Genomic DNA, 72,089 nt, shown 5'->3' on the forward strand with positions numbered 1-72,089 from the left:
TAGCTTTAGCCACCAACCCGTTAGAGAGGGAGGCACACTGTCACCTTGGAAAAGTCCTTCCCAAACAATCACACAGAGAATGAGCTTTCAGGAAGATATCATATTGATTTTTTGATCGGACGGTTCATGTGACGAATTGACATGGCACCCTGTTCGTCAGCCTAATGATAATATGTAGATCAAGCAACACGTGGCAGACAAGTTGTGGGACCCGACACTAAATTGTTAAAAAAATAATTAAAAAAAAAACAGTCTGAAATAACTTTTCTGATTTCTGCTTTTAGACACCCTCGATGGGGACAGATTCGAGAGACCCCATATTTATAGCAGAAGGACTGAAAAGGCAAATAAAGAAAATTTAAAAGTGGGACTCACTGAGGATTTTATTTGAATGGACCCACAAAGATTTCAAAATATTTGCAAGTGGGCCCCTGGTCGCCTTCCCAAACCTTTTACTTATTTCATGTCTCTGTCACTATAATTACAAAAGATTGATTCCCAATATATTTCCATGTTCTCACCTCATCAAAACTCCTATTTGAGTGGTCCCATTTTTCTCTTTTTAGTCCTCAAAATTTTAATTATTATGCTGGGGGCTCTGTGGATTTTAATGAGTTTGCTTAGCCAGAACAAGCACTACCATTATTATAGTTGTGACTCCAATTTCTTCTTCAATTGTAGAATTGACCATTTTTATTTTAGGGCGAATTACACTAATCATTCCTATAATTTGGGACTTGTATCACTTTAGTCTCTGACTTTTCAATTGTGATATATTTGACTCTGAATTTTGAATCTTATTCCAAATAAGGACAATTGAAGACACCATTACTTAATTTCAAGGTTAAAATCGTCAATTTGATAAAATATAAACTAATTTGACAAAAATAAATGTCAAAAATATTTTTTAATTTTTAAAAATTATTTCTACCCACTAAAGATAAAATTATGTAAAATTGATAAATTTTTTAGACATTTATTTATTTTACCAAATTAATTTTTATTATGTGTTTGGGTGATAATCATGTAATGGGTGGTTATTTTTATTTTCATTAAATTAGTTTCTATTTTTTCAAAAGTTAAATATGACGATAACTTTGATATCATTAGTAAACCAATTCATTAAATTAAAAAATCTAAAACTAAAAATATTTCATACATTAAATATATCGATTACGCATTAAAATCATAAGAACCACCCATTAATTGATTATCATCCAAATACATACTAATAAAAATTAGGGTAAATTACACTTATATTCCCTGAGATTTGGATTTAATACATATCACCCATGATGTTTGGGAAATTATACTAACCCCCTGTCATTGTAATTATTTAGACGAAATTAACATTGGTATATAAAATATTGAATTCATACACTCTCTCTTTTATTATTTTGTTTTACTTCTATTTATTTTTTTTTTCTTTCATTTCTTTCTTTTTTTTTTCAATTTAATTTCTTCTGTTTTTTCACCAAGAGTTGTTACTTTTTATATAAGTAAGGGGGTTTGTGAAATAGATTATTAACCACAGGGTGAGAATGTAATTTCTACAATGTCAGGGGATGTGATGTAATCGAACCAAACCTCAGGGGGTGTCAGTATAATTTACCCTAAAAATTAATTTAGTAAATAAATAAATGTCTAAAATATTTATCAATTTTACATAATTTTATCTTTGCTGAATAGAAATAATTTTTAAATTTTTTTTAAAAAAATTTTGACATATATTTTTGTCAAATTAGTTTATATTTTATCAAATTGACTATTTGGCCCTTAAAATTAAGCAATGGTATCTTCAATTATCTTTATTTGGAACAAGAGTCAAAATTCAAGGTCAAATATGTCATAATTGAAAGGTCAGAAATCAAAGTAACACGAACTCCAAACTATAAGGACTGTTAGTGTAATTCGCCATTTATTTTATTACTCTTTTTTAACCTACCCACAAATCAAGACATTGTTTAGAATCAGGGTTTTAATTTTTTCTCGCCTAATTTGTGAACTATTTTTTTAAAAATTTTTCACACCAAAAATAAAGAATTAAATTATACTTAAATTTCGTAGAACAATGGCAAAGTATCGATTCACATGGAGTAATGTGAAATTATACCATTTGAATTGCAAGATTCTTAAATTAACTAGATGGAAATTGTCGATGAGAATTAAAATGAACATACGAAATTAAATTAGCAGTAAATATTAGGGTTTGTAAAATTGATTTGGAGAAAATCTTAGGGTACCACTAGTCGCATAAATAAGGTTGGGAAAATTACACTGACACCCCTTGAGATTTGTCTTTAATACAAGTATCTCCTCACATTCTGGAAATTACATCTCCCTCCCTAAGATTTGTCTTTAAACTTCGATTACAATTTAATCCTTCCGTTCGTCAATTGTTAAGTCAACTAACGGAAAAACTAATATAAGAAATTAATTTTTTTAAAATGTCTATTTTACCCTTGTTTGCATATATAAAATTGACAAACAATTTACTGCTTAGAAAAATTTTATATGCCCCAGTCTTGCTTTTTGTTTATAACCTATTATGGTATTAGTTATAACTATTGATTATAACATTATTTTGATTATGATTCATCTGGTTATACCTTATACGATATTTGGTTATAACTATTTTTTTTTTTAGTTATGATTGAAAATGATCTAATTATAATATTTGTAATAATTAACACCACAAAAGCTTGTGTGCCATAGAATTACCTAAATGTGTAATAGTATAATAATATATGTATTGAATGAATTTTTATAATTCCCTGCAAATTTTCTTAACTCATCTAGTAAAAAAAAATTTAATTTTTTTTAATAAGAGTAAAATAGGCATTTAAAAAAATTAATTTCTTATATTAACTTTTTTCGTTAGTTTACTTAACAGTTGAGTAATGGAATGATTAAATTGTAATGAAAGTTTAAACCTTAGGGAGGGGGATGAAATTTCTAGAACGTGAGGAAAATATTTGTATTAAAGACAAACCTCAAGGGGTGTTAGTGTAATTTACCCAATAGGGTTTAATATTGGCAGATAATTACAATCCGGTTTAAACTACCCACTGTTTCATAACTACAAGTTTGAAATATTGATTAAGAAGATTGTTGCATTCAACGTATAGACACGAATCATTTCAAGTAGTACGAGTCATTCGCTCTAAATTAAAGTAGCAACACGACTCGTCTCTCATAACATGACTCGTCACATACTTTGAATACAACACAAAGTAAACCATTGTATGAAAAGAAAAATACTAAAAAAGATAGAAAGGCATGATATTAATTAAAATTTTTTAAAAAATTGATGCCACTTGCTCAAACCAGTCAAACAATCAAAGCCTAGTTAAAACTCTATTTATATGGCTAGGATTTTATCAAAACCCTAAAAAAATGAGAACTAGCCACTCATGGAGAAGTGGAAAGAGGTAGAGGATGAATTCATTATAGAAGATAATCTTGAAGTTCTAAAGCTTTCTATCTCAAAACCCTAGCCTCCCTCTTTCTTTCAAAAAATACTCGAACCCTTCTTCAGTTTTTTCTCCCTTCTTTTATACTTTGGAGGCGCAAGAAATAGATTCAAAAAGATGTGTACGCAAACCGAGGCAAGTTGCGCGTGAGGGAAATGTTGGCCACACATGCAGTAAAGTTTACTTTACTTAAAAACTTCACTTTCTGGCTCGTTTTTCACTTTTGGAGCATCCAGCCTGGTTCAGATCAATTGTTTGTGAAGTATACCAAGTTATATCGAGAAATGGGTTAAGGCATCTCAATTAGCGGCCTTAATGATGTACATTTTGACCTCAATCAGATTTAGTTTTATCTTTCTTTTTTTCATCTAAAAAAAAGCACAAAAATACAAAATCCATCTTGAAAGGCCCTAACAAGTAGAAAAATGAATGTTAATCAAAAAAGATTACCATAAGAAAAAAAAAATTAAAGGATTGAATTTTAAGACAAACCAAACGAGGCCTAGTTGTCATTGTGTGAGGAAGCTTAAAACATTGCTAATGTTTATATATTTTGGATGATTGTGATATCTTAACATGAATTCTTTTAGATATTTTCTTGAATTGGTAAAGCATGTGAAAATGAAAGATTTTTGTTTGTTGGTTTTGATGAATTTATGGTTGAATTTTCTCCAACTTGATTTCATGTAATTGGATAGTTGATAGGGATACTAATAGCGACTAGCTTCAATTAGTGGCTTAATTTTCAAACCCTAGGACCTAATATGGAAGATGTCGGTGACATTTCAAATTTCTTTATCACCATTTTGATAATATAACAAGGTAAAATCCAATTTTTTTTCAGTCCTATTTTCTTTAATGACTTTTACAACCTTTTTACACACACACACACACACACACACACACACAAATCATACAAATTGATGTGGTAAAATTTGTAATTATGAACTCTGATGATGACTTTTTGATTTCTAACACAATTATAAACTATGATATTGTTTTGAATATAAATGAGACACATCATTTTGTATAAATTTTGTAATAATTATCCAATAGTCTCCAAGCACTATGTGACATAACCTATATGATGCTCTAAACTAATCATGTAGAAAAAATTTTTACAGGCAAGGACATGCTAACTCATTTTTGTTAGATAATAGACAAAAATAACTCAATAGTGGCGTGTGTTGCAATTTTTGATTAGTTGAAAATACCACGTAAACAATGCAACATAATACTTCAGTAGTAGTATCTAATGAGGTTCCCAAATTTTGTTTCTATAGCATTATATCCTTATATTATGAACATAACCACATGAAAGAGCTATTGCAACTTATATTTGATGCTTGCATTCAAAGGAAAATAAACATAAATTGAGAGCTAATAAGACAATTTAGGCCAATGGATTTGGAAAAGTTATTTGTAGGATCCTGTCATCTTCAGGAAATTGAGAACTTTCCATCATCTTATGACTTTCATAGAATGGAAGAATAAAAATTTTACAAGATCTACATGAAAGTCACTGCCTATTCACCAATTAAATCAATCAAACTATCTCTTCAATGCATCCTTAGGCTTTAGGCTTTAGGTTTTAGGCTTTGATGCTTCCATGCATACTGGAGAAAGAAAAACTAACCTACACCCAAAACAATCATTTTTACAATTGGAGAGGGGATAACATATACGCAGCCATGATTATTCTATTTTTTGAAAAAAAGATTTTCGTGATTCAAATTTGAACCACAAGGATATTAACAACAAATCTTTTATTATTGGGCTAAGTCACCTTTTTATAAAATTTTAATTTGTCATATTCTTCATCAAAGGCAAAGGGCAATGACATATGGTGTTTTTGTCATTTTTTTTTTTTTTTGAACTTTAGACGAAAAAATTTATGTTCATGTTAAGAATTTTTACGTGTTAGTTGTCAGTCTACTTAAGTTCATTTGTGTCGTGTTTAGATCACTTTTTATACAGTTGGTCACAAATCCAGATCTAGAAGAATGTGATAAAAAAAATTAGTTTCTAATTATTATTCTAAACTCCTTCATAGTTAACCATCCCTTTTCATTTCACATTTCTCATTTTTCTATGGATTCTATATATCTAAAACCTACTAGCTTAGGATGATAAGATCATCACTTACACCTCACTTTCACGGAAGCTCTCTAGTTGTACACTCCTTTACTAATTCAAACCTATAAAATAGAATAAAAATTAAAATAAAAAAAGAATCTATCATAAATTTAAGTAAATTGATACGTGACATAACTTTTTTTTTTTTTTTTTTTGGATGAGTGAATAGTTTTTTTTTTTTTTTAATAGTGAAATGATAATCATAGAATTTGAATCATAGACAATTATATATATAGACATATACAATGTATTAATAAGGAATTGATCATAGGGTTCGGTAGCTGCAGCAGTAAGACTCAGTTCACAGATCATGCTGAGAAGGCTGAGAAAGATCATGTAACTGTTAGGCCAATGTAACTGTTAGAATGTGTTAGCCAGATGTGCAGGAGAGGTTGTTAGACTGTGTTAGACTAGTTAGTTAGACTAGTTTGTTAGAAGGCACATGTATAATAGGTATTGAGATTGTATATAGTTTCACCTATAAATACTGTGTAAATTCTGAGTTTTAATTGTAATGAAAAATATCATTCAAGTATATCATTTTCTTCATGGTATTAGAGCATCTGTAAGCTCCAACGAGCAATAATGGTTGTCTCTTCATCATCATCATCTCTTCCACCAAATCTAACCTTACTCATCACAAATCTGAACTCATTAGTCAATGTAAAGCTTGATTCATCCAATTATATCATTTGGAAGAATCAGATTCAGAATTTGTTTCAAGCAACAGAGTTACTTGGTTACATTGATGGATCAATTCCATGTCCTTTAGCCTCAATTCTTGATTCAAGTAACAAAACAGTTGAGAATCTTGATTTTCGTCAGTGGAAGATTATAGATGCACATCTCCTCAGTTGTTTAACATCAACACTTTCTCCTTCTATTTTTTCATTTGTTCTGCATTTGAAACAAAGTGCAAAGGTATGGCTTGCTCTTGAAAAACGATTTACTGTTTGGTCAAGATCTCATGTGCATCAGCTTAAGAACAAGCTTCAAGCAATCAAAAAGAAATCACAGTCCGTGGAGGCTTATCTGCATCAGTTTAAAGAAATTTCAGATCAAATTGCTTTAGTTTCTCATCCTCTTGATGATGAGGATCTGGTTCTTATGATTTTGAATGGTTTGCCTGATGAATATAATTCTTTTAAAACTTCAATTAGAACTCGATCAGCGGGTATTACTCTTGAAGAATTATCTTCATTACTGAGTTCTGAAGCAATTCATATTGAACAACAATTTCATTCGTCTTCTTCGATTGGTTCAACTGTTGCTTTTGCAACCACAAAGGAATCAGTTCCTTCTTCTCATACTCATACTTCTCCGACTACATTTGGTTCTGAATCTGGCAATCGTGGTTATCAATTCAATTATCGAGGCCATTCTTATAACTCTGGTTTTAGAGGTGGTGGAAGATTTTCTGGAAATAGAGGTCGCAGAGGAGGCAGATTTCCTATTTTTTGTCAGATTTGTGGAAAAGGAAATCATACAGCTTTAGAATGTCGCAATAGAATGAATCCTGCCTATCAATCATCAATGTTTGGTTATTTATCTGCTGCTGTGAATCCTACCTCTCAGCCATCAATGTTTGGTTATTCCTCTGGTGCTGGCGCACCTTCTATTGGTTCATCTACTCTGTCAACCAATAGAGGTGGTTACTCTCCTCCTTATCCTGCTTACTCTGCTGTCACTCAGGCATGTTCACCTAGTCCGTGGTATCTTGATTCGGCTGCAACCACAGATATCACTAATGATCTTGATAATCTTCATCTCCATTAACCTTATCATGGCACTGATCAGGTGGTGGTTGGTAATGGTAGTACTCTTCCAATTCATAATTCTGGGACTGGTATTCTGCCTACTCCTTCTTTTCAATTTCAATTGACAAATTTACTTCATGTTCCTCACATCTCTTCTAATCTTGTTTCTATGCATCAATTAACCAAGGATAATCATTGTAGTGTGTTGTTTGAATCACTAGTGATTCCTTTGCTGTTCAAGACAAAGTTTTGAAAGCCATCCTGTGTAAAGGCTATTATCTGAATGGTCTTTATCAGGTTCCTTCCAGTTTTACACCACATGCTCACCTCACTCAGTCTGTTTCTTTTCAAACATGGCATCAAAGGCTAGGGCATCCCTCTGCTGCCAAGTTTGCACCTATTGCTAAAGACTTGTCTCTAGTTGTTGCACATTTTCCTTCTTCTTTGTGTAAAGACTGTTGTATTGCTAAGAGTCATCGTCTGCCTTTTTCTCTTTCTAATTCAACTGTTAATAAGCCCTTATCATTAGTTCATAGTGATGTATGGGGTCCATTTACTCATGTTTCTTCTCCTTCTAAGTACTATGTTTTGTTTGTGGATGATTTTAGTGGTTTTACCTGGCTATATCCACTACATTATAAAAGTGAAGTCTATGATAAAGTTCTTGTTTTTAAAGCATTTGTTGAAAAACAGTTTAGTACTACACTTCAAATTTTCCGTAGTGATGGTGGTGGTGAGTTTTCATCTCATAAGTTGTTTCATTTCTTTCAAACTCATGGAATCTTGCATCAAACTAGTTGTCCTCACACTCTCTCTCAGAATGGTGTTGCGGAGAGGAAGCATAGGCATATAGTGGATACTACTATTGCACTACTTCAACAATATGGTTTGTCTCTTCAATACTGGTTTGATGCAGTTGCCACAGCCACCTATCTTATTAATAGACTTCCTGGTAATTGGGCATCTCCTCTTAGTCCTTATGAAATTCTCTTTCATACTCCACCTGATTATCATTTTCTCAAAGCCTTTCACTACAAGAAAAAGCACCTTTGGCGACTAAATTTTTAGTCGCCAAAAGTCCATTTTTAGTCGCTAAAAGTCAACTTTTTAGTTTCCCCCGACTAATTTTTTTAGTCACCGATTTTGTCGCGAATACATGGTCGCCGAAGGTTTTGGCGACTAAAACTTTTTTAGTCGGCAAAAAACAAGTCTTTAGCGACCAAAGTTTTGGTCGCCAATAGTCAATTACACTTTTTTAAATTATACATTTAGCGACTAATCTTTTAGTCGCCAATAACCTATGAATCGCCGACTAAAAATTTAGTCGCCCAAAGTTTTCAACAAATGTGATTTTTTTTGTTTTAGCGACTAAAATCTTTAGTTGCTAAAAACATGACTCCTTTTTAGCTTCCAATTTTTTGGTCGCTAAAATCATGGTACACCTTTTCGGCTACTAATTTTTTAGTTGCCAAATTTTTTTTTTTTTTTTTGGCTACTAACTATTTAGTAGCCAATAAGTTCTCTTTTTATTTTTTGGCTACTAAATGTTTAGTCGCCAAAAACTATTTATTAATTTTTTTAAAATGCATAAATTAAATATTTTTAATTAATTTGTAAATTATATGCAGTCCATTATCGACGCAACTTGTAACCTGTAAATATATAGAATAATATATCTATCAATTATCATCTAAATCCATTACAAATAATATTACTCATTTCATTGTCATATAAATCTTGATCAACACCAACCAAGTATAATCTATCTAAATTAAATATTACATACAAAAACAATGGATTTCCAAAACAAAGAATTGTACAAAAATAAATGTCTTCCATATATAGAACAAATGCTCTTCGTACACAAAAATAAATATCCACAATAGCTCACGCAAAAGCAATCTATTGACAAAAAAAAAAAAAAACCATTAGCACTTATTCAATAAAATTGACATTTCAAATTATAACAATTATAAATTTAATAATTTTGATATATTATACTTTGCAAATTATTGTGATCAAATAGACAACATGTTATTGTAAATGAAGTGCATGGTATATGGTTCACCTAAATCAATGGCCTGCAAAAAATACCATTAGAATTTGAAAGGGAAGTGGAAGGCAAATGATTCATAGTGCTTTGTCAAGAAACTCAGGGTCACCCAAACTAGCAAAAACTCAGGGTCACCCAACCTCCAGTTCCTTTAGTGCTTTGTCAAGAAAAATTGCAACCGCAAACAACAACATGATTAGACTTTCCCGAAAGGATACTGAAGTATTCATTTACAAGTATCAATGTTTACATGTCCACATCTCTTAAAAAAAATTTGTCTCATAAACCACCAAAATAGAATGAGGTTCCAAAGTGGACGCTTAATGTGAAAGAAGAAATTGAACATTTAGAATGGATGCTATTGAAATGCTACCAAACAGTTATTTATGATCCAAACATAAATTGCTAACCAATCATTTGTGTGAAATTGCTAACAAATCATTTGTCACCTTGGCATCAGCAACTCACTCATATAAATACCAGAATAGTGGTGATTAATATCCAAAATTACTCCAACAAACATGGGAGGCCAAACTCCAATATTATTTCTTTCTTATAGGTGAAACAGAAATACACATTTTTTATGTCCCATGAATCAACCAAAAATTTGAAAGTTTACACCTAAACCAAAATCTACATTTCTTTGTCACTGGTCAAATTTGTTGAAACTTAAGAATGTCAAGAACTTCATAATGAATTTACATGAAGATGAGATGTAAAAACAGAGAAGAATAAATTAAACAAAGAAAAGCTTCATACATACCCTATTTTAAACAATGAATTTACACCTATACCTAGGTAAACATTGCTTTAGAAAATACTCAAACATACTCAAACAGTTTGGAAATTCTAGAAGTTCAAAGCTTGATTTTGCCCCATTCAACTTGTTTGGTTTTTCCCCATTGAACTTCCAGAATTTCTTTTTCTTTCTCCTATTCTATCTCTATTAAATCTTAGAAAAGAAAATGCAACAGATCATCCTATTCTTTCTATTCACAATCAATAATCTATATGACTTTACCATTCTTTTCTACCTTATTAACATCATTTAAATCAAGCTTATATGATTTAAAAACAATTTAGATGTATTGAATGTTAAGCAGTATCATAGACATCAATCATTATAAGTGATCCTAATTTCCCAGAAAGAATTTCCAAAGCATTCATGAACTTAGATTGTTGTTCCAACAGAGAAATGCAGACAGTAAGAGCTGCAACAGATTTTACCATTTAGCATGCTAATAGACTAGAAAAGATAATTTCCTAATTTTAACTGCTGGTTTTTCATTATGAACAGAAAAGGAAAAACTAAGTGTACCTTCTGGTTCGAGCTATGAGAATCAATATGCTTCTTAAGCAAACTGTAGACACCCCATTTTTGACCGACCTTAAGACTTAGATGTCACCAGTTGAGCGCTCAGTGATGTTGCATATTGTGCTCGACCTGAGGTTTCAGAGTCTCGGCTGAGAGCCTTGCCTCCGGACTTCGAGGCTCTTTTGTCCTTTGCCTCGGTTTGCGAACTAGGTCCTGTTTTCTCTGTTTTCTCTTCCTGAAGGGAGTGAGAGGTCTCGTAGACCATTTCTCAGTGGCCGTAGGCTACGTTTTGTGGTCGTAGGCCACTTTTTCCATTTGGAGCCCAGTTTCTAGTTTTCGGAGCCGTCGACCGTGTGCCTCGGTTCGGGACCGCTTAACTACCTCCGTTTGCTCTGGTTTTTGGCACACACCTTATTTCCTCCCTTTAGAGGGACACTGTGGCCCGGGAGACCACCTTCGTGGTCATACGCCACTTCCGGTGGCTAACAGCCTGTTTTCGGGGGCCCCAAACCGCGCGTTTTGGTCCCCGAACCTTCGTTTTGCATCCGTTTTGGTCCATTTTTGGTAGAGACCCTATTTTCAACGTTAGGGAGGGGGTAGTATGGTGGCCGGCCACCTTTTTCCTAGAAAAACTAGTTTTCTCATTTTCTCTCTCCAAAAGTCGATTTTTCTGACAGAAAGCTGGTTTTTCTCTCTTTTGAGCCACTTTTGTTGGCTTTTCGTACCACAGCTGTGCTGCACTCATCTGGGAGGCCACCTTTTTAGGGTGGCCGGCCAGAATTTTTTGTTGACCTTTTTGACCCCTGGTCGGCCGACCAGGGGGAGTGACCGGCCGGCCACCTTAGCTGGTCGGCCAGCTTCTTGTTTTTTGCTCTTCTCAAGCTGTTTTGCAGTTGACCCACTGTCCGAGGGTTTTGTCCCTGTTTTGGTCCTTAAAAGGGGGTTTTGACCTCTTTGCTTAGGGAGGAAGATGGTTTGGCCCATTTGGTCAAGCTTCTTGAGGAAGCTTGACCCTTTGGTTAAGCTTCCTTTAGAAGCTTTGAACCCCTCTCTTGGCTTCTCCAAGAAGCCTCACCCTTCTCCCTCTATATAACACACACTCCACCTCCATTTGCAAGGGTTAGAGGCTTTGGGCTGAGATATATACATACAAAGCTTTATTTTTCCACTTCAAGCCTCCAAACATCCTTATTCTTGGCCATTCTACACTACAACTCCTAGCCTACCACCTCCACTATCCATTCCAGCTCCTTGAAGCTGATTTTTAGAGGTTGAAGGTTCACCAACTTGGTCCAGAAGCTGCTGGAAACATGCTCTTCAAGGGTAAGTGCCTATTTCTCCTAAACTCACATTTTTTTACATTATTGGTTAGCCTTATTTGCAAGCATTTCTGGGCTTCGACCCAAACTGTAAAGTGTCTTATTTTGACCCCCTCTTCAACTTCGTTTAAGGGCACTTTGCTGTTTGAGGTCATTTACTTCCCTTTATCCTCTATCTCTCTTTTAGGGCTATTTTTGCATCCTATTTTAGCCTTACTTGTGAGCATTTTTGAGATTTTCTATAAACTGAAAAAAGTCTTATTTTGACATCCTCTTCAAGTTTTGTTAAGGTCCCATTTTTGTTTGGGGTCATCTTCCCCCTATGCATGCTTCATCCCTTCATGATTAAAGCTATGCATTAGAGCACTTGCATTGGCCATGGTTTGGCCTCTTAGCCACTGAAATCCAGTGGAATTTCAGTGGCTTAGATGCATTTTTGAGAGCCAAAATTAGAGGGGGGTGACCCTCTCTCTCCTTGTCTTGTTTGGGGGTCTTTTGGGCCTTCCAAAGGGACCCTATTTTGCATGCATCGAAGTCTTGTTTCAGGCCTCATTCTGTGAGTTTTGGGGTCTGCCTTGGCTCTGTCCAAGGCCCTTTTGGCCATATTTTATACCTATAATGCATGTGTAGAGCAATCCCATCCAAGGCTCTTCAAAGGAGCCTTTCTTTGCATATTTCCTAGACTAATTTCAGGGCCTATTTGGTGAGTTTAAGGGCTGTCATAATCCGTTTCCAGAGTTGGTTTTTCCATGCTAAGTGTCTATCTTGTATGTGCTTAACAACCCCTTGCAAGGCCCTCCAAAGAAGCCCCTCACTTTTGCATGCATTGACAGCATTTCAGTGATTATTTAGGCATATTTTGGCATGTTTTATTCACTGTTTTTGGTTGATTTGATGAGTTCTCATTTTCTTCATATACATGCCATGTAAACCATGCTTGCTAGCCAATGTTGCATGCTATTTTAGTCCATCATGTTAGTATCTTTTGGCCATGCTCTAAACTAGAAATGTGCATGTTTTGGGACTGCCTTGGCTTTATCTTTTGACTTCATGATCAAATAATGCTTGCTTTGTATACTTGTGGTTCAATGCATGTGTCTAGTTTTGAGTTTCGGGGCTTATTCCATGCATCGGGTGCCATATTTCCATGTTTCGGGACCATTTAGCATCATGTTTTAGTGCTGGAAATTACATGTTCATAGGCCATCTTTCATCCCTTGCCATGCTTTGGTAGAGTGGCATTTGATGCCTTAGGTTCGGTCCTCGGTATGCATGCACGTGTGCAAGCATTTCGGTCGTCTCATTTTTGTCTAATGGCCACTGATGTGAGTATGGCTGAGGTCCATTCATGTTGGTGTAAGTCCATCGTGTATTGTGTATGCCATTTCAATTCATAGCATTGCGTATGCTAGGTTGCGTGTTAGAGCTTTGTGTATGCTATGTTACATCGAGCATTGTGTATGCCATTTCATAGCATTGTGTATGCTAGGTTGTATGTGAGTCGCATTGTGCATGCTATCTCATTCACATTGTGTTTGGGATAGGAGTTAGCCCGAGCACGGGAAACGAGGGACGTTTCGTACTCCGAGTGACGGAACGTGTCTCAATTCCCTGCCGTCGACACTCCGGATTACCCATGATGGAGTTTAGATCTTGTTGTGTTTTCATGTGCATTCATTTCATATTGAGTCCTGCAATTCGACTCCTCGGCCATCATGCATCGATATGCGTGATTGGTGGCACGAGGATCAAAGACTACACTCCCTGAAGAGTAGTCATGCATACATATGTGAAATACTTTGCCATGCCCCTTTGTTGCTCTCTGTTGTATTAAATCAGAAATCAGTGGCTTTCTGGAGCGTTGCGCAATATTCCGAAAACAATTGCAAACAGAGGCAAACCGGGAAATCGTAATGGATTTCTGCGCAAGGCAACTCGAGCATGCATCATTCATCATTTGGAACAGAGTTGAGGCGGTCCATGGATTTGCGTGCTAATTTACCTGCTTTCCTAGATTAATTTGTTAATTAATTAGGATTTTGTATTTATTCAGACTGTACTATTTATTCGGACTGTATTATTCTTTCGGACCCTCCGAGCGAGGGCAATGTTGTAATAAGTGTGCGTGAGTGTGATGTATGCCTTCCAACCCCACGTCTTTCTCCCTTTTATTTACCAGTTTATGATGGTTAGATTAGGGCATGTTTCAATTAGCATACAGTATGATAGCATGTTTGCATTCATTCATCTATCTTTCATGCACCGGGCTCGGCGCATCATACTAACTGCATTTGTATTTCAATTCCAAGTTGAATACGTGTTAGCTGTAGCATTTCATATGCCATCTTAGAATAGCCGAGCCTATCTTAGTTACATTTTGCATGTGTTGCATTAGGCATTACTGTATAGTTAGGACCATGCATGGATTTCTAATTAGCTTCTGTTTTGGCTTGGAGTACTCGGTAAGTGTTTTTGCTTTAGCATCCTTGCATGTGTGTGAGTGACTGCCATGATAGCATGCTTACCATGAGGCTAAGTGCTTATATGATATAACTGCCTGAGTGCCTGTGTGTGAAGGTTGGGTTATTTGAATTGGAACAATTCATTAATTGTGAGTTTTAAGCCCACTAGATAGTGGCAAAATCATATTTTTCTAAGCCCACCCAAGGGTGGCAAATCCACGTCTTAGCCTACTTGCGGGTAGCACCATCAAACCGTTTTCAAATAAACAAACATGAAATGTCTTGTTCCAATTCAAGTGACCCAGTCTATACTTGTATACTGTGCGCATCACATAGTAAATCTAGGCTAACAACCGGAATAAGAACGCATAATGTTTTCAAAACTAGATATCATGGTTAGTAGAGGCCGATCTTTGATCGGGCGAGCGGGGGTGCTCACGAAGTGACCTTCCCCGATCGTACTCAAGTTTCCGAGCCGAGGCAACTTTGGTGATGACGGACACGTGGCCTTAGGCAACAAGTCAAGGTTTCCAAAATTTCCCAAGATAAAATATTTAGGTGGCGACTCTGTATCTAGCAAAGCAATCCATGTTTGGTACTTCTTTCAAAAAATCTGTTTTCAAAAACGATTTGCCGGATTTGGACTCTTTGATGACTCATCGGTCTTGCATTGCACTCCGCGAGATTAGGTACAGGACCGTGACACAAATTGTGTCCGAACTGTAGAGAGGCCCGAGGGCGCGTCTACAGTTTCTGGCGACTCTGCTGGGGATTTAGAGAACTTGACTCAAACTCATGATATCTTGTTTTGATTACACTTGTGTGTTTCTTTGCATTGCATTTACATTGTTGCGCCTAGGACACTGTGTTTGTCGTATGCTATTCCTGAACGGTTTGCCGGAGGCTCGCTTTGCGAAGCGTGCCATAAGGCTGACCGGTTGCGGGCTCTGCCACGACGGGAACACAAACCCCGATTTTACCGGGGCACCCTTTTTGACCATTCGACCTAGTGCATATCGAAATCCATAGTAACCATTCCAAATTAGGACAGGTTGCTTACCCGATCATAGGTTGTTTGAAACCGCTGCGTGCGTAGTGAAACCCTAGCTCCTGACAAAATAGGACAGGGAAACCCTACCCCAACATAGGGGTGTTTTGGCTCTCACTTGCTTGCTATGTGCTTTTAGGGTGTGTCCCTACAGGAATGCATGTAACAGTTTACAAGTCTGGGTATTAGGCCTACGGGCATCAATATTTGGGAATCAGTTTTACCTGAGGGTATCAGTTTACAGGCAGACTTTTGGGCAGAATTTGGTAGAGAGCACGGTCATTCAGCTACGCTCATATCTGTTTTGGCAAAAATGGTCTGAGATGCTGCCTATTTTCTCTTTTGCTAGGTAGTCCTGGAATTATAGCTTCAAAAGGTTCCAATATCCCCCGGGTACATTGGACTAGTGCTGATAGACTTTGTCCAGTCAGAGACTCAGTTCAGAGCAGCCAGTGTTTTCCTTCGCTGAGGCAAGGCAGAGAAGGGCCAGTCAAGGCTCACCGGTTCATCTGATCCGTCAGTTACCAGCCACATCATCAGCAGACCGTGATGGCATCGGGTTCGAAAGAATTTGTGGCCGTGATAGCAGCGTTAAATCAGGGAACTGCCATGCAGGCCGAGACCAGTATTGAAACGCAGCGCCCATCTGGGGCATCTGCCTCACATCCAGCTTTGGGACCCCAGCCGAACTTTGACCCACTTCTGCCAGCTAAAGATTTGCAGGGTCCAGATCCTCGAGAAGGGTTGGCTCAAGCCCGAGTTTTCAGACCCCTGGTGCAGCCTAATGAGAGGCTTTATCCCCTTGATGTTAATGAGCTCGATCTGACCGCAGTGAAAATTGCAAACCTTGAGAAGCAATTCAAAAAGGTACATGGCCTTAACTTAATTCCCGACATTGAGGATGTGTACACCGAGGCTGCCGTACGGCTCCCAGACAGATTCAAAATGTCACATATTGACCGTTTCGATGGGTCTAGAGATCCTATGGTACATATCCGGCTTTTCTTGGATATCCTGAAGCCGATGGGTCTGACTAAGCCACAGAAACTCTCTCTGTATGGAAGAACCCTATCGGGTGTAGCAGCCACTCGGTATGCCAAATTGGAGGATACAATGAAGCAAAACTAGAAAGAACTGGCCGAGGCCTTTGTCGATCAGTATTCCTACAATACCCAAGTTGAAATGACCATCCAAGAGCTTGAAGCAACTCGCCAGAACCCAACAAAGCCTTTTGTGGAATTCGTTGTGAGGTGGAGAGCAAAAGCAGCACAAATGACAGATCGTCGCCCTTCTGAGAGGGATCAAGTGCAGATGATGGTGCGAAACCTCGAGCATGATATGTTGCAAAAGTTGATAGTCGCTCCGCTATTCACTTTCAAAAGTTTGCATGAACTGGGGGTTTAGATCGAGAATACGTTCAACAGTGGGATCATTCCCAGAACAAGTGAAGCGACAAGGAGGGTGATTTCAGGGAGTGCCAATGCTGGTAGTAGCTCTATTCCCAAACCCGCAGAAATCAATACAGTCCCCACAGCCAACCCTTTTGCCAATCCAAGCCTACAAATCGCCGGCCCAGCCCGAGCTCAGGGCAGAACTTTCACCCCTCTCTATATGAGCCTGACTAGCGCACTAAAAGTCTTGATGGAAAGAGAGTATCTCAAACCCATCGATCCTCAACCTCTGTCTGACCCACTCCCAGCCAGCCATAACCCCTCCAAGTACTGTGTGTACCATCAGCAGCGCGGTCATGGCACCGACCGTTGCTACCGCCTTCGTCAAGAGGTCCAAAATCTCATCGACAACCGGACAATAGCCCCACCTTTAGACCCCAATGACCAAGTACCTCATCCACATCTCAATCTAATTCATACACCGGCCGTCCCTCACGACCCCAGCACATACATCACCCCAGTCCATCTACCCAAGCCTGAGGTGTTTATCCCAGAAAGCATGGATTTATGCATGATGGGTGCATCTGAGCCCCATCATCTCAAACCTATGAGCCCACCACTTCTGAGTTGATGAGAATGATCGAAGATCTTCAGAGAACTGTGGCAGACTTAGCCTTTGGAATTTTGGCTCCATCATCGACCACATCACAGGCTAGAAGTTTCAATCCAAAAGGCTCTTTAATCTTGGAGCAAGCTGCAACTGAAAAGGGCCAACCTGAAGCCATCTCAGATCTGGGTGTTGGCGTGTCGACAACAACTAGGCTCCGCTCGGATATAGCGACCCGATCCTTTGATAAAGTGGAGGCCAATGATAAGAACAAGGTAGGGGTAGACATTGATCCCCATGAACACCTCATGTGGGTTGTTGAGGCTTTGAAAGCCGAAGGACTGAACAAACAGCAAGTGATTGTAGTTATTGCAAAGGCTGTGGATGACACTTTTGCCACTCAAGTTGGGGGCAGTCTGAATCAAAGGGAAAACTGGGAGAAGGGCCGTTATACCAGAGATGATCCTGTTAGCTCTAATCCTCCACTCGGAAGAGATCAGCAAGCCAAGCCAGTACCTGTCAATCTCTTTTCTGGTGCGCCCAACAAAAATCCACAAACCTTGAAGTACCAACCCCGAGGTCGGAGGGTCTTCCATGCCCTCTATATACCTTTGTCCAAAGCTCTCCAAATCCTTGTTAGACAAGGCCATCTCAAACCCCTTGAGCCTCGGCCTCTCCCGAACCCTCTTCCGGCTACGCATGATGTTACCCAGTACTGCGCGTACCATAAGCAAACTGGCCATACTACCGCCAACTGTTTTCATCTTCGCCACGAAGTACAGGATTTGTTTGACAACGGGGTCATCCTCCCGCCGAGCTCAGCAAAGTCTATCGGCAATGGATCGGTGAACTTGGGGGATAATGTGATGTGATAGGGGGATGAACCAGCTGCGGGCGACGCTCGATTAACTCCAGACGTGGGAATAGCACGCACTGTTCTGAACAATATGCAAACACTGGTTTTTGTGCTTTTTAACTTGGGTATTGAGTCAGTCTTGTTGTTTTGTATAGAGTCAGTCTTTTTGTTTTGGGTCTGTCTTGTTGTATCGAGTCAGTCCTGCTTTGTTGGAGTCGGGTGATTTCGGGGGTGTTACCTCGAACATCACTTGTTTGTTTTGTGTTTGTCTTTTCGTTTTCTTTTGAGTCTGTTTCTGCCTTGGAGCCAGTTGTGCCAACAGATTCTGATTGAAATAGCAGTGATTTTCGCACTCTTGTGTTTGCTTCTGCCATGTGCTAGTTGTGCCGGGATTTGAATGAAACGGCAGTGCATTCCACCTGCTCTCTTGTGCCTTGAAATTATTGCATTGACCTAAGTTTTTCAAAACTTTTTTTGAACACTGCGGTGAAAACGGAGAGGAAGGAATTCCTCGGGTTTTGTAAAAATTTGATCAATTGAGAGAAAGAGAGGCATGCTAAGCCCTTAATGAATGAAATCAAGCTTGTTAGTGTGAGTACTGGGAAGGATCCTGGCTTGATTCAGATTGGTTCTACACTGTCTTCAGCGCGAGCGACTGGTCGCTTTCTTAAAAGATTTCAAAAAAATATTTTGCGCGGTCCTACGGAGACCTATGTGGAATCTCTCTTGAGATTGTGCAACCTAGGATCGCTCTCAGCCTCGAGACTCTACCCCTCTTGATTTCAAAACTTGAACTTGGATTCAGAATGTTCAACGGTCAACTACAATGTAAGGCCTGTGTGGCCGGATCAAAAGCAGCCTGTGAAGTAGCGGCGACAAAGTCAGATCAAGAAGCCTGCAAAGCTAGATTAGGAGCACCCCTTGAACTAGGGGCAAAAGAATTTCAAATGTGCTTGAAGAGTCAAAGATGAAGATCAGCGAGAATGCCAAATCCCAGAAGGGAGAAAAGAAGAAAGTATTGGTGAAGGACAACCAAGTTCCTATCCACAACACTAGGGGCAAATTCAGCCCCCCATTGGATGGACTCCTACATCATCAGCGAACAACAGCCATTCTCCTGGATTCAGATGGCTTCGAGATCTCAAACCATTCCATATGGACAAAAGCTACACTTTTACCCTTGAGAGGCTCGCTGGGCCGAAAACCTGGAAGGGCGACCCAAGCAAAAATTAGAGCAAGAAAAGAAGGAAAAGAACAAAAAAAAAAATGCAAAAAAAATAAATAAAGAAAATGCAAAAAATGAAGAAAAAATTGAATTGAAAAAAAAAAAGAAAAGAAAAGAAATAAAAAAATTGAAAAAAAAAGAAAAACAGAGCTCGCAAGGTTGAAAACCCGGAAGGGCAGCCTTAGCAAAAGTTAGAGCGCAAAAGGAGAGGTTAATACCCGAGTGTACCTTAAGCCCGAACTACGTAAGGCTTGATTCTCATCTTTGGGATACGTAGGCAACTTCATTCTGAAGTCCAGCCGCAAAACACTTCAAATGCGACTATGTCCATGTGATGGTTCTGATCATCTTCTATATCCAAGAGTCTGGTTGTGTTCATCGCTCTAAGGACTGACTACAATGCGCTGCGTTGCCGTTCAAACAATGGGCAACTTTCTGTTACCACACAATGTGCTGCGGTGCTATTCAAACAAGGGACAACTTTCCGTTGCCATGCAGTGTCCTTCAGATGAGGAGCAGTTTGCCATTGTTATGGATTTGAGGTTGTGCATCTCAAGAGTAGGTTCTGTGCTTGTTGAGCAGTGACCATTTGCAAAAACAGTTTTTGAAAATTTTTACTGAGGTTGACTAATTTTCTCGAAAATTATTCCATCTTTTTCTAAAACTTGACCTTTTTCTTGGATCCAAAAAAGGAAAATTTTCAGTGCTCATAACCTGACTTGCATGATTTCAAATCAAAAATCGAACAAGCATGTTAATCTAACCCTCATTTTCGTTAAAATTGTTTTAGCAGAAGCCAAAAACAAAAAATGGTCAAAATGATGAACTAGGGGCACAGTTGAGTCAGGTGTTCTGTCTTTTCCTCCATTGTCAACATACCTGCCAGAAAGGGCACTCTACTTGCTGGAAAGGGCACTGTATTCGCCGGAAAGGGCACAGCGAAAGCTGACCGTAAAAGGGCAGAAAGCTATCACATCCTCCAAGCAACGAGGTATCAAGCCAAGTGTGAAGCACGAACTGGAATGGGGCAAGATATTCCACTCCCTCATCTGGACAGATCTGATCACGCCCAAATTCCTAAGCAGAGCATCGTCAACCGATGTCAGCTGCAGATTTGCTACACACCTAATTGTAGCGCAATTCCTCTGTGGGAGGAATTCACTAGCTGTGCGCAAAAGAAAGAGAATCTAGCAGAATGCTAAAGGCAAAAGCCTGCAACTTCTTGTTTATCCATCAACCACCCAGGGGAGGGATGAAGAAAATGAGAGATTAAAGAATAGAGAGATGTGCGCTGAAAGAAGAAGTGAGGAAAAGGATTTTGTGAGAAAAGCTGAGCCTGAGGACCGAGTGATGTGAGAATTACAAATAAGAAAGGGTGGGAAATAATACCCGGAGAAACTGGCTCCTCGTGCACCGAGAGGTCTCTTGCCTTTGTAACACAGCTGAGTGTTGTGTTTGTGCATTTGTGTTTGTCTCGATTCTTGTTTTGAGTCGTTTGAGTGTCAACAGATGTGTTTAGGTCATTTTACCTTGTTTTTCCTTTGTTGAGTTGTGTTTAGGTTGTTCTACCTTCGTTTTCCATTGTTGAGTCGTTTTGGCTGTGGTCAGTTGTAGGCTCAATACCCGGTTGAGAACCCTTTTCTCATTTCAATTTCAAAAATCGTTTTGTGCTCAGAGTGCCGTGTCGTTCTCCACATTTGTGCAAAACAGGATTGGTTCTTTCATAAAACCGCAGAGTTCAACCCAGGTCATGTGTGAATAGTAAAGCAAGGACCTATCTGAAGCTATTTAGGTTCCGGACTGCAAAGCAAAAGAAAAGAGGAAAAATTTGGAGCATCTTAGCATGTTTCAACTTTAGCAAAATCCGAGACTGCATTCCAGGTGCACTTTCTCAGGCCTCGCCGTTTCTCTGGAGTATGAGTGTATCTCGACCCTAAGTGTAAGCCTGCTTCAAGTCAGAATGGCAATCCAAACAGCACTGGAGGGTTTCACATGCAGATGTTATCTCTCGCCAATATGAACAGGGTGTGCCCTTTTTGAGCTGAGTGTGTTGCGAAGTCCTCTAAGAGGCAAATCAGAGGCACCAGAGTACATATTTGATGCTCCTCTATTGCATAGAATGTGAACTTTCATATACACTGTTGTTGCATGCGTGCCACGCATCGTTATGATTCATGCATAGAATATGCTTGCTTTCGATTCCGCATAGAATATGCTTTGCTTGTCTCACACATAGAACATACTTTCCCTGTTGCATAGAAAATGCCCTCGTACTTGCATAGAAGATGCATTTTATCACACTGTCTTGTGCACTTACACTTTGTATCTCACTAGCACTGTCTTGTGCGTCTTGTGGTTGTATCTCAATCGCACTGTTTTGTGCATTTCAAATCACTTGCGTTGTTTAGCATATCGCACTGTTTAGTGCATTTCAAATCACTCGCGTTGTTTAGCGTATCGCATTGTTTAGTGCATTTCAAATCATTCGCGCTATTTTGCGCATCGCACTGTTTTGTGCAGTTTACATTCGCGCGATTTTGCGCATCGCACTGTTTTGTGCAGTTTATCATTCGCACTGTTTTGCGCACCTCAATCGCACTGCTTTGTGCAGTTTACATTCGCGTTATTTTGCGCATCGCACTGTTTTGTGCAGTTTATCATTCACGCTATTTTGCGCACCTCAATCGCATTGTTTTGTGCAGTTTACATTCGCGCTATTTTGCGTATCGCACTATTTTGTGCAGCTTACATTCGCGCTATTTTGCGCATCGCACTGTTTTGTGCAGTTTATCATTCGGGCTATTTTGCGCATCGCACTATTTTGTGCAGTTTACATTCGCGCTATTTTGCGTATCGCACTGTTTTGTGCAGTTTATCATTCGCGCTATTTTCCGCACCTCAATCGCACTGTTTTGTGCAATTTATCATTCGCGCTATTTTGCGCATCGCACTGTTTTGTGCAGTTTATCATTCGCGCTATTTTCCGCACCTCAATCGCACTGTTTTGTGCAGTTTATCATTTGCGCTATTTTGCGCATCGCACTGTTTTGTGCAGTTTACAGTCGCGCTATTTTACGTACCTCAATCGCACTGTCTTATGCTTTGCATATCGCATCGCGCTATCTTGCGCACCTTACCTGCACTTGTTAGTGCATTGCATCGCGCTACCTTGCGCACCATACCTGCACTTGTTAGTGCATTGCATCGCGCTATCTTGCGCACCTTACCTGCACTTGTTAGTGCATTGCATCGCGCTATCTTGCGCACCTTATCTGTATCGCACTATTTTGTGCATTCACCGTGCTCGTACTGTTTATACACCTTTAGCATCGCACTATTTTGTACATCTTCTTAGCACTATTTTCTGCATTCACTCCGCATCGCACTGTCTTGTGCACATTGTATTTTTGCATCATTCGCACTGCCTTGTGCACTCCTTGGTCTAGGAGACCTTAAATCCTCTGAAGGTGCAATTCCTTTGGTGTTTGTCGTGCCCGAACGACTTCCAATGGTCTGGTATAGCCACCTGCTTGTGTTAGCGGTGAGTTCCTAGAACTAGAATTCGAATGGCTCTTGCCTAGAACGCAAAAGTTCGGGATTTCCGAGACTAAAATCTGGTTTAAATACCCAGGGGTATATCCTCGACTTGAAATCTGTATGGCAACCCCATAGATTGAGATAGCGTATGTATGCACCTCAATTCTGGATACCGAATCAACCTAGTCTGTCACCCTGTTGGAGAATAGAGAAAGCTGCGACCATAGTCAGGGAGAAAAGTAGTACCTGTAGTTCAACTGAGAAGAAGAGGAAGATTCCCACATCAGCATGAGGTAGGACATTGCCGAGGTAAGTCATTGCCAATTGCCCCTGTAAGGTACCTCCCTTTTCCTAGCTATCACATTGCATTTTAGTCATTACAGTGCATCGCATAAATCATGAATTTTCAAACTAGCTTCGCTTAGCGTATAAGTCCAATTTTCAAGCCGGCTTCGCGTAGCGTATAAGTCCAATTTTCAAACCGGCTTCGCGTAGCGTGTAAGTCCAATTATCAGACCGGCTTCGCGCAGCGTATAAGTTCAATTATCAAACCGGATTCGCGTAACGTATAAGTCCAATTATCAAAATCTTTCTGCATATCATTTTGCATCCTGCCCCTGAACTACGCTGGTTTGATTCCTTGCAGAGGGATACATAGGCAGCCTGCGGGCGCAATCATTTATTTGTTTGTACTTTGTTTGTTTGTCCAAGTCTTCGGCCTTGTCAAAAATGGGTCGTCTCTGGGCTTTGACATTCACTCCCGTCATGTATGACTTCCGAGTTCTGTCAAAGAGGGACAACTGTAGACACCCCATTTTTGACCGACCTTAAGATTTAGACGTCACCAGTTGAGCACTCGGTGATGTTGCATATTGTGCTCGACTTCGAGGCTCTTTTGTCCTTTGCCTCGGTTTGCGAACCAGATCCTGTTTTCTCTATTTTCTCTTCCTGAAGGGAGGGAGAGGTCTCGTAGACCATCTCTCAGTGGCCGTAGGCTACGTTTCGTGGTTGTAGGCCACTTTTCCCGTTTGGAACCCAGTTTCAGATTTTCGGAGCCGTCGACCGTGTGCCTCGGTTCGGGACCGCTTAACTACCTCCGTTTGCTTTGGTTTTTGGCACACACCTTATTTCCTCCCTTTAGAGGGACACTGTGGCTTGGGAGACTACCTTCGTGGTCACACACCACTTCCGGTGCCTAACAGCCTGTTTTCGGGGCCCCGAACCGCGAATTTTGACCCCGAACCTTCGTTTTGCATCCGTTTTGGTCCATTTTTGGTAGAGACCCAATTTTCACTGTTGGGGAGGGGGTAGTATGGTGGCCGGCCACCTTTTCCCCTGAAAAACTAGTATTCTTATTTTCTCTCTCCAAGAGTCAGTTTTTCTAACAGAAAGCTGGCTTTTCTCTCTTTTGAGCCACTTTTTCTGGCTTTTCGCACCACAGCTGTGTCGCACTCATCCGGGAGGCCACCTTTTTGGGGTGGCCGGCCAGAATTTTTTGTTGACCTTTTTGACCCCTGGTCGGCCGACCAAGGGGAGTGGCCGGCCGGCCACCTTAGCTGGTCAGCCAGCTTCCTACTTTTTGCTCTTCTCAAATGCAACACAACTGTGCCAGCTGTTTTGCACTTGACCCACTGTCTGAGGGTTTTGTCCCTATTTTGATACTTAAAAGGGGGTTTTGACCCCTTTGCTTAAGGAGGAAGATGGTTTGGCCCCTTTGGTCAAGCTTCTTGAGGAAGCTTGACCCTTTGGTTAAGCTTCCTTTAGAAGCTTTGAACCCCTCTCTTGGCTTCTCCAAGAAGCCTCACCCTTCTCCCTCTATATAACACACTCCATCTCCATTTGCAAGGGTTAGAGGCTTTGGGCTGAGATATATACATACAAACCTCCATCTTTCCACTTCAAGCCTCCAAACATTCTTGTTCTTGGCCATTCTACACTACAACTCCTAGCCTACCACCTCCACCATCCATTCCAGCCACTTGAAGCTGATTTTTAGAGGTTGAAGGTTCACTAACTTGGTCCAGAAGCTGCTGGAAACCTGCTCTTCAAGGGTAAGTGCCTATTTCCCCTAAACTCACATTTTTTTGCATGATTGGTTAGCCTTATTTGCAAGCATTTCTGGGCTTCGACCCAAACTGTAAAGTGTCTTATTTTGACCCCCTCTTACACTTTTTTTAAGGGCACTTTTCTGTTTGAGGTCATTTACTTCCCCTTATCCTCTATCTCTCTTTTAGGGCTATTTTTGCATCCTATTTTAGCCTTACTTGTGAGCATTTTAGAGATTTTCTATAAACTAGAAAAAGTCTTTTTTTGACATCCTCTTCAAGTTTTGTTAAGGTCCCATTTCCGTTTGGGGTCATCTTCCCCCTATGCATGCTTCATCCCTTCATGATTAAGGCTATGCATTAGAGCACTTGCATTGGCCATGGTTTGGCCTCTTAGCCACTGAAATCCAGTGGATTTTCAGTAGCTTAGATACATTTTTTAGGGCCAAAATTAGAGGGGGGTGACCCTCTCTCTCCTTGTCTTGTTTGGGGGTCTTTTGGGCCTTCCAAAGGGACCCTATTTTTCATGCATCGAAGTCTTGTTTCAGGCCTCATTCTGTGAGTTTTGGGGTCTGCCTTGGCTCTATCCAAGGCCCTTTTGGCCATATTTTATACCTACAATGCATGTGTAGAGCAATCCTATCCAAGGCTCTTCAAAGGAGCCTTTCTTTGCATGTTTCCTAGACTGATTTTAGGGCCTATTTGGTGAGTTTTAGGGCTTTCATAATCCATTTCCAGAGTTGGTTTTGCCATGCTAAGTGTCTATCTTGTATGTGCTTAACAACCCCTTGCAAGGCCCTCCAAAGAAGCCCCTCATTTTTGCATGCATTGGCTGCATTTCAGTGATTATTTGGGCATATTTTGACATGTTTTATTCACTGTTTTTGGCTAGTTTGATGAGTTCTCATTTTCTTCATATACATGCCATGCAAACCATGCTTGCTAGCCAATGTTGCATGCTATTTTAGTCCATCATGTTAGCATCTTTTGGCCATGCTCTAAACTAGAAATGTGCATGTTTTGGGACTGCCTTGGCTCTGTCTTTTGACTTCATGATCAAATAATGCTTGCTTTGTATACTTGTGGTTCAATGCATGTGCCTAGTTTTGAGTTTCGGGGCTTATTCCATGCATCGGGTGCATATTTCCATGTTTCGGGACCATTTAGCATCATGTTTTAGTGCTGGAAATTACATGTTCATAGGCCATCTTTCATCCCTTGCCATGCTTTGGTAGAGTGGCATTTGATGCCTTAGGTTCGGTCCTCGGTATGCATGCACGTGTGCAAGCATTTCGATCGTCTCATTTTCGTCTAATGGCCACTGATGTGAGTGTGGCTGAGGTCCATTCATGTTGGTGTAAGTCCATCGTGCATTGTGTATGCCTTTTCAATTCATAGCATTGCGTATGGTAGGTTGCGTGTTAGAGCTTTGTGTATGCCATGTTACATCGAGCATTGTGTATGCCATTTCATAGCATTTCGTATGCTAGGTTGTATGTTAGTCGCATTGTGTATGCCATCTCATTCGCATTATGTTTGGGATAGGAGTTAGCCCGAGCATGGAAAATGAGGGACGTTTCGTACTCCGAGTGACGGAACGTGTCTCAATTCCCTGTCGTCGACACTCCGGATTACCTATGATGGAGTTTAGGTCTTGTTGTGTTTTCATGTGCATTCATTTCATATCGAGTCGTGCAATTCGACTCCTCGGCCATCATGCATCGATATGCGTGATTGGTGGCACGAGGATCGAAGACTACACTCCCTGAAGAGTAGTCATGGATACATATGTGAAATACTTTGCCATGCCCCTTTGTTGCTCTCTGTTGCAGTAAATCAGAAATCAGCGGCCTTCTGGAGCGTTGCGCAATATTCTGAAAACAATTGCAAATAGAGGCAAACCGGGACATCGTAATAGATTTCTGCGCAAGGCAACTCGAGCATGCATCATTCCTCATTTGGAACAGAGCTGAGGCGGTCCATGGATTTGCGTGCTAATTTACCTGCTTTCCTAGATTAATTTGTTAATTAATTAGGATTTTGTATTTATTCAGACTGTACTATTTATTCAGACTGTATTATTCATTCGGACCCTCCGAGCGAGGGCAATGTTGTAATAAGTGTGCGTGAGTGTGATGTATGCCTTCCAACCCCACGTCTTTCTCCCTTTTATTTACTAGTTTATGATGGTTAGATTATGGCATATTTCAATTACCATACAGTATGATAGTATGTTTGCATTCATTCATCTATCTTGCATGTACCGGGCTCGGCGCATCATACTAACTGCATTTGTATTTCAATTCCAAGTTGAATACGTGTTAGCTGTAGCATTTCATATGTCATCTTAGAATAGCCGAGCCTATCTTAGTTGCATTTTGCATGTGTTGCATTAGGCATTACTGTATAGTTAGGACCATGCATGGATTTCTAATTAGCTTCTGTTTTGGCTTGGAGTACTCGGTAAGTGTTTTTGCTTTAACATCCTTGCATGTATGTGAGTGACTGCCATGATAGCATGCTTACCATGAGGCTAAGTGCTTATATGATATAACTGCCTGAGTGCTTGTGGGTGAAGGTTGGGTTATTTGAATTGGAACAATTCATTAATTGTGAGTTTTAAGCCCACTAGATAGTGGCAAAATCATGTTTTTCAAAGCCCACCCGAGGGTGGCAAATCCACGTCTTAGCCTACTTGCGGGTAGCACCATTAAACCATTTTCAAATAAACAAACATGAAATGTCTTGTTCCAATTCAGGAGACCCAGTCTATACTTGTATATTGTGCGCATCACATAGTAAATCTAGGCTAATAACCGGAATAAAAACGCATAATGTTTTCAAAACTAGATATCATGGTTAGTAGAGGCCGATCTTTGATCGGGCGAGCGGGGGTGCTCATGAAGTGACCTTCCCCGATCATACCCAAGTTCTCGAGCCGAGGCAACTTTGGTGATGACAGACACGTGGCCTTAGGCAACGAGTCAAGGTTTCCTAAATTTCCCAAGATAAAATATTTAGGTGGCGACTTTGTATCTGGCAAAGCAATCCATGTTTGGTACTTCTTTCAAAAAATCTATTTTCAAAAACAATTTGCCGGATTTGGACTCTTTGATGACTCATCGGTCTTGCATTGCACTCCGCGAGATTAGATACAGGACCGTGACACAAATTGAGTCCAAACTGTAGAGAGACTTCGGTGAAGTGAGGAGGTGAGGTTCTCTCTGTGAGAGAGAAACAGAGGAAAAGGACTGAAATCTGGGCGCCTAAATTAGGGCGCCTAAAATATGTTCCCAAATATTTTAAATCTTTTAGCAACTAAACGTTTTTTTAGTCGCCATAAGTTGACTATTTGGTGACTAATTGTTCTTTTGTCGGGAAAAATTGAGTATACCGCGACTAAATATTTTTTAGTCGCCAAAACTGCATATTTGCCGACCAAATTCTGTAGTCGCCAAAGAGTAACAGTGCAAATGTAGGTATTATTTGGCAACTAAACTTATTTTAGTCGGCAAAAATTAGCATACTACAACTAAAATAAAATTTAGTAGCTAAAAAACTAGAGCAACGGCGACTAATAATTTTTTTAGTCGCCTATTGTGGAAAATTTACCGACTAATGTTTTTTTTGGTCGCCAATAAATAATATACGTCGACTAAAATATTTTAGTAGCAAAAACTTGAACGAATGGCGACCAAAATAATTTTTAGTAGCCAAAAATTGAACTTTTGGCGACTAAATCCCTTTTAGTAGCCAAATTCAGTCCCCAAAAGTGTAAATTGTTGTAGTGTTTGGTTGTCGATGTTATCCTTGGCTCAAGCCCTACACTGTTCACAAGTTTCAACCTAAATCTCTTCCTTGTATTTTCTTAGGTTATCATCCTACAGTCAAAGGCTATCGATGTCTTGATCCTGTTACTAACAAGATTTATCTTTCTCGGCATCTTGTCTTTGATGAGACTCTTTTTCCTTTGGTTACCACTCCATCTTCTACTTCTTCTCCTACTTCTATGTCTGATTTGACTTCTTTCTTTTGCTCTTCTTCTATACCTCATCCTTCCTCTCCTTCTACAGATTCAGTTCCTGCTCTATCTCCTTCTGCTAGTTTATCTTCTTCTCCTTCTGGAGCTCTTTCATCTCCTACTTCTCCTTCTCCAATTCCTATCTCTTCCATTTCTATTCATCTTCCTTCTATTCCTTCTACTTCCAATACACATCCTATGGTTACTAGATCTAAGTCTGCTTTACCTGCTCTTGTTTCTACTACCTGTTCTTCTGATGTTACTGAACCTCCTTTTTATCAAGCTGCTCTTCTTTCTAAAGACTGGTTTCATGCTATGACAGAGGAGTTCTCCGCTTTGCAGGGGCAACATACCTAGACTTTGGTTTCTCCTTCTTCTTCTCAGCATGTTATTGGCTGTAAATGGGTTTTTCGTATTAAAAAGCATGTTGATGGTTTCATTGCTCGATTTAAGGCTCGTCTTGTTGCCAAAGGATATCTTCAAGAGGCCGGTGTTGACTTTTATGATACATTTAGTCTCGTGGCCAAACAGCCCACTGTTCGTATTTTGTTGTGTCTTGCTCTTCATTTTCAGTGGCCTCTCCGTCAATTGGATGTGTCCAATGCCTTTCTTTATGGCCATTTATCTGAGGAAGTCTATATGACTCAACCTCCTGGGTTTGAGGATCCCATTCATCCTTCCTATGTTTGCAAGCTTAATAAAGCTCTTTATGGCCTCAAACAGGCGCCTCGCGCTTGGTATAATACTTTCTCCTCTCATCTTCTTTCTCTTGGTTTTCATACTAGTGCTTCTAATACTTCTTTGTTCACTCAACATACTTCTACTTCTCTTACTTTTCTTTAGTTTATGTTGATGACATTTTGATCACAGGTAATAATTCTTCTCATATTTCATCTTTAATTACTCAACTCAATTCTGTGTTTGCTCTCAAAGATCTTGTTCCTATTTCCTACTTTCTTGGCATTCAAGTTACTCATACTCCTTCTGGGTTATTTCTTTCTCAGCCAAAATATGCTACTGATATTCTTACTAAAGCTGGCATGCTTGACTGCAAACCTTATTCCTCTCCCATGTCTCTGAAAAATTCTGCTACTGCTGATTCTTCTGTTCTATTTTCTAATCCTTCTCTTTATAGGAGTTTGGTTGGTGCTTTGCAATACTTAACCATTACTTGACCTGATCTTGCTATTTCTGTTAATCAAGCCTGTCAATTTATGCATACTCCCACTAATGGTCACTTTTGTGCTGTTAAGAGGCTTCTTCGGTATCTTAAAGGCACTCTTTCTCATGGCTTATGTTTTACTCTTGGGTCTTTTGATCTTCAAGTTTTCTCCGATGCTGATTGGGCTGGTGATTCATCTGATCGTCGGTCTGTTTCTGGCTATTGTGTGTTTTTTGGTCCCAATCTTATTTCTTGGGCTGCCAAGAAACAACCTACAGTTGCTCGATCTTCCACTGAAGCTGAATATCGGTCTTTAGCTCAGGCCACTGCTAAAGTTTCTTGGCTTAAAATGCTTATTGCTGACATGCATGTTCCTTTGTCTATTCCTACTGTCTGGTGTGATAATATATTTGCAATCTCCCTTGCTTCGAACCCTATTTTTCATGCTCAGACAAAGCATATCGAGGTCGATTATCATTTCATTCGGGAGAAGGTGGCTCAACGTTTGATTCACCTTCAATATATTCCTTCCTCTGATCAAATTGCTGACATCCTCACTAAGCGCCTCTCTCATTCCCGCTTTCACTATTTGCAATCCAAACTCATGGTCTTTCCTTCGCCCATCAGTTTGCAGGGGCATAATAAGGAATTGATCACAGGGTCCAGCAGCTGCAGCAGTAGGACTCAGTTCACAGATCATGCTGAGAAGGCTGAGAAGGATCATGTAACCGTTAGGCCAATGTAACTGTTAGAATGTGTTAGCCAGATGTGCAGGAGAGATTGTTAGGCTGTGTTAGTTAGTTAGACTAGTTTGTTAGAAGGCACATGTATAATAGGTATTGAGATTGTATATAGTTTCACCTATAAATACTGTGTAAATTCTGAGTTTTAATTGTAATGAAAAATATCATTCAAGTATATCATCTTCTTCATGTATTACTACTAGTATTAATGGGTTGCATTTTAGAAATGCTATGTATCACTAAAAAATTTTGCTTTGCCGTCCAAAAAAAAAACGAAATGCTATGTATCTAAAAATAATAGTCAGAAAAATATTTAGAATTTAAATTTATGTCATAGAATTTATATTACACATATTAAATTTTAAGCACTTTTTAAATACTCTTGTCAAGATATAAAGCATTAATTGTTGCTTTGTTTTTTTAAGCAAAATTTGTAAGAAGATGTATTGAGTATAGTAACTTATATATATATATATTGATATGGGAGGTATCTTATACTAGCTTGTGTGGTCCATGGATCCAAGAATTTTGGCTAGAGAAATGAGTCAAACCAGAGATCTTAGAAGGAGTAAACTCCCAAATCTCAGACCTCATCCATCAGGCCAAACCTTTGAGATTAGATTTCATATTTTAAAAATAATATAGCATTTATCAAGCCATATGAGAAGCTACATAAAAAATAAAAAATTTGGTAAAATATTGAGAAGATATACAGCTGTTCTCTTCTTCTTCTTTTCTTGGACATTAGGTTAGAAATCCACCACATAATGAATCTTCATCTTGCTTATATGTTAAACTGTTTTTGAGACAAAGCTCCTCCTCCAAGTGTGTGAATAAAAAGTATATAATATAAGGACTAAACAGTAAAAAGGTGACGAGAGGAGAGATATAATCTAATCTAAAACAAGAGTATTCAAATCAGTTAATAATCACTTTTTCAAAGTCTTCTATCCAATCCACCCTCCAAAATCAAATCCAGATTATGTTGACAAAGTGAGAACAAAGATATCTAGATTTTCCTTGGCAATCAATCCTAAAATCCTTTGGCAATCAACCCAAAATCCAAAACAAAGAAAAAAGAGCAAAAAAGGAAAAAAAAGATGAGAGAGAAATCTTTTAGAGAGAGAAAGGAGGGTAGAGAGGGGGACCCCACAAGGCAGGAGGGTAGAGGTAAGGATGGCATCAGTGGTTGTACCAACAGGGTGTCTAGTCCAAGTAAAGAGAATCTAGAGGGAGATCACAAACTGGTAAAACCCAAACTGGTAAACCCCCCCCCCCCCCCCCCCAAAAAAAATTTAAGAATAAATAAATATATTATATATGTTATTTCAATTCTTATAATTTTAATTAATTCAAATTTAATTTTAAATTTTAAATTTTACGTCAATTTAATCCTATTGATAATGTTTTTAGAGATTTTAACCACAAAAAAAAAAATCCTTAGGAAATTAATTGAAATTAAGTCACTAAGTTAATCGAATTTATAGTTTTATTTCTAAAAATATGACGTAGGCTACTCATGTATAGATTTGCTATAAAAAATATTAACAATTAAAAATAATTGAACCAATTTAAAACAAAATAAAAATTTTGGAATCAAAATTTGTTCAATTAAAATTACAGAAACCAAAATAAAATTATAAAGACTAACAATGAATTTACTTAAAATATATATATATATATATATAAACACACAAACATTTTCCTGCAAGACACAGATTGCTTCCCAACTACTCAATAAAATCCTACAGAGATAATACCCCACCTCCCCAATCTCCATTCCCATCCCATTCCCATAGCACGCCTCTCTCTCTCTCTCTCTCTCTCTCTCTCTTATAGATATATATATATAAGGCATATACTAATGCACAGTACTGGTAGTAGCAACTGCAAATCTGAAGGGATCTTTGCACAATTTAGTGAACAAATGGATTTGAAACCAAAAATCCATCAAGAAGAAGAAGAAGAAGAAGAAGAAGAAGAAGTACAACATCTTCATGTGTTAGCAGTGGATGATAGTCTCATTGACAGAAAGCTCTTGGAGAGGCTTCTCACTGTCTCTTCCTACCAAGGTATGGTCGTATACCCACATACCTAGTTTTTTTTTTTTTTTTTTTTTTCCTTTATTTTTTCCCTCCCTTAATCGCAGACCGTTGCATGGAAAAGGAAATACAATTAGGTGCTTTTTATTTTTTTGGCTATACAGAGCCCGTAGCCTGGTGTATAGCCTGTGGATTGGTTGGGAGTCTTGTCTGTGACAAAACTCGAACCATTGTGGCTCATATTTTAACTCAATATCATGTATTGCAATTTGAAGTCCATGTATAACTCTCTCTCTCTCTCTCTCTCTCTCTCTCTCTCTCTCTCTCAATGTTTGTGTAGTGACTTGTGTGGATTCTGGAAACAAAGCTTTGGAATACCTGGGTTTGCTTGATGACAAAGACAACATTGATTCCACAAGCTCTACTACTACTACTCTTTCTTCTTCTTGTTCTTGTACATCTTTATCCCAACAAGAGGTGACAATTCTATGATATAACTTAAATTTCATATTTCTTTGTTTCCTCATTTTCTGGTTGTTTGTTGTACAAAAAATAAATAAAAATCCTAAATGGATCTTTCTGTTCCCCCTTTTCACCACAAATACTTTGTTCTTTAAGCACCAGACTCCTCCATCAAACTGGTGAAAACATTACTTTCTGGGGCCTCCAATTTGAAAAAAATAAAAACCACAAAGGCAATAAAATTCCAGTTTTTAACTAACTAGGTTAATTTAGTTGGTCAGAATAGTTGCATCGAGGGTTCGATTCTTGTCGCGTGCAAGGTTCCTAAATAAATTACAGTCCGATGTATCAAAGAAAAAGCTTCGAATTCTATTCATTGCGGGTGTGTTTTTCTATATATACATATATATATACTCAATAAAAATAAAAATTAAAAAAAGAAAGAGTCTCAAATTTCAAATGCTATTTGTTTGGAGGTTAAAGAGGTTTGATGACAATTTAGATCCAAAATTAATGTTGCATATATGTAGGTGTTCCTTCCATGGAGGGAGCTTTAATTTCATGCAAAGGTCTCCACACAAATAGTTCAAAGGGCACATGCATTGCTAAATGAATTGTAGCATATCATAACTAAAAGACAAGCATTTAAGCCTACCCTCTTTGTACTATTTCTGTCAAATAGATGTGAGTGTCCTACCAAAATCCTACAGTTTTTTTTAATGTGTTTTTTAGAGGGTGGATGCCCAAAATCCTATAGTTAGAACCCCTTATGTAGATACCAATTCATCACATATGTTTAACTACACCAGAATCACCTTTAAGATATATATAATTAAATAAAATTCTACATTTAAAAAAAAAAAAAAAAAAAACTATATATTTTTGCATTTTGCTAGTTGTAGAGAATGTAGGTAAATACAAAGTAACACAGATACACTATCACAACTGTGATACATTAGATACATACTTAAACACCAATTTTGATTATAACTTTTTATTTTTTTTATTTTTTATAGTTATTTATAAAGTACACAACTAATTTACTAAGGATTTGAAGTGTGTATATTTGTATTCCATTCCAGTTACACTTTGCATAATTTGAAATTCTTTCAAATGCACATGATCATGTTTCTTAATTTTTTTCATTATTCCATGTGTTTTTGTCTTATTTATTTACTTATTTATTTTCTCTTTAACACTAAATATTGAAGATTTTTAATATGAAATCAGGTGCAGGGATCAAAAGTCAACTTAATCATCACAGATTATAGCATGCCGGGAATGAGCGGCTATGATTTGCTAAGAAGAGTGAAGGTCAGCCACCCCAACCAACATTCAATTATATCTTTAGTTACTTCAATTAGCTATGTGGTATCTAGTCAAAAATAAATAAAAAATAAAAATACATAAATAAATAAAAATTGTCCCATATCCACATCACCTAAGCTAATAACCACAACAACTAACATTGCTTATAAATTAGATTTTAGCATATCATAATTGCATTTGTAGCTTGTGTAGTTTAATTCATTTCTTGATCTTAATTGAAAGAAAAAATAATTGATTGTTCCAAAGTGCTATTGAAACTAGCTTCTTTATTTATTTTCTACTTATATATTTTTCTTTCTCATGGGGGATGCTTGAACCTGCAGGGGTCTTCTTGGAAAGATATACCAGTTGTCGTGATGTCATCAGAAAATGTACCTTCCAGAATCAATATGTATGCTTCTCTTCTCTAAACTTGTCCCAACTCATGCTTTTAAATAAATAAAACTGGTTTGCGATGTGTATCAGTTAATAGTCGATTCACAACTGGTATGACCTGTTCACAGTCAATACGGCCACCTGGGCTAGTGTAAAGCTCCTCTCTCACGGTTGATAATTTTAAAAAATCCACAATCATGTCACTTAGTTCCCGATATGCCTTACTTGATAGACCCAATACTGATTCATCTTCTGATATCACTATTTGCAGAACTTTGGTTCATGTCATTGTATACATATGACTCTTATAATGTATATGTTTGATTATCTTAATTAATTTGTAGGTGCTTGGAAGGAGGAGCAGAGGAGTTCCTACTCAAACCGGTTCAGTTATCGGATTTAAGGAAGCTTCAATCTTACCTTTTGAAGCCCCTAACCCATTCATGCGAAGATCTCGATATGAATTTGATCGATAGTAGCGATCACAACAACAATAACAGTGACAACAACAACAACAATGACAAGAGCAACAACAATAACCTTAACAAAAGGAAAGCAATGTCCCCAGAGTGCTCCTCAGAGAGAAGGCCCAAAATGAAAGAATTAGCTGTGGTTTAATATAACTAATCTAACATTTTTTAGATTTTTTTTTTTTTTTTTGGAGAGAGTATATGATATGCATGCATGGCTTACCATATTTTGTTTAACTTGATTAACACAAATATTTTGTTTGCAAATTAAGCCTCTAATTTATCCATAGAATTTGTGTCAATCTATATATGCATACAAATTCAATGTTTTTTAGTTATAAACCAGGTGACCAACAATGGTTCTTTATATCAAAATATTACTATGTAAATATGGAAGTTTGAAGATTTTGATCTGTTGAGTGAAAATATTTTAGCACAAACTAACAATTACCCTTCCTTTCCTTGTCTTCATGAACAACAAATAGCTTGTCATTTATTTATTTATTTACTTTTTTTGAGAAATTACACACACACACACACACACACACAAAACTGAGACCCTTTAACTAGACTACACTTTTAGAAAGAGTGTCCAGAATTTTGACATGTGGCTAAGATTGAATTGGTGTACTAGGAGATCCTTACATTGAAAAATCTAAACCACACTGATGTTTTTGATTAAAATTTTAGGTACCTAATATTACTGAAGGAAATACTGTGGGGTCACTCTGTACTATGTATTTTTATTCTCTTTCCCACTTCATGTCCAACCATTTTCTCTACCTAAGTCATAAATAAATGCACTCTCTAATATGTAAATCACATTTATTTCTGTCTAATACATACATGAATGAGATAATAAACAAATATTGTTTTTTTATACAACAATATGTAACTAACTCTCTAATTCTAATAGAACAACAAACCTAACCAACTCTACTTGGTGAGTTACTAACTTTATAAGTCTGTGAGACATTATGCATGACAGTCAAGCACATGGGATGAGCTGCCTTGGATGCTTTGCACTGCTCTACTCTAGGAGATTACAGCTGCTGTAGAGGAGTGAGTCTAGTGCTATCTGCTGCTGAGACTGCTACTGAGACTAGTCTGATGGTTTAAACTCAGACTTAGCTATGTAGAGCACATTCTTGATTGATCTTATCAGCCCCCCTCAAGCTTATGGAAACTAGAAGTAGCATAAGTTTGTCCTTCAGATAATAAAATCTAGAAGCAGATAAAGGCTTGGTAAACAAATTTGCAAGTCGATCAGTGGTAAGGATGTGTTGAAGAGCAATCTTCTTAGCAACAACTCTCTCCCTGACAAAATGACAATCAATTTCGATATGCTTGGACCGTGAATGAACGACAAGATTAGACGCAAGAGCCATAGCAGAAGGATTATCACATCAAAGAATAGGAACAGAAGAGGTAGAAATAGAAAAATCAGTCAACAAATGTTGAAGCCAAGTAAGTTCAGCAGCAATGTTGGCCAAAGATCTATATTCAACCTTGGTGGATGACCTGGAAACTGTTGGTTGTTTCTTAGCTAAGCAAGAGATTAAATTTGGACCAAGAAAAATGCACTACCCAGAAGTAGACCTTCTATCTATTGTGTCACCAACCCAATTAGAATCTAAAAAAGAATGAAGAGGGAAGGGTCCAGGAGTGAAACTAAGACCATGAGACAGAGTACCTTTAACATATCTCAAAAGGCGTTTGACAGATTGAAAATGAGCATTTGTTAGGGCATGGATGTGTTGACAAGCTTGATTGACTGCCAAGGACAAGCCAGGTCTAGTTATGGTAAGATATTGAAGGCCACCTACAATGCTTCTATAAAGAGATGGTTAGGAAAAAGGAAAGGCATCTAATGAGGACACAAAAGGCTTCATGGACATAGGAGTGGAACAAGGCTTACAATCAGTCAAACCAGCATTCAATAGAAGTTTTGAAGCATACTTATGTTGGGAAAGAAAATACCTTGTGAGGTCTTTTGTAACAAAAAGGCCCAAAAAAAATAAGAAATAGCACCCTTTTTTCATGGAAAAAATTGAATACATTTGATGAAGAAGATGAGCAATGAAAGTAGAATCACTACTAGTTAAAAGAATATCATCTACATAGATGAGAAGCACGGTGAGACTGGAAGAAGTCTAGTGAATAAAAAGAGAAGTATCTGAGAAACTATTGGTAAAACCTTGAGAAAGAAAAAAAATGAAAAAGTTGAGTACCAAGCTCTTGGAGCTTGTTTAAGACTATAAAGGGAATTGTTTAGTCTGCAAACATGAGAATGAGATGTGGAATCAACAAACCCCTGAGGTTGTACCATGTACACCTCCTTCTCGAGTTTGCCATGAGGAAAGGCATTTGAGATATCTAACTGTTTGATAGACCAATTATAATGAAGAGCCAAACAGAGAAAAATCCAAATTGTGGGTTATTTAGCCACTGGGCTAAAGGTTTCTTGAAAATCAATACCTTCTTGCTGCAAATACCTCTTAGCAACCAACATGGCTTTGTATCTGGCAATACTACCATCGGAGTTCTTCTTAATACGAAAGACCTAATAACAACCAATAGCCAGTTTAGAAGAGGAATGAACAACTAAATTCCAAGTATCTTAATCTTAAAGAGCTTTAAATTCATCTGTCATGGCAGCAACCTAGACATGAGATTGAAGAGCTTCTTTGACAATAACTGGCTTAGTAAGAAGCAATTTAGAAGAAAGATCAGTGATGGAAACCTAAAGACAAACAGAATTTCTGGCTTTGGACCTGGTAGTCATGGAATGAAAGTTAAGTGTAGAGGAAAAAGGAATAGTGGGAGGTGCTATAGGTGGATTAGACTGAAAAGTGGGAGATCAATACTAATGGAGGTAATAGGAATACAATAAGGTGGAGGAGAGACAAACTCACAAAGAGAGGAAGGCAATGAGGAAGATCATAGCACAGATACAAAAGAATGAAGAGAAGCTGAGGACCAAAAGAAAGAGCTAAGAGATGGTGAAGGTGACGAGAGGACAGGAGCAGATGAAATGTTATAAAAAGGAAAGCATGTTTCGTTAAATAAGGCATGCCTAGATATATAGACTTTACCAATTTGTGGATTCATGCGATACCAACAATCAAAAGCTGTGTGACTAAGTTCTCCACAGATCTGACAACCATTGGATGATGATTGTTGATATGAGAATCGATATCTTCCTCGACCTCTGTGATTATATCTTCCTCTCTAACTCATATATCTACTTCTTCTACCTCTGTAAGAATTTTGACCTCTAGATTGTAATGAAACACCTCTATAGGAACCAAGTTGAGAAGAAGCGAACCGAGTTTCAAAACCAAAAGATCCAGATGATCCTTTGGTGGCTACATAGGTGTAGACGTCCTTGAACGCCCCGAGGAGGAACGAGGTCCCCCATTCCGTTCGATATTGGGCTCACTACAGTTCAGGACTCTAAAATTGTCACGGTTCTAAGTTTGAACCAAAGAGTCCAAATCCGGCAAATCATTTTTGAGAAAATAGATTTTTTTAGAAAAGAAGTGCCAAACATGGACTGCTTTTCCAGATACAGAGTCGCCACCTAAATGTTTTATTTTGGAGAAATTTAGGAAACCCTGACTCGTTTGCCTAAGGCCACATGCCCATCATCACCAAAGTTGCCTCGGCTCGGGAACTTGGGTACGATTAGAGAAGGTCACTTCGTGAGCACCCCCGCTCGCCCGATCAAAGATCGGCCTCTACTAACCATGATATCTATTTTTGAAAACATTATGCGTTCTTATTCCGGTTATTAGCCTAGATTTACTATGTGATGCGCATAGCATACAAGTATAGACTGGATCACCTGAATTGGAACAAAACATTTCATGTTTGTTTGTTTGAAAATGGTTTGATGGTGCTACTCGCAAGTAAGCTAAGACGTGGATTTGCCACCCTCGGGTAGGTTTAGAAAAACATGATTTTGCCACTATCTAGTGGGCTTAAAACACACATTTGATGAATTGTTCCAATTCAAATAACCCAACCTTCACCCACAAGCATTCAGGCAGTTATATCACATAAGCATATAGCCTCATGGTAAGCATGCTATTCATGGCAATCACTCACACGCATGCAAGGATGCTAAAGCATAAAACTTACCGAGTACTCCAAGCCAAAACAGAAGCTAATTAGAAATCCATGCATGATCCTAAATATGCTGAAATGCCTAATGCAACATATGCAAGAGTGCAACTATAGCAGGCTCGGCTATTCTAAACATGGCATATGAAATGCTACAGCTAACATGTATTCAACTTGGAATTGAAAATACAATGCAGTTAGTATGATGCGCCGAGCCCGGTGCATGCAAGACAGATGAATGAATGCAAACATGCTATCATACTGTATGCTAATTGAAACATGCCCTAATCTAACCATCATAAGCGGGTAAATAAAAGGGAGAAAGACGTGGGGTTGGAAAACATACATCACACACACGCACACTTATTACAATATTGCCCTCGCGTAGAGGGTCCGAAAGAATAATACAGTCCTGAATAAATATTACAGTCCAAATAATACAGTCCGAATAAATAATACAGTCCAAATATATACAAAAATCCTAATTAATTAACCAATTAAACTAGGAAAACAATAAACTGGCATGCAAGCTAGGGACTGCCTTGACTCCGCCCCGGATGATGAATGATGCGTGCTCGGGTCGCCTTGCGCGGAAATCCATGGCGATGCCCCAATTAGCCTCTGTTTTGCAATAATTTTTGGAAAGCGCGCCAAGCCCTGGAAGACTGCTGATTCTTGATTTGCTACAATAAAGAGCAGGAAAAATGCATGGCAATGTATTTTCACAAATGTATGCATGCCTCGATCCTCGTGCCACCAATCACGCATCTCGATGCATGATGGCCGAGGAGTCGAATTGTGCAACTCAATATAGAATGAATGCACATATAAACACAACAAAACCTAAACTCCATCATGGATAATTCGGAGTGTCGGTGACTGGGAATTGAGACACGTTCCATCACTCGAAGTACGAAACGTCCCTCGTTTCCCGTGCTCGAGCTAACTCCTATCCCAAGCACAATGCGATATGCATGACATGCATGAATGCAACTAATATACAACTTAGCATGCACAATACTATGAAATGGCATACACGATGCACGAGGTAACATGGCATACACAATGTGCTAACATACAACCTAGCATACGCAATGCTATGAAATGAAATGGCATACGCAATGCAATATGGGCTTACACCAACATGAGTGAACCTCAGCCACACGCACATAAGAGGCCATGAGATGAAAATGAGACAACTCGGAATGCGTGCACACATGCACGCAAACCGAAGACCGAACCTAAGACACGAATGCCACTCTAACAAGACATGGCAAGGCATGGAATATGGCATACTAGCATGCAAATTTCAACGCTAAAATATGACCCAAAACAGCCCCGAATCATAGAAACATGGCACCCGATGCATGGAATGGGACCCGAAATGCAAAATTAGGCATGCGCAATGACCTATAGCTATACAAAACATGCACTATTTGAACATGAAGTGTGAAGAAAGATTCAAGGAAGTCCCAAAAAAAGCATGTTTACAGTTTTAAGGAAGGCCAAACAGCGAACACAAATGGGACTAAGCTAGCATGCAAAAATGGACCCGAAAGAGAGGTAATGAAGCAAGTGGCAGCTTCTGGCTCTAAACAGATGAGGGCCCTTCAACAATGTTGAATAGGGGACCAAAATATGACCTTTTACAGTTTATGATCAAACCCAAAACAGTGCACAAGCATGCTCAAAATACTATGCAAAACAAGGCCAAAAAGAGAGCTATAACACAAAGTACAAAAAGGATGCCTCAAAAAGTAAAAGACCCTTAATGAAACATGAAGAGGGGGTCAAAATAAGGCCATTCACAGTTTGGACCAAAGCCTAAAAAAATAAGCGCAAGGGGCTAACAAATCATGCAAAAATAAGGCCAAAATAGGGATATAAAGGCAAGTGGCAAATGGAAGCCTCAAATAGTGATGAGCCCTTCAACAATGTTGAAGAAGGGCTCAAAATAAACCACTTTACAGTTTATGACAGAGCTCAAAATAGTTTACACGTAGGCCAAAAATACTATGCAAGGAAATGGCATAAAAGAAAGGTAAAGAAGCAAGTGCCACAAGGAAGCCTCAAACAGTGAGAGGCCCTTAAACAAACATGAAATAGAGCTCAAAAAAATGCTATTTTCAGTTAGGGTCGGAGCTCAAAAAAGTAAGCACAAGGAGCTAGAATATGAACCAAGAAAATGGTCAAAAATGGGAGAAGAGGACTTACCCTTGAAGACTAGTCTTTGACAGCCTTTTGGACCAAAATGCAGCACTCCTAGGCTCTGAAGAACAACCTCAAGCTGCTAGAATGGAGGATGGAAGGGTGGGGCTATGGGTTGGTGAAGAACCAATGGGGTTTTTAAGGCTTAGAGTAGAGAGAGAGAGAGATTTAATGTGAGAGCTCCAAACCAAATTTTTCTAACCTATAAACCAGAGCTGGGAGGCTGGTTTTATAGACAAAAGAGGGGGAGAAAATGGGGGAAAAATGGGGGGGAAAACAATTCAAGTTTCCCCCCAAAAAGTTGGCCCCCCAGATACAAAATCTGGGGGGAAAAGAGATGCATATTTGAACTGTATCAGCAGCAAGGAGCAAGGCCGGCTGGTTATTGAGGTTTCAGGTGGCCGGCCGGCTCTTCCCATGGCCGGCCGGCCAAGGGTCAAAAGGTTCAATGAGGATTAGTGGCCGGCCATACCAAAAAAGGAGCCTCTCATGTGTGCACAACACAACCATGTGGTCAAAAACTGGAGAGAATGAACCAGGAAAGAGAAAAAGCCACTTTTATGAGGGGTTCAAAAGGGTCAAAAGCAATTACTGGCCGGCCACCAAATATTGGTGGCCTCCCAGATGTGTACACCACAAATATGGGGTTTAGGGTGCAAGAAAATGGCCCAAGGGTGGTCAACATTGGCTTTTAAGTGAGAAAAAACGGGCGACGGAGGGAAATGGAGGAATAAAACTGGTTGTCTGAACAATTATTGGCCTCCCACCCTTCTACGACCTTTCCAATAATGAAACAGAGGTCCCTGCCAAAAATGAGCTCAAACTGATGCAAAATGGAGGTTCGGGGGCCGAAACGCGCAACCCGAGGCCCCGAAAACTGGCTGTTAGGCACCGGAAGTAGTGTTCGACCACGAAGTTGGTTTTTTGGGCCACAGTGTCCCTCAAAAGGGAGCAAACAAGATGTATGCCAAAAACCGGGACAAACGGAGGTGGTTAAGCGGTCCCGAACCGAGGCACAAGGCCAACGGCTCCGAAAAACCGGAAACCAGACTCCAAACGGGCAAAATGGCCTACGACCACAAAACGTAGCCTACGGCCACTGAGAGATGGTCTACGAGACCTCTCCCTCCCTTTGGAAAGAGAAAACAGAGAAAGCAGAGCCTAGTTCGCAAACCGAGGCAAAGCATGAAAAAGTCCGAAAGTCCGGAGGCAAGGCTCACAGCCGAGACTTTGAAACTTCTGAACGAGCACGATATGCAACATCACCAAGCGCTCAATCGGTGACGTCTAAGTCTTAAGGTCGGTCAAAAATGGGGTGTCTACAGTTGCCCCTCTTTGACAGAACTCGAAAGTCATAAGTGACGGGAGTGAATGTCAAAGCCTAGAGACGACCCATTTTTGACAAGGCCGAAGACTTAGACAGGCATATGAGATAAACAGAGATGTGCCCGCAGGCATGCCCGCAAAATGCAACTGACACTACAAGAAGCCGAAGGTAACTCAATGATCATGTAAATGCAGTAAGCTGTAATGAAGCAAGTATTCGCTAATAGATGCAACAGTTTTAAGCAAGAGTGCAAAGCAACAACTACATTTCATGCAGTTAGGAATGCAGAGAATTATTCAATTCTCGTCGCGTCTCACACGGAGAAGATACAATACTTGCGCGATTCGTCTGGTCGCACCAGCTTCAAATGAACCGTACATACAATATCGTGCCTACAAAAGAAAGAAACTCAACAAACACAACAGATTTAACAGCATATGTTCAATGTGATATCGAATGCAGACAATTGCGGTGTTGATGGAAAAGTGCATCGCAATGCAGGAAGAAACGCGCGTGACAACGCGAGTTTAAGCATGGAGGCTCGGTGATATCAAAGAGACGTGCATGAGAATGCAAGTATGTGCATAAGAATGCAAGTTATGTGCATGATAATGCAGAACAAGCGTAAACCAGGATGTATGTTTGTCACAAAACAACGAGCAAGGAAGTGCGCGTTTCGGCGAGGGCGACTCGATCGCGGTCTCCGGTTCACCTCCCGGAGAGGTTACAACATGTTCAGAAGGATATACCTCACTTTCAATGAGTAAACGATGAGACATGCATCGGAAGTTGAAGCTGAAGTTCCGGCGGAGTGATTTCGCGACAAAAAGTGCACTTCTCTTGTACTTTTTCAAGTCTCGGGGACTCCAATCCTCTCCAAAATTTGCAGGGACCTTGGGGGGCATGTGGGGAACACCACCGGCCAACTTTATTGGGAGAGGGAATCCACCGGCCAGTTTTTGAAAAGTGATTGGCCGGCCTGCCAGAAAAAATGGCCGACCGGCCACTTTGCCAAATCCGGGGGCAGTTTTGTCTTTTCGGCCTCTTTTCTTTAAATACACTTATCCAAACACTTTGTGCTCACAAGTGCAGCTCCAAAATCCTCTTCTCTAGCTTCCCAAACCATTTTCTCCCTCAGATCCGTGCTCTATACGCGTTTTCCAATGTCCCACGCAAGTTGTTTTCGCGAAAACTTTCAGTTTTAAGCACTTTGAACCGATTAAATTTTGATTTCGGGGCTTCTTTTCTCATTTTCGCCACTTAAGGTGAGTTTGTCTCAATATTTGGAAGATTTTCTCGGGAGTTGACTTTTGTTGACTCTTTCATTTCCCGAGAGTTTACTTTTGTTGACTTTTTCCAATTTTGGCTCATTTTTGCTCATTTTTGCCCCTTTTGCAGATTTCTTGAAATGTCGGGTCAATTTCCCCACGGCGGAGGTTCTCCAGGCACCGGAGGCGAGCCTGACATCATGTCTTTGCCTCCGAGGGTTCGCCCCTTCATCCCTGAGAGGTATGACCCACCAGCACACATTCTCCCACGGGCTGTTTTCCATCATTTCACCGATTTTGACGAGCGAGCACCCGGGGATCTCCTTCTGCGGGAGCCAGAGTATCATCTCTCCTATGAGGCACGAGAAGTATTTACTTCGTTCCTACCTTTTCTGTAACGTATTATGAATTTTTCTTTCATTCTGTTTGCACTTTGAACACACGGTCTTATCACTTGAATTCCTGAACACTCAGCCCATAAATTGATTGTGAACACACAGCACAAATCAGTTGAGGGTTGAACACGCAGCCCAACACACTGATTTTCTGAACATACAGCCCAAATTGAAGGTGAACACACAGCACACACTGATTGAGATTTGAACACGCAGCCCAAAACACCGATTTTCTGAACACACAGCCCAAATTGAAGGTGAACACACAGCACACACTGATTGAGAGTTGAACACGCAGCCCAAAACACTAATTTTCTTGAACACACAGCCCAAATTGATGGTGAACACGCAGCACACACTGATTGAGAGTTGAACACGCAGCCCAAAACATTGATTTTTTGAACACACAGCCCAAATTGATTGTGAACACGCAGCCCACACTGATTGAGAGTTGAACACGCAGCCCAAAACACTGATTTTTTGAACACACAGCCCAAATTGATTGTGAACACGCAGCCCACACTGATTAAGAGTTAAACACGCAGCCTAAAACACTAATTTTCTGAACACACAGCCCATACTGATTGAGAGTTGAACACGCAGCCCAAAACACTGATTTTCTGAACACACAGCCCAGAACATTGATTTTCTGAACACACAGCCCAAATTGATTGTGAACACGCAGCACACACCAATTGAGAGTTGAACACGCAGCCCAAACACTGATTTTCTGAACACACAGCCCAAATTGATTGTGAACACGCAGCCCACACTGATTGAGAGTTGAACACGTAGCCCAAAACACTAATTTTCTGAACACACAGCCCAAATTGATGGTGGACACGCAGCCCACACTGATTGAGAGTTGAACACGTAGCCCAAAACACTAATTTTCTTAACACACAGCCCAAATTGTAGGTGAACACGCAGCCCACTTACTTTACTTTGCACGCAGCCTAAAACACTAATTTTCTGAACACACAGCCCAAATTATAGGTGAACACACAGCCCACTTACTTTACTTTGCACGTAGCCTATTCATTTTATTTGCACGCAGCTTATTCATTTCATTTGCACGCAGCTTATTCATTTTATACTGAAACATGTATTCATCCTGAATGCAGGTGACTTCTCGCACTGTGTGGGGGTATGGCTCTACCGCGGCGAGAGACTGGTACGCCGAGCTCCCGGAGGCCGTTCGGGATTTGGTTGACTTGACGGGGTTCGGGCCCTTCTGTACTGGGCTATCTCATTGTCCTGCCAGGAGGACGTTGATGGCTGCCTTGGTGGAGAGATGGTGGGATACCACCAACTCCTTCATTTTTCCGCCACGGGGGACTTGACTATGACCCCGTTTGACTTCGCCGTACTGACTGACCTTGACGTGGGAGGTTGGCCTATCCCTTACGACGAGGACATGGGCCAGTAGGAGGCCGCCTGGATATATTTGCTAGGGGCTCGCCCGCCTGTTGATAGAGCTTCGGGGAGAGTCCGATACACCTGGTTCTCTTCCCATTTCCGGCGGGTGGAGATGGAGCCCGGGACTCCTGATGAGGCAGCACAGTATGCCCGTGGCTTTCTGCTGTTCCTCTTCAGGACCACTTTGTTTGCCGACAGGGGGAATACTGTTGGGCTTTTCCTGTTGAGTGCCTTGGTGGACCTGTGTGTTCACCTATAATTTGGGCTGTGTGTTCACCTATATGAGCGCAACTTCCCGCGGACGGGGGGACTTACTTGGCGGCTATTGGAGAGCCTGGGAGGTACTTTCTGCCCTTTTGATTTACATTTCGGCTCCTCATTACTTGCACACGGCACACACACGGCGCGCTTTATACTCTGTATCGTGCACTTTGCCCTCAGCACTTCGTATTCTACTTTGTTTTCCACAGTTGTGGGTCTATGTATATTTCCCGATATTGGCCCCGGAGTTGGTGGTAACGGAACCCCTCGTGACCCCGTACTCACTCGTATTTGAAGGCCAGCACCGGCCAAGACCTCGGGAGTCTCTCCTTTACCTGCGACAGTATTTCGACACGGTGCGCTCATCGGAGGTATTTCAGAACTCTCAATTCTTTCTGTTTTCATCTTTAATTTTTCCTGTACATCTTCGATTTTTGCTTGGTTTATGCGCCTGTTATCTGCAGATTACATGGCAGCCCTGAGCGCCTTTAGGTGAAGGTCTCCGATTCAAGTTTGCCGGAGGGTGGGGTGCCTCCCGGTATAGGATCCTGTTCGAAGGGCCGGTTGGTAGAGCCTGGTTTTTGGGAGACCGCTTCTTGTGTCAGGTTCGGGGGTACACTTCTCAGGACCCTCCCTCAGCACCCCCAGTTGATATGCGGACTGCTGATAGGCTCCCTTCCCAGGATGTCGTCAGTGCTATGCTGGGTACTGATGCTTTGCTACATCTTAAGGAGGGGGATTACGATACTTACCGTCACATATACCTGATGCCTCCGTTGACGGGAGTTTGTACTCCGACGATGAGGTCTGCTGGCATGCCATCTTCAAGCCAGGCCTGGGCTCGGGCTGCAGACGCCCCTTCTACCAGCAGGGCTGGTACATCTATAGGTGGGAGTGGATTGGTTCCCCCGATTCCTCTGACTTATCCTCATCCTGGATGGCCGGACATGCCGACCGAGCTGATGGGGTGGCAATATGGGACTACCTCTCCGATTCCGATCCCGATAGAGCCTCCGATGCCCGGTCATCGATATGTCAGAGACCCCGACTCACCACCGGTATGTTTTACGGCTTTGATTCATTACTCAGATACTTGGACTTTTATTCCTTTACTGATGCCCTTGCCTTTGCATCTGCAGCCCCCTGTTGAGTATATGGATCAGGTGCTCGAGATGGTAGCCTCACTTGAGGGGATGGTCCTGCGGAGGGAGGCACAGTTGTCTATCATGGGCTTCCAGGTACCTTTTAGTTTTCTGGCATTTATCATACTTCTGATGACATGCTGATTTCTACTGCATTGATAGGCTACTTGTGTAGAGCACATCTGACACACACCTCACTTATACACTGTGTTTACATGTACCCACTTCATGTAGTTTTTCTCGTATCTGCATCTGATGTAGATATTTGGACTGATGTATTTAAATTGAACTCTTTATTCTCAGATGCCTCCGGTATATGCTCAGCCGCAGGCCGGGCCACATGGGCCTTCTCGGGGAGTTGGGCCATCTGGGCCTTTTCACGGAGCTGGGCCATCCAGGCCTTTCCGAGGAGCTGGGCCATCCAGGCCTTTTCGAGGGGAGGGGTCGTCTCGTAGACGCAGAGCACACATTGTAGAGGAGGAGCCTGGTGAGGATGAGGAGGAGGAGGCTGTAGACCGTCAGTCGGAGACATCTGCTGACAGAGAGGATGGCTCCGGCCTTGGTTCCGGTAGTGGAGGCGAGGCCGAGGGGGATCCCGAGGATGACGACTCCGATTCAGATGATGGTGATGGCGATGGTGGCGGAGAGTCCATTCCGCAGAAGAGAACGAAGAGGGCCTCTTATTCCTGCTCTTAAGAGCACAGATGCGGCTGTTTCCTGTTTTATTTATCTTTTTGCTAGTAGTTGTAGCACATTGTACATTATCGGGCAGTTTTAATCTCTGTAAAAATTGTACCTTAGTCTGTAAAATGTTGTAACAAGCGAGGCATGATGGGATGAAACAGCTTTTGAAAAGAAAGTATTGTATTTTACACTTTTAGCATCATATCGCATCATTTTGCATCATAACGAGATTGAATGGAAACGTGCATTGTGTATTTTGCCCAGTCAGGTAGTGAACCGACGCAACAACTTAACTTTCTAAGATATAACAAAACCTTAGCAAGTTTACAACTCGATAAGCAAAGCACAATAGTGTCGATAACTCAAAAAACAAGACTCAAACAAAAAGCCTTAAACAAAGAGTAACAACTCAAAAACACGAAACACGACAGCTCGACAAACAACTCGATAAGCAAAACGACAACTCGATAAACAAAACAACAAAACGAAGTGTACTTCGGACGATCTGGGCAACGGAACGCATCCGAAACAGAGGGAAATAGGGGCCTTCGACACATCCGTTGCATGGAAATGCTTGAAACTTTCCCTCGGAGGGTAAAACAGGGATGAAGACACACATTGGAGCATGACCGGCTACTTTTGGGAGCCGGCCGGCCAGTTTTATTGTCAAAGGGGAGGCCACTGGCCAGTTTTGAAAAAAAGAAATGGCCGGCCTGCCAGAAAAGGTGGTCGGCCGGCCACTCAGCTTGGCAACCGCCCAATTTTTGACACTTGTCCCCCGACTAGTGTCTTTTCCTCTTTAAAAGCCTTAGCTCCGTGGTTCATTCAATTCATCTTAGCTTTGCACAAAAATTGAGGCGTTTCTCGTTGAAAATCTCACAGCTTGGATCGCTTCTCTAGATAGTTCGGAAAAGTTGAACTTCCGGGGTTTCGGCTTGAATGCACTATTCACGCTGAGTCGCACTCCGCTGCATCTTCCTTTCCTCCATGCCGTAGCGAGGTTTTGGAACTCGATAACGCATGTCTTTAGCTTCGGCGGGCCAGAGGTATGTCCAACTTTTGAAGATTTTCAAGTTTTGATGGAATCTAAATGTCATGAAGAGATCTTGCCCCAGTTCCGCTTTGGCCATGCCCAAGCTTTATGGAGGATGTGTGGACTCACCGCTCATGACGCTCGGTCTTTGATCTGTAATGGGGAACTGGACTTCCTTGGTTTGATTCATCGCTTTTCTGACACTGGTGACCGCAGCGACCATTATTGGCAAGGTTTCTGGCAACACGCCCTTTGCTTGTGCTTGCTGTCTCACTTTCTACTTTCCCCGGGCTTTGGCGGGTTTAGCATTCGTCTGATTGAAGTTGCTCAAGGCTTGAAAGAAGGAAAGAGCTGCATTGCCATGACCCTGGCCGAGACACTGATGGGCTTGGATTCTATCTATCGCCGGGAGACGACTAGATTTGCTGGGAGTCCACTGTTGCTGCAGGTAATGTTTCCCACCCAATCTTACATATGTATTTGCTCACATCACTCGGCCCTCAGGCTCGGTTTTTCTCACAAAAACCCTTTTCTCACTTTTTTCTCACCGTACATCTCTCTATTCTTTATTCTTTCATTTTTCATCCCTCCCCCAGGTATGGTTAATGGACAAATTGCAGGTTGTGGACTCTTGCCCAGCATACTCAGCTCGAGGCTATTTCTTTCGACAGCGCCTAGTCGATGCCCCTGATGAGAGGTGGTGGTTTGACTGGATGTACAATTTGTCCGCAGATCGGATTGCTTGGCGTTGTCCTTGGCTCAATCTCCCGGCAATGAGCTATAGCATGTCCCGGCTGATCGGGATCCAGTTGATTGGTCAGACCCACTGTGTGTTCTACTTTCCGTTTCGGTTCCTGCGCCAGTTCGGTCATGATCAGATTTGCCCGCCAGAGGGGATTGAGTACCCGGCTGCTTTCCCAGTCCGAGGTGCACAGCTTGCCCGATATGTCACAGCATGGAGGACTAGAGAGCTCCTGGCTCCTACTCCCACTTTTAGTTGCACTTTGTCTGACGAGTGCTTGGATTGGTTCAACGATGAGGCACAGGTTGGGCCTAGCTTGGCGTCAGAAGCTTCGACCAGCTCTGGGAGGGGACGCAGGGATACCTGACTTGACTATGCCCCGGATTTATTGCTTTATAAGTACTTTCAAGTTTTCTTTATGAATGTAATAAAAAGCAACTTCGATTGTATGCAAGAGCAGGAGAACTCTGTTTTGAAATCAATGAAATTGAAGGTTGTGGTACTGAAAATTTTCTGCTTTGGTCCAAAAATGGTCTTAGTTGTAAAGAGATTAATTTGAACAAAGTCAACTTTTATTAAAACTTTTCAAAACCATTTTCGATATGGATCAGAACTGGACACGCCTAAGATCTGTCACTGAGATGCACAACCCCAGATCCCTGCAACTGGAAAGTTGTCCCTAGTTTGAAGAGTACCGCGGCACTGCATGGCAACGGAAAGTTGCCCCTAGTCTGAACAGCACTGCACCGGAGATTGCGATAAATGCTGATGGATAAAGATGACTGAGATGGTCAAAATGGACAAAGTTGATCGGGGAAAAGTTTATGGCTGAACTTCAGGGTGAAGTTGCCTACGTATCCCAAAGACGGGAATCAAGCCTTACGTAGTTCAGGCTTAGGTTCACTCGAGTATTTTCACTCTCCTTTTACGCTCTAACTTTTGCCAAGGTCGCCCTTTGCGGGTTTTCAACCTTGCGAGCTCAGTTTTTATATTTTCTAATTTTTTGTGCTATAACTTTTGCCTAGGTCGCCCTTTCGGGTTTTCGGCCTAGCAAGCCTCTCAGGGGTAATATTTCCTCAACTTGTCCATGTTGATCGGTTAGGAGAACTCTAGGCCATCTAGATCTATCAGAACCACAGCTCCACCAAACCAGATAGCTTTGATGATGTAGGGACCAGTCCAATTGGGTTTGAACTTGCCCCTTGGGTCGTGGATGGGAGCTCGGTTGTCCTTGAGCACCAAATCTCCTTCCTTTAGATTCCTAGACTTAACTTTCTTGTTGAAAGCCCGGGCCATTCTGCGCTGATAGCCTTGAACATGGTACAGTGCTTTCAGTCTTCTCTCGTCAAAAAGCATGAGTTCCTCAAATCTGCTCTGCTGCCAATCTGCTTCGGCTATTTGACACTCAGCCAATACTCGTAATGACGGAACCTCAATCTCGATAGGTAGAACGGCCTCCATCCTATAAACCAATGAATACGGAGTCGCCCCGGTAGAAGTTCTGATTGAAGTCCTGTAGCCCCACAGAGCAAATGGCAGCTTATCTGGCCAATCCCGATAGGTTTCCACCATCTTCTGCAGTATGTGTTTGATATTCTTGTTGGCGGCCTCGACCGCTCCGTTGGTTTGCGGCCGGTATGTAGATGACTTATGGAAAGCCACATTGTATTTCTCCAACAAGTCAATCACTTCCTTCTTAAAGTGGGAACCATTATCTGAAACGACCTCGTTCGGGACCCCATAGCGACAGATGATGTTGTTTCTGATAAACTTTGCAACGTGTGACGCCTTCAACACCGCATATGATTGGGCCTCGACCTACTTCGTGAAATAATCTATTGCAACCAGGATGAACTCATGCGCATTCGACCCCTTCGGAGTGACAGCCCCAATCACATCGATTCCCCAAACTGAAAATGGCCATGGCGAAGTCATGTTGTACAGCTTCGACGGCGGGATGTTCATGCGGTTTGCATGAATCTGACACTTGTGGCATCGTCGAACAAAACTGATACAATCCTCCTCCATGGTGGACCAGTAGTAACCCTATCTGAGGATCTTTCGTGCCAGCATTACTCCATTTATATGCGCACCGCATTCTCCTCCATGGATGGCCTCCATCAGGCGCTTCGATTCCTCGACTTTAACACACTGCTTACGCATTCCCAGATGACCTCTCTTATACAGCTTACCCCCACAAATGATGAACTGAACGGCCATTCTTCTGATCGCCCTTTTATCCTTGGCGTTTACCCCCGGCAGGTATGCTTCCTTTTCCAAGAAATTCCAAATGTCAATACCAGGGGTTTTCGTCCTGAACCTCATCTATAGCAGCGATCGACTCATAAGCCGGCACAAATTTCTAGTCAATGACAACTGGACGCATCCGGATTCCAAACGAGATGTCTATCATGGAAGATAGAGTTGCTAAAGAATCTGCGAACCTGTTGTTCTCTCTTGGAAGATGAGCAAAGTTTAGCTTTTCAAACCGAGGGATTAACAAGTCCAAGGTCTGGTGGTACATCATCATCTTTTCTTCTTTGACTTTCCAGTCTCCTTTTGCTTAAGATACAACAAGGTTTGAATCCCCGATGACGTCCAACCGTCTTGCCCCTAGTTCCAGGGCCGCTTCTAGACTGGCAATGCATGCCTCATATTCTGCTTCGTTGTTCGAGACTTTGAACCGGAGCTTGAAGGCTAGAGGGATACGGGAATTGTCGGGTGCTATCAGCAACACTCCTATCCCATACCCGTATTGATTTGACGCTCCGTCAAAGTACATCGTCCAATATTCGTCGTCGATGTGCAAAATGGCTTCATCTGGGAATAAGTACTCAACCGTTTCACCTCCTTCGACTGGATGATCGGCTAAGAACTCTGTCACCGCTCTTCCTTTGACTGACTTGCGTGTCACATATTTCAGATCGAATTCAGAGAGCAACAACAACCAACAAGCTAGCCTACCCGTAAGTGCTGGTTTCTCGAAAAGGTATTTGATGGGATCCAGTCGTGAAACCAACATTACGGAGTGAGCTAACAAGTAATGCCGCAGCTTCCTGGTAGCCCATACCAAAGCTAACCAAGCCTTCTCCAGCGGAGTGTAGCGGGTCTCGTAATCTAACATCTTTTTGCTCAGGCTGTAGATGGCCCTCTCCACTTTATCCTCTGATTCTTGTGCGAGCATGCAGCCCATTGTAGTCTCAGTCACTGAAAGGTACAATATCAACGGTTTCCCCGGCTCTGGTGGCGACAACACGGGCGGGTTCTGTAAATATTTCTTGATCTGTTCAAAAGTAGCTTGGCATCGACCGTCCCATTGGAATTTCTTGCCTTTCTTCAGGAGACCAAAACGTGGTTCACAAGTCAAGGTTAATTTTGAGATAAACCATCTTATGAATTGCACTTTACCCAGAAAGCCTCGCACCTCCTTTTCAGTCCTTGGTGGGGGCATTTCTAAGATGGCCTTGATTTTTGAAGGGTCGACCTCGATGCCCCTTTGTGTAATCAGAAATCCCAGCATTTTTCCCGCTGTAACACCGAACGTACATTTCTGAGGATTCAGCCGCAACCGAAATTCCCTGATCCTTTGAAAGAACTTTTGTAAGGCGGTGTAGTGGCCCTCTCTTTCTTTGGACTTGACAATCATGTCGTCCACGTACACCTCAACCTCTTTGTGGATCATGTCATGCAGTATTATGGTCGCGGCCCGTTGATAAGTAGCTCCGGCATTCTTCAACCCAAACGGCATTACTCTGTAGCAGTATGTTCCCCACGGGGTGGTGAGTGCAGTCTTTTCTCTGTCTTCTGGTGCCATTACTATCTGATTGTACCCTGAGAAGCCATCCATGAATGAGAGCAAAGCATGCCCTGCTGTGAAATCCACCAACTCATCAATATACAGCAAGGGGAAGTCGTCCTTCGTACTAGCTCTGTTCAAATCCCTGAAATCCACGCACACCCGGATCCTGCTATCCTTCTTCGGCACTGGAACGATGTTGGCCAACCAAGTCGGGTATTCGGACACCAGCAGGAAGCCTGCGTCGATTTGCTTGGTGACCTCTTCTTTAATCTTGAGAGCCCAGTCGGGGCGGATCCTTCTGAGTTTCTGCTTGACAGGTCGGGCCTCGGGGTCAAGGGTGCTGTACAATCTCAGGGTCGATCCCAGGCATGTCTTCGTAGGACCACGCGAAAACATCTTTGAAATCTTTTAATAAAGCGACTAAGCGCTCGCGTTCCTCCGAAGACAACGTGGACCCGATTTGGACCAGTCGCGGGTCCTCCTCAGTACCAATATTCACGGTAATGATTTCGTCCGTTAAGGGTTTGACAAATCTCTCCTGCTCCTGCTCAATTAAACGTTGCAAAACTAGATGAATTTCCTCCTCGTCGTTTTCATCAAAATTTTGAAAGTCTGAGTTTATGCAATAAATTAAGGGCACAAAAAAGTACTCAAAAACCACAGTTACTTGATTCTCATTAAGCACATCCAAATCGTCCGAATTCTCGGTTACAACAGATTCAAATGAGAAAGAAAAAGACGACCTGGACATTACTGTGGCATCCGGGTTATCATCCCCAGGATTACCAGACTCAGACTCAGTCGAGCTGGAACCTGATTCTGACTCACAAGACTCGGTGGAATCAGATTCCGGCTCACTACCTGACCCGGTGCTGCTGGACAAAAATCCCTCCTCGTACTGCCAAGTGAGAGAGGGTGCGATAGATGCATCCCAAATAGTCGCTGGAAGGCCCGTAGCCGTTTCAACCCCAATCATGGAAACCGAGGAGTTATCCCCCAAGCACTTTTGGTCGATCGAAGGATCTGAAAGTAGACATGCCAGTGCTACCCCCATCTCAAGTTCGGCGCTCTCGGAATCCACTGCCTTACACTGCCCAACCTCAGCTGATGGGTCTGTCTGCTCTTCGACAACGTCATCCCCGGGTAGTTGCAGGTCGAAGAATATCTCGAAACCAGGCACGTGCTTCTTCTCCGCGTTTAGCCATGGTTCTGGGAAGCCGCAAAACGGAAAGTCTTCCCCTTCCCGGACGAAGCGTCCGTTTAGGGTACCCCGAATGGGCCGATGCATTAATTCAAAAGGCTTCCCCGCCTTCTTTGCTCTGGCTCTCCCAGCTATCTCTTTACCCTTCCTCATCCAGTCCTCTTTGGTGGGCATATAACCCAAGCCAAAGGTATGAGGGTTATGTGGCACTTCGGCCAATGCTGCGACGCCCTTCCGGCCGCTCTTTCCTAATCCCATCCCGGGGATGTGTTGTAACTTGTTCATGAGGTAGACGGATTAAGCACTGACGTACACCCCCTCATTCACAGCCATGATATTCTGCACAACCCGGGCCTCAGCCAAAGTAAATCCTGATAAGAACACGTCCTCAGTGCCATGCTCGATTTCCAAGACTGCTGTGGACACTTCCGACAGCGGATGGATTGATGAATTCCTGAAGACAATAGCCACCCCCTTCCCGTGAGGGTACTTCAACATCTGATGTAAAGTGGAAGAGACTACCTTGACCAGGTGCAACCACGGTCGCCCCAAAAGTAGGTTGAAGGTTGCGGGAACGTCCAAGACATGGAATTCAATGTTGTGTTGTCCAGGACCAACCTGGGTCTGAACTTTGACAGTCCCCATCACTTCCCTACTAGTATTATCATATGCTCTGATCACCTGAGCAGTTGGCACGAAGTCTGCGGGCTTCAACCCGATTGCATATGCTGTTCTGGCTGGGCAGACATTAATGGCGGACCCGGTATCAACAAGTACCACCGGTATCCACTTGTCTCTACATTCCACGGAAATATAGAGGGGTTTGTTATGATTTGTGCCCTCAGGCGGTAGTTCTTTTCTTAAAAGGTTAATGCCGGGGAACCTCCTCCTGGAAAAACCAGCCCAACCAACTGTTCTGGTGTAGTATCTATAGAGAGTTTGGCCTTGTCCATGGCAGATAAGACAGCCTGTCTGTGTACTCGCGACGCCATAAGCAGTCCCCAGATGGAGATATCTGCTTGTATTTTCTTCAGATGTTTCAGTACAGCTTCCTCTTCGATCTGCTTCTCTTTCTGTCTTTCGGCTTCTTTGTCCTTCCCAGATGCCTCGGGTTGGTCTAGGTGTGGGGGCTTGAAGTACCGCCCGCTTCTTGTCATGTGATCCACCTCATCGAGGTACCAGGTGTCGTCCGGATAATTGTTTCCCCAGTCTTCGTCTGTGTGGGCAAGACATAAGTCATCGTCTTCCCACCACATTCCGTTGGCATTCAAAAGGCACCTGTCTGGTTCGGACATGTTTGTACTCGCAGCACTTTCAACCTTTATGCTCACAGCATCCTCTGTTCTTGTGCCCGCAGCACTTCCGATCCCCTCATGGATTTTGGCTTTCCCGGTTCTCTCAGAACCCTGTCGTTCTACCTGCGTCAGTGCAGTTTGTTGTTCAACTTTCCCTGCATTCACAATGTTTCTGTACTGAGCGAAATTCTTTGTACCGGCGCTCTCCGGCAATGTAACCTGACTTCCGGCCCTTCCGGCCACAGCTGATACTCTCGCCCCTGCCGGACCCTATTCTGGTTGGGATTCTTCCATCACATCTGGTTAATCATCCAGCCATCCAGTGGCCTCTGCCGATTCCTCATAGTCAAACCAGTTGACTGCCGCGTCCCCTGATTCTTGGTCATCGAAAAATTGCAGGCTGGCAAAGTCCTTCTCCACAGCTGTCAGATCATTTGTCCCTTGCTCAAATCCATCCCCCTAGATCACACACAGCTCTTCTTTCTCTGGCAATTCTATACCCAGCCCAATCTGGCTTGTTGACAGGATGTACTCACTTGGATCATAGACTTCCCCATCAAAACTCTGTTTAATCCCAGACTCAACAATCCCATTCTTTCCCGAAGTCTGCCCTGCCACATCTTCGATGGTCACCACCGTCGGCTCTGGTTGGGTTATGGAAATGTCCAACATGCACAAGAAGTCAGTGCAGTCGGGAAGGAGCACCTCCGGCTTAGGTAGATGAGTAGGAGTAATATAGATGCTAGGATCGTAAGACACGACCCCAATCTGGATAAGATTGACTCTTTTGGGAGGTGGAGCCTGGTTGTGTGTAGGGAGGGGGTTGGTTGTGACGTTGGGTTTTTCTGGCGGTAAAATCACATTTTTGTCAACGAGGTCTTGAATCTCGTGACGCAGCCTGAAACATTGGTCAGTATCATGACCGTGCTGCTGGTGATATGCACAGTACTTGGCTGGGTTGTGAGAGGGAGGGATTCGGCAATGGCCTCGGCTCTAGGGGTTTTAGATGCCCCTTTCTGATCAAGACCCCCAGAGCCTTAGACAAAGGCATGTATAGTGGGATGAAGGTTCTTTGGCCTTTGGGCTGGTATTTAGTGGTCTGGGTATTACTTCCGGATGCACCAGAGAAGGGTGTGGCTGCCATGGGCCTTGGAAGGGGAGGGGGAATGGTGGCGACCATGCTGACCTCCGAAGCTCTTGCGGTTGCAGCGCCATTCGGGCCTGCGTTATTGTTGCGATTAAATGTTCTCCGGGGTTGCTCCTTGTCCTGGTCAATCAGACCTTGCTTCATCGCATCCTCGATTTGTACCCCCATCTCGTGTAGATCCGAAAAGGTGGAAAAGGGGAGCACAATCATCTTCTGCATCAATTTTGGTTAGAGATTGCGCACAATCATCCGGATTTGGTCCTTATCAGTGGGCCTCAAAGTCATCATCGATGCCTTCGCCCTCCACCAAGTTACGAAATCTGAGAAAGTCTCCTTGGGCTCCTGCCTTATCGTTTCGAGATCACGAGTTGTAATCTCGATCTGGGTATTGTACGAGTACTGTGCGACAAAGGCCTCGCCTATTTCATCCCAACTTCTTTTTACCTCATCTTCTAACTTTGCGTACCAGATAGCGGCCACACCCGACAGGGTTCGGCCGAACAGCGAAAGCTTTTGTGGTCGGGTTAGGCCCATTGGCCGCAGTATATCTAAGAATAATCGGAGGTGGACCATGGGATCTCCGGATCCGTCGAAACGATCAATCTGCGGCATCTTGAATCTATCTGGCAAAGTTACAGCCACATCGGTATATCCGTCCTCGATATCCGGAATAGCCTTTACCCCTTGTGATTTCTTGAAAAGCTTCTCGAGCTTGCTCAGTTTCAGAGCTGTATGGTCTATTTCGAACTCGAAAGGAGAGTCTGGGTGGTTGGGTGTATGGGTTTTGGACAGTTGAGGCGGAAGCGGGGGCGGAGCTAGCCCCGTTGGAAGGTCCGTGTCCTCTTGGATGTTCTGGATATTGGATAAGGTGTTCTGGGTGTTTGGCAGAGCATTCTGGACAGTAGGTGCTTGCTCAGGTAACGGGACCCCTGGTGGAGGAGGAACTTGATGTGAGGCCAATGCTGCATTTTGCTGTTGTAGTCTAGTGATTAGCTCGGCCTGCTGAGCCATGACTGTGGCCTGTTGTCTAGAGAACTCTGCTTGGCGGGCGGCGTCCTCCTGCATTTGTTTCATGCTCTCTTGGAGCTGGCGCATCATTTCCTCCATTCCGGCTACACTCTGTTGATCCTGCTGACTGACGGGTATGTGTATTTCTATGGCAGAAACTAAAACCTCAGCCCGACTGTTCACTACTAGGGTAGACCACTGTTCTGGTAACCTCTCCTCAGACACACTGCGTCTTCTTGGCCTTCTTCTGACAACTGGGGGTAGAGAATGAAACACTGGCTGTCCGTCAACCAGATCCTCGGATCGATTGAGTCGGCGACCTCTTGTCCAAAGTGCTTGGAGAATATCTACTGGGTCGGAAGCAATTGTGCTAGAACTGCCCTAGTAAAAAGATAAATAAAGCAATAAGGAAATAAATAAACAGATAAACGGACAGCATAACAGCTTAAAGTAAATGCATGACACGCAGCCGGGCATAACAGCACACGGTCGACAAGCTGAATACACACTGTCCTCCAACACTGATTATTATCCCTGAATCACTGTCCCCAAAACTGAATCTCTGATACCCGCAGATAACTGATTCTCAAATACTGACTGATACCCGCAGACCTGATGCCCCAGACTTATAAACTGATATATGCATTTCCCTGTAGAGATGCACTTTAAAAGCACATAGCAGATAAGTGAGAGCCAAAACACCCCTATGTTGGGGTAGGGTTTTCCCTGTCCTATTTTGTCAAGAGCTAGGGTTTCACTACGTACGCAGTGGTTTCAAACAACCTATAAACGGGTAAGCAACCTGTCCTAGTTTGGAATGGTCACTATGGATCCGAATATGCACTAGGTCGAATGGTCAAAAGGGTGCCCCAGTAAAACCGGGGTTTGTGTTCCCATACTGGCAGAGTCCACAACCGGTCAGCCTTATGGTCATGTCTTGACAAGACAAGCCTCCGGCAAACCATTCAGGAATAGCAGATGGCAAACACGGTGTCCTAGGCGCACCAATGCAAATGCAATGCAATGAACACACAAGTGTAGTCAAAACCAGATATCATGAGTTCGAGTCAAGTTCTCTAATTCCCCAGCGGAGTCGCCAAAAACTATAGACGTCCCCGAACGCCCCGGGGAGGAACGAGGTCCCCCGTTCCATTCGATATTGGTCTCACTACAGTTCAGGACTCTAAAATTGTCACGGTTCTAAGTCTGAACCAAAGAGTCCAAATCCGGTAAATCGTTTTTGAGAAAACAGATTTTTTTAGAAAAGAAGTGCCAAACTTGGACTGCTTTGCCAGATACAGAGTCGCCACCTAAATGTTTTATTTTGGGGAAATTTAGGAAACCCTGACTCGTTTGCCTAAGGCCACATGTCCGTCATCACCAAAGTTGCCTCGGCTCGGGAACTTGGGTACGATTGGGGAAGGTCACTTCGTGAGCACCCCCACTCGCCCGATCAAAGATCGGCCTCTACTAACCATGATATCTATTTTTGAAAACATTATGCGTTCTTATTCCGGTTATTAGCCTAGATTTACTATGTGATGCGCACAGTATACAAGTATAGACTGGATCGCCTGAATTGGAACAAAACATTTCATGTTTGTTTGTTTGAAAATGGTTTGATGGTGCTACTCGCAAGTAAGCTAAGACGTGGATTTGCCACCCTCGGGTGGGTTTAGAAAAACATGATTTTGCCACTATCTAGTGGGCTTAAAACACACATTTGATGAATTGTTCCAATTCAAATAACCCAACCTTCACCCACAGGCATTCAGGCAGTTATATCACATAAGCATATAGCCTCATGGTAAGCATGCTATTCATGGCAGTCACTCACACACATGCAAGGATGCTAAAGCATAAAACTTACCGAGTACTCCAAGCCAAAACAGAAGCTAATTAAAAATCCATGCATGATCCTAAATATGCTGAAATGCCTAATGCAAGACATGCAAGAGTGCAACTATAGCAGGCTCGGCTATTCTAAACATGGCATATGAAATGCTACAGCTAATATGTATTCAACTTGGAATTGAAAATACAATGCAGTTAGCATGATGTGCCGAGCCCGGTGCATGCAAGACAGATGAATGAATGCAAACATGCCTATCATACTGTATGCTAATTGAAACATGCCCTAATCTAACCATCATAAGCGGGTAAATAAAAGGGAGAAAGACATGGGGTTGGAAGACATACATCACACACACGCACACTTATTACAATATTGCCCTCGCGCAGAGGGTCCGAAAGAATAATACAGTCCCGAATAAATATTACAGTCCAAATAATACAGTCTGAATAAATAATACAGTCCAAATATATACAAAAATCCTAATTAATTAACCAATTAAACTAGGAAAACAATAAACTGGCATGCAAGCCAGGGACTGCCTTGACTCCGCCGCGGATGATGAATGATGCGTGCTCAGGTCGCCTTGCGCAGAAATCCATGGCGATGCCCCAATTAGCCTCTGTTTTGCAATAATTTTTGGAAAGCGCGCCAAGCCCTGGAAGACTGCTGATTCTTGATTTGCTACAACAGAGAGCAGGAAAAGGGCATGGCAATGTATTTTCACAAATGTATGCATGCCTTGATCCTCGTGCCACCAATCACGCATCTCGATGCATGATGGCCGAGGAGTCGAATTGTGCAACTCAATATAGAATGAATGCACATATAAACACAACAAAACCTAAACTCCATCATGGATAATCCGGAGTGTCGGTGATTGGGAATTGAGACACGTTCCATCACTCGAAGTACGAAACGTCCCTCGTTTCCCGTGCTCGAGCTAACTCCTATCCCAAGCACAATGCGATATGCATGACATGCATGAATGCAACTAATATACAACCTAGCATGCACAATGCTATGAAATGGCATACACGATGCACGAGGTAACATGGCATACACAATGTGCTAACATACAACCTAGCATACGCAATGCTATGAAATGAAATGGCATACGCAATGCAATATGGGCTTACACCAACATGAGTGGACCTCAGCCACACGCACATAAGAGGCCATGAGATGAAAATGAGACAACTCGGAATGCGTGCACACATGCACGCAAATCGAAGACCGAACCTAAGACACGAATGCCACTCTAACAAGACATGGCAAGGCATGGAATATGGCATAATAGAATGCAAATTTCAGCGCTAAAATATGACCCAAAACAGCCCCGAATCATAGAAACATGGCACCCGATGCATGGAATGGGACCCGAAATGCAAAATTAGGCATGCGCAATGACCTATATCTATACAAAACATGCACTATTTGAACATGAAGTGTGAATAAAGATTCAAGGAAGTCCCAAAACAAGAATGTTTACAGTTTTAAGGAAGGCCAAACAGCGAACACAAATGGGACTAAGCTAGCATGCAAAAATGGCCCCGAAAGAGAGGTAATGAAGCAAGTGGCAGCTTCTGGCTCTAAACAGATGAGGGCCCTTCAACAATGTTGAAGAGGGGCCCAAAATATGACCTTTTACAGTTTATGATCAAACCCAAAACAGTGCACAAGCATGCTCAAAATACTATGCAAAACAAGGCCAAAAAGAGAGCTATAACACAAAGTACAAAAAGGATGCCTCAAAAAGTAAAAGACCCTTAATGAAACATGAAGAGGGGGTCAAAATAAGGCCATTCACAGTTCGGACCAAAGCCTAAAAAAATAAGCGCAAGGGGCTAACAAATCATGCAAAAATAAGGCCAAAATAGGGATATAAAGGCAAGTGAAAAATGGAAGCCTCAAACAGTGATGAGCCCTTCAACAATGTTGAAGAAGGGCTCAAAATAAGCCACTTTACAGTTTATGACAGAGCTCAAAACAGTTTACACGTAGGCCAAAAATACTATGCAAGGTAGGGGTGAGCAGCGGATATATCGATCCGCCAAAACCGACCGAACCGAACCGATCCGCCGCATTTTGGACGGATGCGTGATGATGAGCGGACGGTTGCGGATTGATTTTCTCCAATCCGCCAATTTGGCGGACGGATGGCGGATTTGAGATTTTTTGGCCGCAACCGAACCGCCAAACCGCCAAATCGCGAGCACCTGTAGTAATTTATACGACTTTGTATTTTCAATTTGTTTAAATATTATGTTTGTGTTTTCAATTGAAAAAGAGTTTAAATATTCTGTTGAAAAAAAGTTTTCAACTTGAATATATTTTTGAATTGAAAAAAATAAACATATTATTCATCTATATTTTTTAGTTTTTAAATCTAACTCTAAAAATAATAAATAAAAAATATGATATATGCTGGTTGGTTTTTGTTTTCAAAAACATATGTAGATGTAACAATGTAGAGACATTCAATCTCTACTACTGCTCTATTTATGGTTTTGGTGGTTTGAATTGTTATTATATTTTAAGAATCACAGGTTGTAATACTTTATAGGGATGAATCATACTATAATTGTAATATGTGGATGAAGCATACAGTGATCGTGATATTCTAAAGTTTCAAACTTTCTTTCTTTGGATAAGGCATACAGTGATTGTAATACTTTTTTAAGTCATTGACTGTAATACTTTTTTTTCTTTTTTTTTTAAGGAAGTGCACAAGTTGAATTATGTTGAAAATTTATAAAATTTTAAACCGCCAAACCGATTCGCATCCATCCGCCAAACCGCCAATCCGCTCAATCCACATCCGCCGGATTGGCGGACGGATGCGGATTGATTTTCTTCAATCCGCCAATCTGGCGGACGGATGGCGGATTGGAGGTTTCGTGGCCGCAACCGACCCGCGCCCACCCCTAATGCAAGGAAATGGCATAAAAGAAAGGTAAAGAAGCAAGTTCCACAAGGAAGCCTCAAACAGTGAGAGGCCCTTAAACAAACATGAAATAGAGCTCAAAAAAATTCTATTTTCAGTTAGGGTCGGAGCTCAAAAAAGTAAGCACAAGGAGCTAGAATATGAACCAAGAAAAGGGTCAAAAATGGGAGAAGAGGACTTACCCTTGAAGACTAGTCTTTGACAGCCTTTTGGACCAAAATGCAGCACTCCTAGGCTCTGAAGAACAACCTCAAGCTGCTAGAATGGAGGATGGAAAGGTGGGGCTATGGGTTGGTAAAGAACCAAGGGGGTTTTTAAGGCTTAGAGTAGAGAGAGAGAGAGATTTAATGTAAGAGCTCCAAACCAAATTTTTCTAACCCATAACCAGAGCTGGGAGGCTGGTTTTATAGACAAAAGAGGGGGAGAAAATGGGGAAAAAATGGGGGGGAAAACAATTCAAGTTTCCCCCCAAAAAGTTGGCCCCCCGGATACAAAATCTGGGGGGAAAAGAGATGCATATTTGAACTGTATCAACAGCAAGGAGCAAGGCCGGCTGGTTATTGAGGTTTCAGGTGGCCTGCCGGCTCTTCCCATGGCCGGTCGGCCAAGGGTCAAAAGGTTCAATGAGGATTAGTGGCCGGCCATACCAAAAAGGAGCCTCTCATGTGTGCACAACACAACCATGTGGTCAAAAACTGGAGAGAATGAACCAGGAAAGAGAAAAAGCCACTTTTATGAGGGGTTCAAAAGGGTCAAAAGCAATTACTGGCCGGCCACCAAATATTGGTGGTCTCCCAGATGTGTACACCACAAATATGGGGTTTAGGGTGCAAGAAAATGGCCCAATGGTGGTCAACATTGGCTTTTAAGTGAGAAAAAACGGGCGACGGAGGGCAATGGAGGAATAAAACTAGTTGTCTGAACAATTACTGGCCTCCCACCCTTCTACGACCTTTCCAATAATGAAACAGAGGTCCCTGCCAAAAATGAGCTCAAACTGATGCAAAATGGAAGTTCGGGGGCCGAAACGCGCAGCCCGAGGCCTCCAAAACTGGCTGTTAGGCACCGGAAGTAGTGTTCGACCACGAAGTTGGTTTTTTGGGCCACAGTGTCCCTGAAAAGGGAGCAAGCAAGATGTATGCCAAAAACCAGGGCAAACAGAGGTGGTTAAGCCGTCCTAAACCGAGGCACACGGCCAACGGCTCTGAAAAATCAGAAACCGGACTCCAAACAGGCAAAATGGCCTACGACCACGAAACGTAGCCTACGGCCACTGAGAGATGGTCTACGAGACCTCTCCCTCCCTTTAGGAAGAGAAAATAGAGAAAGCAAAGCCTGGTTCGCAAACCGAGGCAAAGCATGAAAGACTCCGAAAGTCCGAAGGCAAGGCTCGCAGCCGAGACTCTGAAACTTCTGAACGAGCACGATATGCAACATCACCAAGCGCTCAATCGGTGACGTCTGAGTCTTAAGGTCGGTCAAAAATGGGGTGTCTACAATAGGCGACAGTTAAATCATGATTATACTTCATCATGTTCTCAACATAAATTGATTATGAGCAAAGCAAAGCATAGAGTTCTTCCATAGAGATCACATCTGATTTAGCACGAATGGCAGTTTTGAAGATATCATATTCTTCAGGAAGTTCATTTAGTGTAAGCAAGATCAAATCCTCATCTTTTATTTGTGAAAAAGCCAAAGCTAGTTGATCTGAAATATCTTTAATTTGATAAAGATATTCTTCAACGGATGAAGATTTCTTTGATATTGTTTGGAGTTTGATCTTTTAATTGATGAATATGCGATCGAGATAGAGATGTAAACTTCTTGTTTAACACTGTCCAGACCTCTGAGCTATGTTGAAGATGTAAAATTGAAGAGTAAATCTAAGGAGAAAAAGTTGCAGTCAGATAACTTAGAAAATGTGCATCAATTTTCTGCCATTTGATGAAGTCTGGATTAGAGACTGTATTTACAGTGGAATTGATGATTTCTGACGGAGGACATGGATTTGTACCAGTTACAAACCCCAAGAGATTAGTAGCTCGCAACATATTTTGCATCTAACTTTTCCATATCAAAAAATTTCTTGAATCTAACTTGACTGTGACTAGAAAAGTGAAATTAGAAATGAGAAGACTCAAGTTTGATGGAAGAGAAGAAGATAATTGATCAGCCATTGATGAATGCTCGTGAGAGCTCTACAAGCTCTGATACCAAGAAGAAAGATATAAACTAAAAGATGTATTATTTATTTATACAACAATATGTAACTAAATCTCTAATTCTAACAAACTAACAAACCTAACAAACTCCACTTGGTGAGTTACTAACTTTACAAGTCTGTGAGACATTATGCATGACAGTCAAGCACACAAGATGAGCTGCCTCGGATGCTTTGCACTGCTTTGTTCTAAGAGACTGCAACTGCTCTAAAGGAGTGAGTTTAGCCCTGTGTTGATGTTGAGCCTGTCCTATCTGTTGTTGCTGCTGAGACTGCTACTAAGATTGGTCTAATGGTTTAGACTCAAACTTAGCTATATGGAGCTCATTCTCGATTGATATCTTATTAGTAGTAACCATATTTGACAATAAGTTGCATGAAATTTTCTTGTCTGGGAAAAGCAAATCAGTGGGCTTAGGCTATTGTTTTTAACATCGATGGAGATGGAGAAAGAGAAAGAGAGAGCTCAAGCTCGACATTGTCTAACCCCTCTTTAATAAAAACATTTTTAAAGGACCATATTTACAACATCATTATTCTCATTAATTTTTTTTTCTTCTTAAATCATGTGACTATAATTATAAAATTAATTTATTCATTTTTTATTTATAAATGATCTACATAAGAAAGCTCACAGAATGAAGAATTCAAATGATCGAAGTTGTAACAATCCCGATCCGTAATTAGCCCACAATCCGTAATTAATAATGCATATTAAGTTTTAAGAATAAGATTATGTGTTCATTGTGCATTTTGTATGTGTTTTGCATTCTTATCTGTTAGCCATAAAAATATATGTCTAAAATTCTATTTCAATATGAAAATTGAAGACCTTATCGGCATCCGAACATAAAATTGCTTAGATTTACATGTTATTTGGGATTTTTAGAATTTTATGGTAGGCATAATTAGAATTCAATTCAAAATCAAATAATTAGAATAAATTAATTATTAAGTTGAATTCATTTAGTTCTAATCATAACTAATTAGCCTAAGCTAATTGAGCCTATATAAGGCTAATATGAGTGTTTGGACTTCTCATTCTATCATTTAAAAAAAAAATGTGAGATAGAGAGACAGGGTGAGAGCTTGAGAGAGAATTCAACACTTTAGAGAGAGAGTGAAGGAAATTGAGGGGGAAGTCAAAATTTTGCTCAACTTTGGAAGAATTAAGTCACTCAATTTGTGGATTCAAGACTTAAGGTAGAGATTCAACCCTTTGATCATATAATTGAATGGTTTAGTGTAAGAATTCAAGTGAAATTGATGATTAAGCATGAGAATTGAGCTTGGAATGTAGAATTGAGATCATATTATGCATGCATGCATAAGTCACCATGTTTTAAAGTTGATTTCCAAGAATTCTTTCTTGCATGTCAATAGTTCAACTTGGTTTTGGAAATTCATCATGTTCTATGTCATTTTGTCTTACTTGATCATGTTTCAAAGTGAAGAACTTGGATGATTACATGCATGTTCATACCATGTATAGAAGAGCATAGTTTTGATTTGGTTTTGAAGAATTGTCAAGTTTTTTAGCCTTGATTTTGTGAATTAGTCTTCATTTTATGTTTTACTACAAGTTTTCAAGTGTTTCTTCAAGTTTTGGCCCAAATAAACAAGATTGAAAGCTTTGAAATTGCTTTAAACTTGGAACTAAAATATGAAAATTCCAGAATTTGGTCGCATTGCTCGAGCGACAAACCGTCGCTCGAGTGTACATTTCGAGCTCTCAGAAATTTTGTAGAGTTTGATGGTTGGCTTGAGCCACCGAAAGATCGCTCAAGCGACCACCCTTTATTTTCTATCTCGGCTCGAGCGACGAAGATGTTGACTCGAGCATGAAATAAGGGCTCCCAGTACTTTTTGTAGACTTTGCAGATCGCTCAAGCGACCAAAGCTTCGCTCGAGCGAACTGCCCTGTTTTCAAAAATTTTGCAAAGTATTTCAATGTGCATAATTGCATCCTCATTCCATCTTAGGCATTCTTAAGACATGGTTTAGGCCATATTAATGAGGATATGAATTAGAAACACAGTAAAAAGAAATGCAATAAGTTAAGTGTTTTCGGAGTGTGTGTTTCAATATGTATTTGTCACGTGTTTGTGTGTAGCTCACGCACCATTATCCGATCGATCTGTCTACGTTGTCTATTTTGCTTCTGAAGCTATCTGTGAGTAACAACACTGTAAAGCTATGTTTGACTATAAGTATTTTCTAAATGAAATGATATGATAAGTTCTGTTTTCTGGAATAATATTTTCTATATAGATGAATAATTGTCCTATTTCTGAAATGTATCATGGCATCCTATATGTTATATGTTATCTGGTACCAAGGTTGCAAGTGGGTTCCATTCATGGAACTGATTATGCATACTCAACTATATGATCTGCAAGTGGATCTTTATGGCCACCTCATATGTATAAGGGTCTTTATGACTACCTCTTGTGTGTATGGGTGTTTATGACCAATTTAATCTGTTATCACTAATGGATATACCATGTATAACTATATAACTGTTTACAAATCTGAATACATGTAAGAATCCGCTTCTAATAAGAATCTGTTTCCAATCTGAATTCTGATTTCTGAATCTGTTATGGACATCGTTCATAAAACCTTTACTTTGTTATTATTCACTGGGCTCCAACTCATTATTTATATTATGTATGTAAGTGATCAGGCTCGTGACCAAGCTTGAGACTTCTAGTCTGGATCCATTAGTGTCAACCAATTAGCGCGCCTCTCGAGGAGGTTCTGGAAGTCCATGTGGTCAAGTTTTTGTGGTCATGTTTATGAACAAGTTTTAAGCTTTATTTTCTTTATTTTGTTTGAACGAGTTTATGTTTCTTCTGTATGTAAGGCTGACGTCATATTATATGTAAATATAAGTTTTAATTTTCTATCACATATAAGTTTGCACAGCTTTATGGACATTATGCATTTGTTATTTGCTTCCGCTGGCCCCTTATTTTTGCTAATCTATTCAAAGGTCTTTGGTAATCTTCAGATTACTGATCGATTACGATGCCAAACCTATAAGGACGGGGTTTGGGTTATAACAGAAATGAAACCCGAAAACCATACATCTCCAACCCTAACCATACAAATGATTGATGTAGATCATTTGTATTATGTTTTTGCATCAATAAAAGGTTTTTTTTTTTTTTTGCTGATCAAAAAATATATACAATAGACTAGTGATAATCACATCCCATATGAAAATATGGACAAAATTTATTTTATCTCTTTGTGGTTTCGTCTCGAAATACTTTACACCCCCTATGATTCAAAAATATGTAGAAAACTCCCATATAATTTTGGACTAAACTGCTACCATCACTTTTTTTTGTTAAAAGTAACAAAGGTGTGCCACACTCTCTCAAATTGAGAGTGAGCAATGTAAATATCCCAAATTAAAGTCAAAAATTGAATCATCTTCATTTGCTTCTCCAAATTAAATATTAGAGTTATTTACATGGAGACCCCTAAACTATTTAAAAATATCACTTTGATCCTCTAAACTATAAAAACATACAAATGGATCCCCTACACTATTGACAAGTATCACTTTAGCCCCTAAACTATAAAAACATGCCAAATGGATCCCCTACACTATTAACAAGTATTACTTTACCCTCTAAACTATAAGAATATACCAATAGAATCCCTAAACTATTAGCACCCCCTCTATTCGGGGGTCCAATTTGTATGTTTTTATAATTTAGGGATATATTTATACGCTTTTATAATTTGGAGGATAAAATAATACTTCTCAATAGGTTAGGAGGTCCTCGTGTAAATAACCCTAAATATTATTCCTAACCAAACCTTAACCCTAACCCTAAATGTTCTCTTCTATTAACAATATAATTTAATTTAATTTAAAATGTTATTAAATGAGAAATTATGTTAAAAATTAAAAGCTATATTAAGATTATTTTTTTGGTAAAAAATTAGGGTATTTAAGTTGATTTATGATTTGATTTGTTAAATATATATACGTACATATGTAATTTAAAAGGTTATTAAATAATAAATTGGGTTAAAAATTAAAAATTAGGTTAAGGTACTTTTATTATTTAATTTTATGGCCATAAATTAAGTTATTTAGGTTAATTTATGATTTAATTTGGTATACATGTGTTTATTTTAAAATGTTTTTAATAGAAAATTGGGTTAAAATTAGATTAAATTAATTTGATGATTTAATTTTGTGGTAACAAATTAAGTTGTGTAGGTTAATTTGTAGTTTAATTATATATATGTTTAATTTATAATGTTATTAAATAAGAAATTGGGTTAAAAATTTAAAATTAGATTAAGATAATTTTATAGTAATAAATTAGAGTTTTTAGGTTAATTTATGATTTAATGTGTTAAATATATGATTAAGATAGAAAATTATATGTATTAAAGGAGAGAAAGAGAATATATCATGATATTTTTTTATAATAAAAATAAAATCAGAATGTAAGTTGTTATTGGGCAAAATTTTGAGTCATTTACTAGTCCGTGCTTGCTTAAACAAGAAACAAAAAAATATCATTCATAATAATAATATTAGTAACAAATTTTATGTTATTTTATTTTATTTTATTTTATTTTTTTGTCAAAAAGGCATGGTAAAATGAAACCCCTACTTATCTAAAGTCAAAAAATAAGGGGAAAAAACTCTTTTTTCTCTACGGGTCCCTAATAGTAAGGGTTGATGAAAATTATCGTTATCTAAAGTCCCTTAATAGTAATTTTTTTTTTCAAAAAAAAATCATTTTTATTCAAAGGCCTAGCAAAAAAACATTGTCTAAATGCTCCTAGAATTTGGGGTTATTTTTCCAAATCCTAGCCGACCATTGAGCTTGATGTCTTCGGGCTCCGCCTTTTCACTGAATTCTCAAATTTCTAAATTCTTAATTAAAATAAAAATAATAATAAACCCTCATCAAAAGCATAATAATAATAGTACAATAAATTTATTTGTAAGAAAATACAGCAAGAAAAAAAATTCCCTACTTATATCCAAATGCCAAGAAAAGGCACAAAAAATATATATATAAAAATAAAATAAAATAAATCATCAAAAAGCTCTCAATAGTGCTGCCTTAAAGAAAAATCCTCATTCAAAGACTTAAATATATATATATATATATATATATACAAGGGTTTATTATACATTATACCCTTAAACTATTGTTAAATTATATATTTAGTTCATAAACTATTGATTGTATCTATTAGATCCTAAAATATATAAATCAAAATTTATTTAGTTTTTAAACTATCAATTAAATCCATTAAGTCCCTAAAGTATTTAATTTAAACTTATTTTAGTCCTTACAAGAATTACAAAAATAAAATATAAGCCCATAAATATTATAAATTAGTAAAAGGTCCTATCTAGTTAAAATTTATTTCAAAAAAAACTTAAATTTTTATTTTGTCTTTGAAAAGTAGGCGGCAATCCATATATTGAATTTCCTTTATAAGGATACGGTAATTATCTATAGTATTTTCTTGCTTATCTTCTATAATGTATACGTACTTGCCTTTATCTAGTATTATATATCAGATTTCATTTATAATTTCTAATTGATTATTTTTAAGTTTTTCTCTAAGTTATTTTTATTACTTAATTAATGTATTATTTTTTGTTCTATTACTATTTGTAGAGAAGTATTATTATCTAAATTATCTAATTATACTTCTTTAATATATCTAATATTCATATGATTTATTGGTAAGACTCATACTCTAATATTAATTTAAGCACACAATGAAATAAAATACCTTTTAAAGACACAAAAAAAAAATTAAAACATTTTTCTGTAATAATATCTTAATTGGAGAGGGTTTTTTACTAATTTATAATATGTATGGGCCATATATTTTATTTTTGTAATCTTTTTAGGGACTAAATAAGTTTAAATTTAATAGATTTAATTGATGATTTAAGAACTAAATAGATTTTGATTTATATACTTTATTGACTAAATAGATAATTTGACGATAATTTAGAAATAAAGTGTAATAAACCCATATATATATATATATATATATATCTTTCTTTTTGTTTAAAAATTCATAACATTTATATTATAATGTTCATAATATAATCACAATAATTCATAATTTTTCACTTTGAGAGTGCAAGCTATAATTTTGTAAATTCATAACTTTACCC

General features: G+C 40.3%; 2 protein-coding genes and 1 long non-coding RNA gene across 3 annotated transcripts; 2 read left to right on the top strand and 1 right to left on the bottom strand.

The window, feature by feature from the left end:
- Positions 1 to 9,049: 9,049 nt before the first annotated feature.
- On the bottom strand, positions 9,050 to 10,883 carry LOC145821154 (uncharacterized). The gene is made up of 2 exons (XR_014363189.1): positions 10,738 to 10,883; positions 9,050 to 9,268 (listed from the first exon to the last, which is right to left on the bottom strand). It is a non-coding gene; the product is annotated as an uncharacterized LOC145821154 (long non-coding RNA).
- A 21,480-nt stretch (positions 10,884 to 32,363) lies between these two features.
- LOC114284056 (two-component response regulator ORR9) lies at positions 32,364 to 36,130 on the top strand. Its single transcript, XM_028226932.2, has 5 exons — positions 32,364 to 33,222; positions 33,533 to 33,669; positions 34,885 to 34,968; positions 35,307 to 35,374; positions 35,703 to 36,130. The coding sequence occupies exons 1-5, from the start codon at positions 33,015 to 33,017 to the stop codon at positions 35,974 to 35,976; spliced, it is 771 nt and encodes a 256-aa protein (XP_028082733.2). The 5' UTR covers positions 32,364 to 33,014; the 3' UTR covers positions 35,977 to 36,130.
- An 11,845-nt stretch (positions 36,131 to 47,975) lies between these two features.
- On the top strand, positions 47,976 to 48,817 carry LOC145821155 (uncharacterized). The gene is made up of 2 exons (XM_082917708.1): positions 47,976 to 48,069; positions 48,277 to 48,817. Exons 1-2 carry the CDS (start codon positions 47,986 to 47,988, stop codon positions 48,667 to 48,669), a joined length of 477 nt encoding a protein of 158 aa, XP_082773834.1. The 5' UTR covers positions 47,976 to 47,985; the 3' UTR covers positions 48,670 to 48,817.
- Positions 48,818 to 72,089: the final 23,272 nt, after the last annotated feature.

Source organism: Camellia sinensis, chromosome 3 (genome assembly GCF_055761805.1).
Source record: "Camellia sinensis isolate YWXY chromosome 3, ASM5576180v1, whole genome shotgun sequence".
Classification (NCBI taxonomy): Eukaryota; Viridiplantae; Streptophyta; class Magnoliopsida; order Ericales; family Theaceae; genus Camellia; species Camellia sinensis.

Coding starts and splice junctions, on each gene's coding strand:
- LOC114284056 (XM_028226932.2), top strand. CDS start 33,015: ATGCACAGTACTGGTAGTAGCAACTGCAAATCTGAAGGGATCTTTGCA. Junction 33,670..34,884: donor CATCTTTATCCCAACAAGAG/GTGACAATTCTA, acceptor ATATGAAATCAG/GTGCAGGGATCAAAAGTCAA. Junction 35,375..35,702: donor GTACCTTCCAGAATCAATAT/GTATGCTTCTCT, acceptor ATTAATTTGTAG/GTGCTTGGAAGGAGGAGCAG.
- LOC145821155 (XM_082917708.1), top strand. CDS start 47,986: ATGGATCAGGTGCTCGAGATGGTAGCCTCACTTGAGGGGATGGTCCTG. Junction 48,070..48,276: donor TGTCTATCATGGGCTTCCAG/GTACCTTTTAGT, acceptor CTTTATTCTCAG/ATGCCTCCGGTATATGCTCA.